General features: G+C 44.9%; 3 protein-coding genes across 4 annotated transcripts in view; all 3 read left to right on the top strand.

Moving 5' to 3' along the window:
- LOC109897893 (ER degradation-enhancing alpha-mannosidase-like protein 3) overlaps positions 1–9,254 on the top strand; it is a 17,772-nt gene extending 8,518 nt beyond the window's left edge. The window contains exons 6-20 of one of the 2 annotated variants that reach the window (XM_020492542.2): positions 1–109; positions 370–504; positions 647–752; positions 936–1,033; positions 1,175–1,300; positions 1,433–1,516; positions 1,606–1,689; positions 3,501–3,625; positions 3,846–4,065; positions 4,178–4,323; positions 5,979–6,123; positions 6,276–6,467; positions 6,622–6,787; positions 7,243–7,428; positions 8,213–9,254. The exon at positions 1–109 is cut by the window's left edge and continues 45 nt beyond it. In XM_020492542.2, coding sequence (XP_020348131.1) covers positions 1–109; positions 370–504; positions 647–752; positions 936–1,033; positions 1,175–1,300; positions 1,433–1,516; positions 1,606–1,689; positions 3,501–3,625; positions 3,846–4,065; positions 4,178–4,323; positions 5,979–6,123; positions 6,276–6,467; positions 6,622–6,787; positions 7,243–7,428; positions 8,213–8,502 — 2,212 coding nt within the window. In that variant the 3' untranslated portion in view covers positions 8,503–9,254. The remainder of the gene's footprint in view (positions 110–369; positions 505–646; positions 753–935; positions 1,034–1,174; positions 1,301–1,432; positions 1,517–1,605; positions 1,690–3,500; positions 3,626–3,845; positions 4,066–4,177; positions 4,324–5,978; positions 6,124–6,275; positions 6,468–6,621; positions 6,788–7,242; positions 7,429–8,212) is intronic. The other variant, XM_031833297.1, reaches the window with a different exon arrangement.
- A 3,963-nt stretch (positions 9,255–13,217) lies between these two features.
- LOC109898776 (uncharacterized protein C1orf21 homolog) lies at positions 13,218–34,237 on the top strand. The gene is made up of 6 exons (XM_031833295.1): positions 13,218–13,376; positions 20,336–20,465; positions 25,062–25,147; positions 27,707–27,777; positions 32,306–32,366; positions 32,643–34,237. The coding sequence occupies exons 2-6, from the start codon at positions 20,375–20,377 to the stop codon at positions 32,688–32,690; spliced, it is 357 nt and encodes a 118-aa protein (XP_031689155.1). The 5' UTR covers positions 13,218–13,376; positions 20,336–20,374; the 3' UTR covers positions 32,691–34,237.
- Positions 34,238–39,667: 5,430 nt separating this feature from the next.
- LOC109897892 (procollagen galactosyltransferase 2-like) lies at positions 39,668–70,108 on the top strand. The gene is made up of 12 exons (XM_020492540.2): positions 39,668–39,976; positions 56,576–56,686; positions 56,815–56,932; positions 57,125–57,259; positions 57,750–57,954; positions 60,936–61,055; positions 62,423–62,496; positions 62,719–62,825; positions 62,984–63,116; positions 64,612–64,739; positions 64,868–65,074; positions 69,229–70,108. Exons 1-12 carry the CDS (start codon positions 39,726–39,728, stop codon positions 69,506–69,508), a joined length of 1,869 nt encoding a protein of 622 aa, XP_020348129.1. The 5' UTR covers positions 39,668–39,725; the 3' UTR covers positions 69,509–70,108.
- The last annotated feature ends 1,103 nt before the right edge of the window (positions 70,109–71,211 follow it).

Raw genomic sequence — 71,211 nt, 5'->3', positions numbered from 1 at the left:
AGGGTATCACATGCAGTGGTACCAGGATGAGCTGCTCCACATGGCCAAAGATGTGGGTCTCAGACTCCTGCCTGCCTTCAACACCAGCAGTGGCCTGCCTTACCCCAGGGTGAGCCCTCAGACTATACATAAGGCCACAGCTGTTGGGATATGTCCTGACCATACACACTCATGTCTACACACACACAGCCCTCTCCAATTATGACTGCATAATTGTATTATCTGCTTCAGTGCTCTGCATACAGCTGCTACAGTTTTCCGCAGCCTGGTTTTCTATGGCTGTATAGTTCACCTGAACAATGTCTTTGGACACAGCTGTGGATTTGAGTCTATGACCAATATATTGAGCCTTTTTATTCCACTCAACAGGTAAACTTGAAGCATGGCCTCAGGAGTCCTGAGAGTCGGACGGGCACAGAGACGGACACCTGTACAGCTTGTGCTGGCACAATTATCCTGGAGTTCGCTGCCTTGAGTCGCTTCACTGGGGACCCTGTGTTTGAGGTAAAAACAGACAATCATCTCTTACTTTAAACCTTGTTCAGATCAGGACTAATACTAGTAGACGGCACGACTAGACCTTCATTGTTGATTATCCTAGATGCCAGTGTGTCTGAATGATATTGATTCATTGTATTCTACACAGGTCCATGCACGGAGAGCCCTCGACTTCCTTTGGGAGAAGAGGCAGAGGAATAGCAACCTGGTGGGAACAACCATCAACATCCACTCAGGAGAGTGGGTCCGCAGGGGTGAGAGAGGGAACCAGTCCCAGGCCACAACTGCTATCTACTGTATTGTAAAGGAGGATTTCCTTGGATTTATCCAGAGACGGACAATGTATTGGGTGTGATAGAAGTGAACGGGCAAGGCGGTTGGAGCTGATGTTCTGTACTTGTAGAAATAAGGCATGCCTGTGTGTTGTATTGTTCCAGACAGCGGAGTGGGAGCAGGGATTGACTCGTATTATGAGTACCTGCTCAAGGCCTATATTCTCCTGGGAGATGACCTGTTTCTGCAGCGCTTCAACATTGTGAGTGACCTCACACTGTAACCTTACTCTGGCTTGGATAATGGAATGCTTTTATGCCCTTATTGTTCAATCCACAAAAAGTATGCTGTTAACAATTCTCATCCTTAGCTTGTCAAATGTTCTCATTATTTGTGTTTCCAGCACTATGCGTCTATAATGAAGTACATCAGCCAGCCTCCTCTCCTGCTGGACGTTCACATCCACAAGCCTCTGCTGCCTGCTCGCACCTGGATGGACTCCCTCCTGGCCTTCTTCCCTGGGCTGCAGGTGAGACACTCAGCCTGGCGTCACTAACAGACCAGCTGCCTAAGCAGGGGTTTTAGTACATAGACCTGGTGCTGAGATTAGGGAGACAAATTAAGACTTTTACTCTCCTTACATTGTTAATGAATCCCCCAGGTGTTGAAGGGAGATATCCGGCCGGCCATTGAGACCCATGAGATGCTGTATCAAGTCACCAAGAAACACAACTTCCTCCCAGAGGTAAGCTCTCTTTTATGCTCCCTCTCCACCTCTTTCTTTGTTCTCACTCAGGCTGTAACCTTTAACACCCCTCTCTATGTCTTCCCCAGGCATTCACCACTGATTTCAGGGTACATTGGGCTCAGCATCCACTAAGACCTGAGTTTGCAGAGAGCACCTATTTCCTGTACAAGGTAAGGACTGTGGAGACATGCAATCTAGAAGTTGACATAACGATACATCACTTTTTCCAAATTTTGGTACGTTACAACCTTATTCTAAAATGGATTAAATTAAATGTTTTCCTCATCAATTTACATACAATACCCCATAATTACAATGTGAAAATTGGTTGGTTGAAATATTTTATTTGATTTGATTTTTTAACGGATACCTTATGGGGACCCCTGTGGGGACATCTATTCAGACCCTTTGCTATGAGACTCAAAATTGTCCTGTTTCCATTGATCATCCTTGAGATGTTTCTACAACTTGATTGGAGTCCACCTGTGATAAATTCAATTGATTGGATGTGATTTGGAAAGGCACATACCTGTCTATATAAGGACCCACAGTTGGCAGTACATTTCAGATCAAAAAAACAAAAAGGAAGGGTACCAAAATTGTCTGCAGCATTGAAGGTTCCCAAGAACACAGTGGCCCCCATCACTCTTAAATGGAAGAAGTTTGGTACCACCAAGACTCTTCCTAGAGCTGGCTGCCCGCCCAAACTGAGCAATCGGGGGAGAAAGTTCTTGGTCAGGGAGGTCACTCTGAAAGAGCTCCAGAGTTCCTCTGTGGAGATGGAACCTTCCAGAAGGACAACCATCTCAGCATCACTCCACCAATCAGGCCTTTATGGTGGCCAGATGAGTGGCCAGATGGAAGCCAGTCCTCAGTAAAAGGCACATGACTGCCTGCTTGGAGTTTGCCAAAAGGCACCGAAAGACTCTCAGACCATGAGAAACAAGATGCTCTGGTCTGATGAAACCAAGCTTGAAATCATTGGCCTGAATGATAAGCGTCACGTCTGGAGGAAACCTGGCACCATCCCTACGGTGAAGCATGGTAGCCGTATCATGCTGTGGGGATGTTTTTCAGGGACTGGGAGACTAGTCAGGATCGAGGGGAAAGATGAACGGATCAAAGTACAGAGAGGTCCTTGATGAAAACCTGTTCCAGAGCACTCAGGACCTCAGACTGGGGTGAAGGTTCACCTTCCAACAGGACAACGGCCCTAAGGACACAGCCAAGACAACGCAGGAGTGGCTTCGGGACAAGTCTCTGAATATCCTTGAGTGGCCCAGCCAGAGCCCGGACTTGAACCCGATCGAGCATCTCTGGAGAGACCTGAAAATAGCTGTGTAGTGACGCTCCCCATCCGACCTCACAGAGCTTGAGAGAATCTGCAGAGAAGAGTGGGAGAAACTCTCCAAATATAGGTGTACCAAGCTTGTAGTTTCTTACCCGGGGCTCCCGAGTGGCGCAGTGGTCTAAGGCACTGCATCTCAGTGCTTGAGGTGTCACTACAGACACCCTGGTTTGAATCCAGGCTGTATCACAACCAGCCGTGATTGGGAGTCCCATAGGGAGGGCACAATTGGCCCAGCCGTAGGCTGTAATTGTAAACTGACTTGCCTAGTTAAATAAAATAAAACGTTTTTAAAAATACCCAAGAAGACTCGAGGCTATAATCGCTGCCAAAGGTGCTTCAACAAACTACTGAGTAAAGGGTCTGAATACTTATGTAAATGTGGTATTGTCAGCTTTTAGAAACCTTTTTTTTTTTTTTACTTTGTCAACATAGGGTATTGTGTGTAGACTGATGAGGGGGGGTGGAACAATTTAATCCATTTTAGAATAAGGCTGTAACGTAACAAAATGTGGAAAAAGTCTAGGGGTCTGCATACTTTCCGAATGCACTGTACATTTGATTTAGTGGCCTTCCTTATTGCCTGATTCAGTAGGACAGTGTCTAACCCTGGTCCCACTGTACCCCCTCTAGGCTACCAAAGACCCCTACTACCTGGAGGTAGGCCGCACGGTGCTGGACAACCTGAACCGATTTGCCCGGGTCCCCTGTGGCTTTGCTGCCATGAAGGACGTTCGCACCGGGAGCCACGAGGACCGGTGAGAGCCCAGACCCAGGGGAATACCCCAGGGACGGGGAGGGTTTTAATGACTAAGTGGGATTTAATGATGGGCGGTTAAGAGGTGGATGGTTTTAGTGGCTTAGCAACAGTGTGCCAGCCATGTAGTTCAATCAAAATAGTTTATTTGGTGTCTGCTCTGTTGGCCTGCTGCCCCAAATATCACTAATCCTCTCTCTTCCTAACTCCTCCCCTCTCAGAATGGACTCCTTCTTCTTGGCAGAGATGTTCAAGTACCTGTTCCTGCTGTTTGCGGAAGAGGAAGATCTGACGTTTAATGTTGAGGATTATATCTTCACCACCGAGGCACACCTTCTGCCCCTGTCCCTGTCCACTGCCCCTCACGCCCCCTCTCCAGCTAACACCACGGTACAGGCTCCATCTCTGCCTCATCTCTCCGCCTATGTCAAATCTCTTTGGGTGGGTGTAGTAAGATCACCTGCTGTGATCAGCTAGAATTCTAATGATAGTACATCTAATAATATTCAAATGATACAGTTAGTCATGTTTGCTCTCTCCCACTCTGTCTTAGTCAGAGGAGGAGTTGGATGACTCTAACTTTGATTGGACCTGCCCCAACACACGCCTCCTTTTCCCCGACCCCGCCTTTCCACGGAACCTCCGAGATCCAATCAGGAGTGCTGTGGACAAGAGTTGTCCCCGTCCTGCCATTCACCGGTAAGGGACATTTATACAAAAAACTACAATTTAGCTCTATACTCCAGAATTTTGGAATTGAGATGTTTTATGAGGCGACAGTACCGAATGTAATGTTTTATTTGTTTTTTTTTCTTCTTACATATCTGTTTTACCGTTTATTAATGAATGCACGTTATGTACACTATATATGCAAAAGTATGTAGAAACCTCTTTCAAATTAGTGGATTCGGCTATTTCAGCCACACCCGTTGTTGACATGTATAAAATTGATAACTTAGCCATGCAATCTCCATAGACAAACATTGGCAGTAGAATGACAAGAGCTCAGTGACTTTCAACCATCATAGGATGCCACCTTTCCAACAAGTCAGTTCATCAAATTTCTGCCCTGCTAGAGCTGCCCTGGTCAACTGTAAGTGCTGGTATTGTGAAGTGGAAACTTCTAGGAGCAACAACGGCTCAGCCGTGAAGTGCTAGGCCACACAACGGGGAGCGCCGAGTGCTGAAGTACGTAGCCTCTGGAAGCAACGTCAACGCAAGAACGGTTCATCTGGCGCTTCATGAAATGGGGTTTCATGGCCGAGCAGTCTAAAATCTAAAACGTCTAAAATCACCATGCACAATGCCAAGCTGGAGTGGTGTGAATCTTGCCGTCATTGGATTCTGGACCAGTGGAAAAATGTTCTCTTTGGGCTAGGCCCCTTAGTTCCAGTGAAGGGAAATCTTAACGCTATAGCATACAATGACATTCTAGACGATTCTGTGCTTCCAACTTTGTGGCAACAGATTGGGGAAGGCCCTCTCCTATTTCAGCATGACAATGCCCTTGCGCACAAAGCAAGGTCCATACAGAAATCGGTGTGGAAGAACTTGACTGGCTGCACAGAGCACTGACCTCAACCCCATCGAACACCCTTGGGATGAATTGTAACACTGAATGCAAGCCAGGCCTAATCGCCCAAAAATCGCCCCGACCTTACTAATGCTCTTGTGGCTGAATGGAAGCAAGTCCCCGCAGCAATGTTCCAACATCTAGTGGAAAGCCTTCCCAGAAGAGTGGAGGCTGTTAGAGCAGCAAAGGGGGGGACCAACTCCATATTAATGCCCATGATTTTGGAATGAGATGTTTGACGTGCAGGTGTCCAAATACCTTTGGTCATGTAGTGTTTTAGTCTCCCAATTTGAAGGTGTCATAAGAATTTGGACAAATTCACTTATAGGGTATTACATTTAGTAAAAAGTTTAGTATTTGGTCCCATATTCGTAGCATGCAGTGACTATATCAAGCGTGTGAGACTACAAACTTTGTTTTGGTTGTGTTTTCAGGTTATTTTGTGCCAAATAGAAATTAATGGTAGATAATGTGTTGTCATTTTGGAGTCACTAGCATTTTGGGGGGGATTTGATATTTATGCCTCTAACCTTCTCACTCATCATTATTCACGATTCATTCATGATTATCTGTAATCATGGTACTACCCACATGAATGTAGAAGTGTTCAGAAACATATTCTATTTTTAGAATAAATTCTGGAAATGACATTTTAGTTTCACTGTCCAAATATATACATAGGGGAGTATATGTCTAATGTGAGGATCATGTTAAATTCAATATTGTTCCTGTCACAACCATACTGAATGTGAACTTTGATGCCCTTCACCCTCTCATCCAGTGAGCCGGGGATGGGTCGCCCACCTCTGAGGGCTCAGGACTTCATGGCCAACAACCCTGATCACCTGGAGCTGCTGAGGAGGATGGGAGTCAGCCTTATACACCTTAAAGATGGCAGAGTGCAGCTGGTCCAACACGCTACACAGGTAAATGATTAATTCACAGGACAAGCCGGGAGAGTCTGAATGATATCATAAGACCATTGCCAACCCCCCATATGAGTTACTCAGTCTCTTCCCCTACTCTATCTACTGCCCTCTCCTTTCCTCTTTCACCCCTTCCCTCGGTCTCTCTCTAGGCGGTCAGTGCTGTGGCAGCAGAGGACGGCATGCGCTTCATGCAGGAGATGATGGAGCTGTCCAGCCAGCAGCAGAAGGAGCAGCTCCCTCCGCGCGCTGTGCAGATAGTCTCCCACCCCTTCTTCGGCAGAGTGGTGCTGACTTCTGGCCCAGCACAGTTTGGCACAGATCTTTCCAAGAGCATCACGGGGGTGAGTTTCTTCAGTGTGCCAATTTCCAATGGATGGACACCTTTGCTTGTTGGTTTTTCCTGTCTTGTCCCTAGGTGCCAGATGTTCTCTATTTTTGTCATTCTGAGTGTTGTTTTAACATGTCCACCCCCCCCTTCTCTTCGTCTGTCTGTAGGTTCGTGGGTTTGTGACAGTGGCTGAACCATACAGTGGCTGTGCGGAACTGAGCAACGCTGCCTTTGTACAGGGCCGCATTGCTCTGCTGCAGCGGGGCCAATGTATGTTTGCTGAGAAGGCCAGACACATCATGAAGGCTGGGGCCATCGGAGGCATAGTCATCGGTGAGGAGGACCGACTGACACAAGATCTCAATTTGAAGGAATCTTCTTCAAGAAGGCTGCACTAACTATAATCATACTTCTAACCTTTATAAATGTTCATAACACTTTCATAATGTTTTATATAACCTTTAATAAACTGATGCATTACTATTTAGAAACTGGGTTGTTTGAGCCCTGAATGCTGATTAACTGACAGCCGTGGTATATCAGACCATATACCACGGGAATGACAAAACATTTATTTTTACTGCTCTAATTACACTGGTAACCAGTTTATAATAGCAATAAGGCACCTTGGAGGTTTGTGGTATATGGCCAATATACCATGGCTATAAGGGTGTGCCTAAGAACAGCCCTTAGCCATGGTATATTGGCCATATACCACATGTTCTCGTGCCTCATTGCTTAATTATAGTATCCTGTTTAACCTTGCTAATTACCCCCGTCCTCCACAGATGACAACGAGGGTAGCAGCAGTGACACTGCTCCCCTCTTCCAGATGGCCGGCGACGGCCGCAACACAGATGACGTCACTTTGCCCCTCCTCTTCCTCTTCTACAAGGAAGGCAATATCCTGTTGGAGGCTCTCAAGGAGTACAGGGAGGTGGAGGTGCTGCTGAGCGACAAGGCCAGAGACAGAGGTTAGATCCACTGGAGAGGACAGTTGGACATTAGTGACTGAACAAAGACAGAACAGTGTCTTTCCAGCTTCTGGATAGTTTTGTGGGATTTTAGGGACTATATTTGATTCTGTAAAGATCTCAAAATGGCCAGTATTTCAGGGGTTAGTGGTGAACCAAAATAGTGGGCCTGTGGCCACTTTGCAGTACTAGCCTTAGTGGCGGTAGGGGGTGGTAAGCACCCAGTTTGATGTGTGATACAGGAAACGGCTCCCTTCTTTCCATTTTCCTTCCTCCTCCTCTCCTTCCCGGTGGTGGACTGTAACAGTGTAGCTTTCCTCTTCCATCTTTCTTTTCCCTTCACCCTTTAACAGCCTCTATATTCAAAGGTGAACCTCTCCCTGGCATCCTGGTGGAAAGCAGTAAGTATCGCCCTCATCTCTTTCCTCTCTCCTCCATTATTCTGTGTGTGGTAGAGCAGCTCAGTGCTGGTTAGTCTTGTGTGTATATAGCTGGCCATGTCAGAACCCCTCAGAAGAATATTACTGTTGGTCTGTTCTGCACATGACTCGTCAGTACCATTCTGTTTATTGTTCGCTGCCTCTTGTAAACCGCAACACTGCCCTGTTTCTGTCTGGGAATGAATGATAGGTGCTTGTGTTAAATGTACATACATAGTGAGTAGGAAACGGTGTATGGCTGTATTGTAGGATACTATATGAATGACTGTGCAGGACACAGCTCATATATTGTGGTGGAAAGTGTTCTGAAAATGGACTGAGCTCACCCCTCTGTCCTTCCTCAGGGAGGGATGTTCAGGAGGAGGAGGAAGACTGTTCAACAGACCAAACTTCACCTGTCCCTGCCGCAACTCTCGACCAGTCACACGTGAGGACTGTGGAGCAGGATGAATCGGCTCCCCACAATGAGGAAGTGACTCCTGAGGAAGATGTGGGACCTGCCATTAAGAGGAACCCTGAGCCAGAGGAGGAGCCTGAGGTTGACAAGGACTCTAGCAGAAAATCAGTGGAAGCCATGATGGCTGATTGGCGAGAGGACTTAGAGGCGTTTCAGCAGATGGAGGATGAGCTTTGACAACTTCCACAGTTCCCCCTCCTCCGGTCTGTCCCAGCCACCGTACAGGCCTGGGGTCAGTGGACTGTGCCTCATAAAGAATAAGGTTTTAGTGGGGCGATGTTTTGATAAGGAACGGTTACCAGGGTAGAATACAGTGACTTCTTCTACAGCCCAGATATCTACTGTCTGGCAGTATGAACCTCTGATTATTCACTATTTTCTGGTTTTGTCTTATTTTCACATATTGTCTTCCTCCAAATGCTTTTCCAGGTCACTGACATGTGGGAGCAGATTCCAAATGCTGGTTGAATTATAATCCACTGGTTGATTGGTTTATTTAACTGTAATGATTAACTGATAAGTTGTTGGAACATTTACTATTTTAATTTGTGGGGTCAATATTAAGCTACCTGACTGTGAGGGACTGCAGTGGCAAGCAGTCTATAAAAGGCTGATGCTGAGAATCACTTAGCACTGGCACTCTCCAGGAAGAGACGAAGTTATATGTGACTGTAAATATGTATTTGTCAGTTATTTCCACGATGATTTGAAATACAGTGCTGCTTTGCTCAGGTTCTGGTCGGTATGAGAGACACTGGGTACTGGCTACCCAAGAGGGCAGACAGTACCACCAGCTGACCAGCAGAGGGGATCATTGTTTGAGACATCTTACTGGCCTGACTGGAGCTTGATGACATACTGGAAGACCAAGGAAACAAAAAAGCCAACAACATAATGAACTTTAATTAAATTGATAAGGAAATTGAAAAGTGTGTTGTCATCTGTCTCAAAAACATAATGTGTTTTATAGGCGATAGGATTATTAAACTAGAGGTTTCTCTTGGTTTTAGACTATTAGGCTACATGGCTGGACATTAGTGGATGCATATAGTCCACTCTCTTTTTGTTGATATTCAGAGCAGTATTACCATAGTCTGGTAATAACCTTAAATAACCTGTCCTTCAGTTGTCTGGTAATAACCTAAAATAACCTCTCCTTCAGGTTAAGATTTAAAAGGGAATAGAGACATTAAATAACATTTTAATTCACATGCGCTGAATACAACTGGTGTAGACTTTACAGTGAAATGCTTGCTTACAAACCTTTCCCAGCAATGCAGAGTTTAAAAAAAATGTAATAGTAACTAACACGAGGAATATAATACACAAGATTGGAGAATGTACCAGATCAATGTGCAGAGAGGTACTTGAGGTAGGGTACTGTATGTTCATGAAGGCAGTGTAATGTGACTGGGCATCCAGATAGATGATGATAATAATAGAAGTAAAATATAGAACAGAGTAGCTGCAGCAAATGAGTGTAAAAGTGTGTGCATATGTATTGTTTGAATTTGTGTGTGTGAGCATGTATATGGTGTGTGTGTATATAAAGTCTAGTGAGTGTGCGTAGGGTCAGTGCAGGTAGTTTGAGTACCATTGATTAACTATTTAGCAGTCTGGCTATTTGGCAGTCTTATGGCTTTGGGGTAGAAGCTGTCTTGGGGCCTGTTGGTCCAAGAGTCAATGCTCCGGTACCGTTTTCCGGACGGTAGTAGAGTGAAACCGTCTGTGGCTGGAGTCTGGCAATTTTTCAGGCCTTCCTCTGACACTGCCTGATATAGGGATCATGGATGGCAGGAAGCTCGGCCCCACCACCCTTTGTAGCTCTCCCACCTTTGTAGCTCTTTGCGGTCAAGATGCCCTTGATGATGCAGCTGTAAAACTTTTTGAGGATCTGCGGGCCCATGCCAAATCTTTTCAGCCTCCTGAAGGGAAAGGGCGCTGCCGTGCCCTCTTCAACTGTGCAGGTGTGTGTGGACCATGTTAAGTCCTTAGTGTTGTGGACGCCAAGGAACTTAAAGCTCTCAACCCAATCCACAACAGCCCTGTCAATTGTAGATGGGGGTGTGCTTCCCCCTCTTTCTCCTGTAGTCCACTATCAGCTCCTTGGTCTTACTGACGTTAAGGGAGAGGTTGTTGTCCTGGTACCACACTGCTAAGTCTAACCATCTCACCATCACGTCGTCAGCAAACTTAATGATGGTGTTGGAGTCATGCGCGGCCATGCAGTCGTGGGTGAACAGGGAGTACAGTAGTGGACTAAAGCACACACATCTGAGGGGCCCCTGTGTTGCGGGTCAACATGGCTGAGGTGTTGTTGCCTAGCCTCAACACCTGGGGCCGACCCGTCAGCAAGTCCAGGACCCAGTTGTAGAGGGAGGGGTTCAGTCCCAGGGTCCCTAGCTTGGACAGGACTATGATGTTGAATGCTGAGCTGTAGTCTATGAACAGCATTTTCAGTTATTTCTCCTCTTGTCCAGGTGGGATAGGGCAGTGTGAAGTGCAATTGAGATTGCGTCATCTGTGGATCTGTAGGGGAGGTTTGCAAATTGCAGTGGGTCTAGGGTAGGGTGTCTGGGATTATGGTGTTGATGTGTGTCATGGCCAGCCTTTCAATGCACTTCATAATTACAGATGTGAGTGCTACAGGGCGATAGTCATTTAGGGCAGGTTACCTTGGAGATCTTTGGAACAGGGACAATGGTGGTCAGCTTGAAACATGTTGGGATTACAGACTGGGACAAGGAGAGATTGAAAATGTCCATGAAGACACCTGCCAGCTGGTCTGCTCATGATTAGGGAGACATACATCAGTGGTTTCAATATCTACAGTTGAAGTACAGTTGAAGTTTACATACACCTTAGCCAAATACATTTAAACTCACTTTGTCACAATTGCTGACATTTAATCCTAGTAAAAATTCCCTGTTTTAGGTCAGTTAGGATCACCACTTTATTTTAAGAATGTGAAATGTCAGAATAATTTCATCACATTCCCAGTGGGTCAGAAGTTTACATACACTCATTTAGTATTTTGTAGCATTGCCTTTAAATTGTTTAACTTGGGTCAAACATTTCGGGTAGCCTCCCACAAGCTTCCCACAATAAGTTGGGTGAATTTTGTCCCATTCCTCCTGACAGAGCTGGTGTAACTGAGTCAGGTTTGTAGGCCTCCTCGCACACACTTTTTCAGTTCTGCCCACAAATGTTCTATGTGATTGATGTCAGAGCTTTGTGATGGCCACTCCAATATCTTGATTTTGTTGTCCTAAAGCCATTTTGCCACAACTTTGAAAGTATGCTTGGGGTCATAGTCCATTTGGAAGTTCCATTTGCGACCAAGCTTTAACTTCCAGACTGATGTCTTGAGATGTTGCTTCAATATATCCACATAATTATCCAGCCTCATGATGCCATCTATTTTGTGAAGTGCACCAGTCCCTCCTGCAGCAAAGCAGCACCACAACATGATGCTGCCAGCCCTGTGCTTCACGGTTGGGATGGTGTTCTTCGACTTGCAAGCCTCCTCCTTTTTCCTCCAAACATAACAATGGTCATTATGGCCAAACAGTCCTATTTTTGTTTCATCAGACCAGACATTTCTCCAAAAAGTATGATATTTGTCCCCATGTGTAGTTGCAAACCGTAGTCTGGCTTTTTTATGGTGGGTTTGGAGCAGTGGCTTCTTCCTTGCTGAGCGGCCTGAGCATCTTCACAAGGTCCTTTGCTGTTGTTCTCGGATTGATTTGCACTTTTTGCACCAATGTACATTTACCTATAAAAGACAGCATGCGTCTCCTTCCTGAGCAGTATGATGGCGGCGTGGTCCCATGGTGTTTATACTTGCGTACTATTGTTTGTACAGATGAACGTGGTACCTCCAGGCGTTTGGAAATTGCTCCCAAGGATGAATCAGACTTGTGGACGTCTCCAATTTTATTTTTGAGGTATTTTCTTTTGATTTTCCCATGATGTCAAGCAAAGAGGCACTGAGTTTGAAGGTAGGCCTTGGAATACATCCACAGGTACACCTCTAATTGACTCAGGCTAATTGACATTTATCAGAAGCTTCTAAAGCCATTACATAATTTTCTGAAATTTTCCAAGCTGTTTAAATGCACAGTCAACTTAGTGTATGTAAACTTCTGACCCACTGGAATTGTGATACTGTGAATTATAAGTGAAATAATCTGTAAACAATTGTTGGAAAAATTACTTGTGTCATGCACAAAGTAGATGTCCTAACCGACCTGCCAAAACTATAGTTTGTTAACAATACATTTGTGGAGTGGTTGAAAAACTAGTTTTAATGACTCCAACCTAAGTGTATGTAAACTTCTGACTTCAACTGTAATGTTTTTAATATTATACAATATTTATGAATCATTTCTGAGGCTCAATCTGCATGGATCATGCTGTGTAATCCTATTATCACATTTAATATAATGTTTCTGTCGTTCTGCCAGTGAGGGGGATAACATTTCTTAGGGTCTATTGATTTTATACTGTGCTAGAGTCAAGGGCTTACATTTTCTCAGAGCTTCCACTTGTCTCTCCAGAGAACAACGACTGAGCTTATATGGTTGAACTATAATTCTCCATCCATGATCTTGGTCAATTTTGAGAAACAAATGTCATGCATTTTTGAGCACTTTTAGTTTGGACACATTTCTACATAAAACATTTACGTGTCAATCTGTCATTTCCTAGAAAAGTAGCCCCTCTCAAATATGCCACTGATTTCCTGTTGTAAAAGTAATGTTTTTTTTGTTGTTGCCACGAATAAATATTATCTTGAGTTCCAAAAAATATCTGCTATATTTTTATTGCCAACAAGTAACCCGGATATTTACATTACAGTAAAGTCCTCAGCAAGATGGCTGCATTACTGCGCGAAATAGTGGCATCCTGGTAAAACGACGCAAATCAGAGTTTACGTTCAGTGTGGTGGTCATACGGTTCCCAGCCACTCCACAGCGTCAGCTCCCGCCCGACTGTCCGCGTGAAGCTCGGCGAATCTAAAGTGGACCGAGCGGAACCGGTTCAGTAAAGTAAGTATCTAGCTACATTAAAAAATACTCGCTATTAGTTTCAACAGGTTATTAGCTGCGTATAATTGACATATTATGTATTTCTGTCGTAGTCTTCTCTTTTGTTGTTGTTTCCTGAGTCGGGCTGTGAATGCCCGGCGCTTTCCTTCCTGTGTCTTGGGTTCGGCTCTCGGACATGTCTGTGTTTACTACATGGGTCAGGAGTGGACTCAAGGAGAAAATAGTGGAAATTGAGTAGTAGCCGTGTTTTGGTTACCGTTCGATCTCAATGCGTTTACCAAAATGTCATGTTTTTAATCCTCGAGGCGCTGCCCCCCTTGCCCCGTCGCTTTCTCTTTCTCTCCTCCCTCTCGTTTGTTAGGCCGTTTGTTTCTGGACTAAAAGCAACAAAACATGAGAGAACACCTGGGCTGGCATAAAGACAGACACGTTTGTGTAGAAACTATTCTACTATGTGTATCTGTGTGTACACACGTAGAGCCGCTACTCTCCCTTTCCCTGCGGGAAACAATGCGCCCAGTGTCTCTCTGCAGCGCAGCTGGACACAGCTGTGTTCAGAATAGCAGCAACTATGCCCCGACAGGCTAGACCTCGGTCGCCCGCTCTGCTGTCACTTGGTTCGTTCTTAATTCACACACATTAACACACATGACTTGAATCGAGATCTTACGGTTCCTCTGAGAGACTGAAAGTTGACTCAATAGGGTGGATTGGGGGTTATTGTTCATGTCCACTTCTGTCTGTGGCTACATGACAGTGGCTATCATATCTCGTCCTCGAGACAGCGACAGCTCAATATTATCTGGCCACTGATTTGCTTGTATTTGGGCAACGTAGGATACCTTTCAGTGTTTACGTTACATCAACATCTCCGTAAGAATAGAGTCTTCTGTTTAACATTAACATAACAGTAGTCTGTGCACCTGTTATACTGATTTGCTGGTCAATGTCCAGATTCAATCCCCTGCTGCTGGTCCACTGCAATAGCTGGATCAATACACATGCATAAATATGGGTGTAATTGCTTAGCCACTATATCTGGCTAGTTTAACTCTTATACATTGGGTAATACACTTCTTGAACTCTGTTGTGGTTGGATGATCAGCCTGCCCTCTTCCCTCCTCCTCTATTCTACATTTCTGTCTGGCTATATCTGTCTGCCTCTATCTGCCTGCCTCTCACCCCCTCTCCCTCTCTATCCTCCATAAATGCGATGTGTATTATTTGCAGCTCGCTTATGTCTTTAGATCCGGCGGTGAATTAAGACAGAGCACAGCTCGCTCTGAAGTTAGCGTCTTCCAGGCACCGTGTGAAAGGGGGATCAATCTATTATTAGCCGTCCAGTCCTTGCTCATCTGCCCATCTCTCTGCCTCTCAATCTCTCCATTTGTGCTCTCTCACTCCATGTTCTCACTGTCTCTGGCTCTCAGGTTGTGATTTTGGCCTGTATTTGGCAGAGGGGGAGTGCAACCCTAATTAAGATTGATATGATGCAATGTCAACGTGACATCACTCTGAGGAGGAGGCTGGGTTTCCATAGTTACTGGGAGGCCTGTGTGTGTGTGTGTGTGTGATGGTGGGGGGACTGTGTTATTATTGGGGTTGTGTTTATGTCCTGACTGTGTGTGTGTTAGTACCTTTGCACATGCTGAGTGTGGTGGTCTGTCCCTGCACATTGGCATTGCTGAGTGGCATTAGGTGTCAGGTGCAGTGTATAAAGCACAAGGCCAGCACAACCTGATCCCTCTAGGTACTGACTCACAAAGCTCACACATTGCAGGCTGCGTGATTCACATTGCTCTGTGTGTTTCTCTCCCCAAATCTGAGTCAGTGTGTACATAGTGGTACATATGGACAGACCAGGGTATGTTACTTTGTTTTGGACAGAGGGACTTGGCACATATTGATTGCTGCTGAAGCAGGAGACCAGCAGTGCAGAGAGTGGTGCTAGAGAGGCGTTGCATTGGGTGCCCAGAACAGCAGATGGGTGTTGCTCTGTTGAAGGCCAGATAACCTGGACCACACTCAAAGATATGGATCTCAGAGTACAGCCAGATAAGAGAACACAGAACACAGCATTGTACAGTGAGAGGTGGAAAAAGTCTGTACTCGTTTGCAGTGCAAGGCAGTGAAAAGATCTTCTTGCCGAATGAATTATGACCTGGAATTTGCTCGTTTTCACTCATGTTCCAACTCTGTTCCATTATTCAGGGTTTCTACTCTGCAAATTAGGTCCAATACAATACAAACCAACCCTGGTCAGTCACACACAGGAAAGTGCTTCACCAATTATCCTACAGCAGAGACGCAATTAGATCCTGATTTTAAAATATATTTGGTGCAGTGTTAATGATTGCTAATGAATATTCATGGTCATTCTGTATTTGTCCGCTAAGCAGAGAGAGCGAGATGGGGGAACAACAGGCGTGGTTGACCTGAGCTCTGCTGTTTGTTGAGCTGGGAGGGCATGTCTGAGAGGGAGCAGGGAGTAGGTCTAGAGAAGGTGATAACATGGTGAATGAGTAAAGAAAGACACACAGAGATACTACTGTACCAGGACACTGATACAGTCTGACACACAGGCCAGGCCACTGTGATACGGCAATGAATAGGGTCAGGAGTGTTACCCTGACCATGTGACATGAGGAGGGGAAAACCCTTGGTCCCTACTATAAAACTCCTGGCCATAATCCTAAACACTGCCCTCTGTGAACATCTGTAGAATAGTTGAGGCTGAAGCAACTACCAATGCTGTATGGTTTTCTCTGTCATTGTGGTTCTCCTAGTTTTCCCTTTTATGAACCTCTGTCTTAGGAAAATGTCCAAAGTTGTATTTCGTATGGCTCCCTGGGGCTGTGGCTGAACACTAGGTTAAATTAATCTAAACTTTAAAGGGATACTTGGGGATTTTGGCAATGAGGCCCTTTATCTACTTCCCCAGAGTCCGTTGAAATCATGGATACCATTTTTAAGTCGCTTGAGTCAATTATGAAGGAAGTTAGAGGTAGTTTTGTGAGCCAATGCTAACTAGAGTTAGTGCAATGACTGGAAGTCTATTGGTATCTGCTAACAATGGTATCCACGAGTTCATCTGACTCTGGGGAAGTAGATTCGGGTTCAATTACTCTTCTGATTAATTAAAGTAACAGTAGCCCTCTGAGCTCTACTCATTCACACTTCCCTCTCTGGCTCTTTCCTTCTTTCTCTCATTCCTTCTCTCTCCCCCTCTGTCTTGCCCTAAGCCACAGAGGAGAGACCGAACAGGAAATCTAGTGAGCCATGCAGACATCTAATTTCCAACTCAGTTGGCTTAATTGGCCTGACAAAAAAACATAGTTCTGTCCTGGTGCCAACGTGTACGTAACAACATGTCTTGAATCTTCTCTCTCGTCTCACTCCCTCCCTGCCTGTCTGTATCTGCCTCACTCTGACTATCTCTATGCCTCAGTGTCTCTCTCTATCTGCCCATCTCATTGTCACATGACAGAGTTCTCCCAAACAGAGGAGCTGTTATTTGTACATCCTTCCCCCCCCCCCCCCCCCCCCCCCCACCCCAGCCACTTGTGCCCACTACAACGGAGGGAGAGTGGAAAGAGGTACTCACAGCAGAACACAAGAGAGTGGAGACATGCACAAGGAACAGTAACACCACACTCAGAACAGGTCTTCCTTGTCGGAGTGTACAAGGCTCCAAGCGCACGCGTGTGTGTGTGTGTTGGCACGGCTTGCCGGCTTGTCAGGCTGATGTAGTGTTTAAACTGGGACAAGGAAGAGAGAAGAGGTACAGGGGTTGCTGCTGGCTAGTGTAAATATTATGGTGCTTTGGCTGAGTGTCCTGTTATGTCAGAGAGAGACACAATGCAGGGTCTATCAGTCTCAGCCCTTGTCCAATTGCTGGCTCTGTCCCTGTCACTATCATGGCTGACGATGGGTCTCAGAGACCTAGCCTTTGAACCCGACTTCCCTGGAAGGCTCGGCTAGCCCTTCCTCATTCTTCTTTCTCCTTCACTCCCTCCTTCTCTCATTCCCTTTCCAGGATAGGCGGGCCCACAGCCAGTTTTTCAGGCTCTGCGGTGGCTCAGATAGCTTCTGGCACAGCAGTGTGTTTGAGAAGGTTCACACTACTGAGCCTGTGTGTGTCTTAGAACGTAGTGGACACACTACGGAGCTTGTTTACGCATGTGTTTACGCAAGCACACTTGTGCATGTACACATATCCCCTCAGTGTTATCTGAGTTCAACTACTCAGACCTGCAGGTAGTGTGTGTGTGTGTGTGTGTGTGTGTGTGTGTGTGTGTGTGTGTGTGTGTGTGTGTGTGTGTGTGTGTGTGTGTGTGGTAAAATGCTGAAATGTGGCTTGCAGCCTTTTGCTGATCCTTGAGTAAATAAGTATCTATGATGTAAGCAATCTAATAGTCTTTTCTTAGTGTACAGTAGCTGTAGACTTTTGGTATAATGTAGGGATAAGCCTAACGGCAGAATATTTAGAGTGGGTTTGCAACTTGCATGTTTGTTAGTTAGGCATATCTCTAACCATGCACCTTGGCATAGATTCTACAAGTGTCTGGAACTCTATTGGAGGGATGCAACACCATTCCTCCATGAGAAATACCATCATTTGGTGTATTGTTGATGGAAAACGCTGTCTCAGGCACCACTCCAGTGTTAAGTGTTAAATTGGGTTGAGATCTGGTGACTGAGACACACACCCTTTAAACCCCCTATGCTCCTTTGAGACCACTCTTTCAAAGTCCCTGAGATCTCTTCCAGCCATGCTAGCCAAAATACTTTTTATACATGACCCTAAGCATGATGGGACGTTCATTGTTTAATTAAGTCAGGAACCACACCTGTGTGGAAGCACCTGCTTTCAATATACTTAGTATCCCTCAATTACTCAAGTGTTTCCTTTATTTTGGCAGTTACCTGTATCTGTGTATTGATATCATCGTGTGTGTGAGTGAGTTCTGGATCCGGCTGGTGTCAGGGTCTTAACTGGTAGCGTAAGCTTGTCCCATTGACACACTTCCACATCTGTTCCTAGCTGACAGGCCTGCATTGTACACATGCCATCTGTGCTAACTCAACGCTCTCTGCTTTAACACACAGCCCAAACACCATTAACACTGACCTGCCTAGGATTCTACACAGAAGACGGAGAGATTCCTAACTAGACATCCATTCATGCAACTGGACTTTTCAGAATTATCCCGTATGATTCAGTCAGAAGGAGAGCTAGAAGTTCACTCACTCACTCAAGGATCAGCAAGGCTGCAAGCCACTTTTCAGCATTTTACCCCTCACACACACACCGTCTGCACTCTAAGATATGTGTCCAGACAGACTCCATGGTCTGAGCCATAATTGAGTTGCTCCAGCTCTGACACGAACAGGTAGTCCACAGTGCCTAAACAGCCTGGGCTGCAGGGGAAGGCCTCACCGTCAGGCCACAGATAACTCTGTCAGACACCGACCCATCCTCTGTAGTCAGGCAGGATCGGGCTGTTCTGGTCTGAGCTCCTGCCAATGACATAGCCATGTGTCTGTGTGCATGCGCGCATAGCCAGCCCCCAGAAGAATCCCTTCACACTCGCTGTACCTTTAAGAAAGACCTGTGTAAGCTCACATCAGGAGATTCATGTTATTTAGCCAAGAAAGCTGTGAAAGACACACATCAAAACTACACACACAAATTTCACAAACCGCTTATACACACATGCAAACAGAACAGACACCACAGTGCACACACGCTCCCACTCAAAATTCAGCCTACACACAGACACACACTCCTCTCTGCACACCTGTTGCTTTGTGCAGTGGAAAGCCAGCTCATAGGGAGGCTGGCTCTGAAGTGGACACTGACCTCCTGTCAACTTCAAACGAGGGGAGGAAAATAGAGGAGGGAGGAGGAGTGTCGGCAGCCTGATGATGCTCTGGAACATTTCTCTCTACTCATCTATTCTCTGCCCTCTCATTGTTCGCTCTCTATTTTACTCTACCTCTCCTTCAACCTGTTTCTCTCTTTTTTTTCCTCTCTCTGTCTCAGCGACAAGGCTCAGGGCCTCTTATTGGACTGCCAGTGGCTTGATCTGAGGTGTCGGTGGTGTCTGATGCTGCCTTGTTCTGAGGTGTGGGTGGTGCCTTATGCTGCCTTGTTCTGAGGTGTCTGTGGTGTCTGATGCTGCCTTGTTCTGAGGTGTTGGTGGTGTCTGATGCTGCCTTGTTCTGAGGTGTGGGTGGTGCCTGATGCTGCCTTGTTCTGAGGTGTGGGTGGTGTCTGATACTGCCTTGATCTGAGGTGTTGGTGGTGTTCTGATGCTCCCTTGTTCTGAGGTGTGGGTGGTGTCTGATACTGCCTTGATCTGAGGTTTGGGTGGTGTTCTGATGCTCCCTTGTTCTGAGGTGTGGGTGGTGTCTGATACTGCCTTGTTCTGAGGTGTGGGTGGTGTCTGATACTGCCTTGATCTGAGGTGTGGGTGGTGTTCTGATGCTCCCTTGTTCTGAGGTGTTGGTGGTGTCTGATACTGCCTTGATCTGAGGTGTGGGTGGTGTTCTGATGCTCCCTTGTTCTGAGGTGTGGGTGGTGTCTGATACTGCCTTGTTCTGAGGTGTGGGTATTGTCTGATGCTGCCTTGCTGTGTCTGTTATAATCTATTGCGTGTGTAACACTGACAGTCTGCCAGTCTGCCTGTGACAGTGTTTTCCTTTGTGCCTGTGACAACAATACTGTGTGTGACTGACAGTCTGTGCTTGTGACAGTGTATTGCCTGTGACACTGTGTGCGTGACTGATACTCCTGCTCCACAGTGACAGGCTCAGAGGCTGCGATATTGTTGGTTTGTCCCAGTCGTCACTAAAATACAATGCCTGTGTTAACCAATATAGTAATCGCTCAATAGCTGCTATGGACTTTAACCATATCTCTCTCTCGCCTCACCTCCCTCTCTTTTTATCTCCAGGTGAGAGTGCCATGAGGAGAGGAGCCAGAGAGTGAGGCGATGGGCTGCACCTCGGCTAAGCAGGTGTCGGCCGTGCCCAGTGATGAGGAAGGCCGGGGCAAGGCCTACAGCAACGGAGACCTCTTCTCCGGTCAGTACACACTATACACACTCCTATATTCTCCCTCTATTCTAACCCTACTTTCAACTGTAAAACATCCTTCCCACCTGAAGGCTATTATTTGGAAATATACTCTAGGATATCCTTCCTGTCTACTCCACACACACTGGCCCGCTGGCTATGTTACCTGTTATACCTCTCCTCTAGTCTCACTCTATTCCCAGTCTCTAGTCTACAAGTACATTATAATTAGCTATACATTTTATTAACCAATGCCAAGTTTCCAAACCGGGCTGCAGAGATTTTAGGGAATATTTGTATCATGTTTCCCCAATCTATTCCTCCTACCCTGTGTGAATACTACTTAGTGCAGTATCCTCTAGGATAGCTGAGTGGTTTTGGTGTTGTGTGTCCTCTTAGTACTTCATGTTTTAGAGCTTGGACATAGAGAGAGGGTTGAGAAAGTGTATCTAGTTAACAGCATCAATTATAGCTGCCTGCTGGACAGGCTGGGAGAGAGAGAGGATGAGGGATTAGCGACAGATTTAAGAATTAGGAGCAGCACGCTGGAATAACCACACAGGAAATGGCAGATGACGAGCCACAGGAGGCCTCGTTCTGTTCTCCCTCTGCTGCCTCTCACTCTTCCTCCCTCTGTCTCTCTCTCTTTTTCTTTATCCCTCTCTCACCGGCTGTCAGACCCATGAGTCTGGCCTTATTTGTGCCCCTCCCACTCTCTCTCTCTCGCTCTGTCTGTCCCTCTGTCTGTCTCGCCTTCTGACCTTCTCTGACCCCTCCCTCCCTCCCTCCCTCCCTGGAGGGGGAGAGGGAATGTCTCTTGAGAGAGGAGGATGACGTGGGTTAAAGATTCAAGTTTTCCCCCTCCTTTTTTCATCTCCTCCTCCCTTTCCCTTCCAAGGCCTCACTTTCTTGCCTTCCTTTCTCTTTCTCAGTATTAGACCATCTCTCCTTCCTTTCCACATCCTTCCCAGCCACTTCGCCATCTCTCTCCCTTTCACTCCTCATCCCTTTTTCCCCTCCCTCTCATCACAGCATTTGGTCACGGCCTTGTGCCCCCCCCATCACTCTTCCTCAGTGTGTTATGTGAATGGTTGGTGACAGCTCATCTGCTAGACTGCAGCCTGCCTCCCACTAGAAGATGGTGGTAGACGTTAAATGGGTCTGTGCTCTCTCTGCAGCACTAGTGGGCAGGGCATGGAGGGTGCTGGATAGATGATTCTATCAACTGTCTGTTTGATGTTGATGGTCACAGAGAGGGAGGAAGAGAACTGTTGACCTGGATACTGTCTGTGGATTACAACCGACCGCCCAGCCACAGCACGTTGATTCTCTCCGCCACTCGTTTCTTTTTCTCTCCCACGTCCTTCTGCTCGTCATCCCTTCTTCCCAGTTCAGCTCATTAGGCTCCTATTGATAGAACAGGAGGCTTAGTGTGTCTGGTAAAATGAGCAACACTCATATCAATCACAGTGATCTGATCCAACAGATTGTGTGCCAGTCAAAATGTGTCATTGTGCGCCTGGTGTGTGTGTGTGTGTGTGTGTCGCAGTTAGGAGTGTTGAGGTGACGGCAGTCTCCTGCTTATGCTCCTTTGCTCCCTCGCACAATAACAGGAAAGGCTGAGCTCCCTTACCCAAACACCAGGGGAGAAGACAGAAAATAGCAACACTTTCTGATTGCAGCCTTTTTGAAGTTGGTTTATAATCAGAGTAGTAGCGTGTGTGTCTGCTACCATGGAGTGTGTTATCTTGTTTGTTGTAGCACGTCAGTTGTTGTCTTGTTGCAGTTTTGCGATTTGATTTGTAGTTGGCCAGACTGTTGTGAGTGGGTGTATTGGTTGTATTGTAGTGTAAATATAGTCGCTATGTTGCAATTGTTGTATCGACATTCAGAACTCCAACGGAAGTATGAGGCCTCACTACACTATGTATTTCAGAACTTATCTAACTGATTTTAGATGACATGTGAATAAAAAACTATCTTTAGACTTGAGCTGTAATGTAATATGAGAATAATCTTTCCTGCTATGAAATTAAATGAAGCCCCTTTACTTTCTAAACTGCTATGAAAATAGTGGCATAGTCAGTGGACCAGGCCGGGCAGGCTGAGGGCAGGGCAGTAATAATGACTTCTGGTCTGACATTAGTATATTGTTATTTCACCAACACAGGCAGGGTGGGGCAGTGGCAATGTAAATGTCATATCTGCTGAGGCCTTTGGAGAGAGTCAGGGCTGGAAGGGAGCCAGGCAGGAGGCTCTGACTGACAGACTGCAGGAAGGGGAGAATGACACAGACTGCCCTGGCCACTCTACTCAGCCTGACCGTGCATGTAGTGCACTCAAATGGACACACACTCATGCTCAAATTGACTCAGACACACACACACTACTTTCAACTGACAGAGAGCGAGGATTTTCACAGAGATATCCTGAAGGTCGACACAGGGTCCCGGGCTCCTAATGATAAAGATGTCCACATCAGAGAGACATTTTTCCTGTCTCTAAAATGTCCTTTGCCCCAAAATCATCACGATGAAGCAAGCAGCCATGTCACCACAGTGGAAATTAGTATCTCTTTTTCACCCCATCATCTGTCAGTCAGTGCCAATGGAGACACACACTCACTGATGCACATCCTCTCCAATATGGCCTAATGTGTCCTGGTCCCAGATCTGTATGTGCTTCTGCCAACTGACTGTCATTATTATTGTCATGCCATACAAGCACATACCTGTACAGATCTGGGACCAGGCTATGACAGACGGATCCATTGTATAGATCCTTTTTTGTATCCATGAAATATTGTCATTTTTCTTTTTCCTTTTATAGGCTCATCTTCAGTGTGTTTATGTGCCTTTGATGTCTGCTCAGTGTTAGTCGTTTTTCTCCTCCGTTACCTGTCTCTGTTACTAAGCCACAGTGACTGATGGTTGGCTTAATTCAATGTGCGTGTGCATGTGTCGGCGTGTGCAGACAGGCTGCTTTGCTCTGACATGTTTGCATTCCCCAGGCAGGCAGCAGTAGAGAACATCCCTCTCTCTCTATCTCTCCTCCCCGAGTGCTTCAAGTTCCTATGTGTTCACATCAATAAGGATTTATTATGGTCCAAACACACGAACACAGTCGTGAAGAAGGCACGACAACAACTCTTCACCCTCAGGAGGATAAAAAGATTTGCTATGGGATCTCAGATCCTCGAAAGTTTCAACAGCTGCTCTATTGAGAGCTGGCTGCATCACCGCTTGGTATGGCAACTGCTTGGCATGCGACTGCAAGGCGCTACAGAAGGTAGGGCGTACGACCCAGTACATCAATAGGGCCGAGCTCTCTGCCATCCAGGACCTCTATACCAGGCGGTGTCAGAAAGACCCTAACAATTGTCAGACTCCCGCCACCCAGGTCATAGACTGTTCTCTCTGCTACCGCACGGCAAGTGGTACCGATGCACCAACTCTGGAACCAACAGGAACCTGATAAGCTTCTACCCCCAAGACTACTAAATAGTTAGTCCGGTTAGTCCATTGACCCTTTTGCACAAACTTTTTTTGGGTCTAAAAAAGGAGGAAGAGAGTGAGTACAACAGTGAGAGGAAGAGAGTGAGTACGACAGTGAGAGGAAGAGAGTGAGTACGACAGTGAGAGGAAGAGAGTGAGTACGACAGTGAGAGGAAGAGAGTGAGTACGACAGTGAGAGGAAGAGAGTGAGTACGACAGTGAGAGGAAGAGAGTGAGTACGACAGTGAGAGGAAGAGAGTGAGTACGACAGTGAGAGGAAGAGAGTGAGTACGACAGTGAGAGGAAGAGAGTGAGTACGACAGTGAGAGGAAGAGAGTGAGTACGACAGTGAGAGGAAGAGAGTGAGTACGACAGTGAGAGGAAGAGAGTGAGTACGACAGTGAGAGGAAGAGAGTGAGTACGACAGTGAGAGGAAGAGAGTGAGTAGGAGAGGAAGAGAGTGAGTAGGAGAGGAAGAGTGAGTACGACAGTGAGAGGAAGAGAGTGAGTAGGAGAGGAAGAGAGTGAGTACGACAGTGAGAGGAAGAGAGTGAGTAGGAGAGGAAGAGAGTGAGTAGGAGAGGAAGAGGAAGAGAGCGAGTACGACAGTGAGAGGAAGAGAGCGAGTACGACAGTGAGAGGAAGAGAGTGAGTACGACAGTGAGAGGAAGAGAGTGAGTAGGAGAGGAAGAGAGTGAGTAGGAGAGGAAGAGAGTGAGAGGAAGAGAGCGAGTAGGACAGTGAGAGGAAGAGGAGTAGAACAGTATACTGGCTGCAGATTATACATTTCAGATAGACTGACTGCACATGGCAGGTGCCTTTCGTCCCTCTTACTGTCTCACTATCAGTCTGATATGAGTATTTGAGAGAAAGGGTGAAATACACAGAATGGAGCAGATAAGCGTGTGTGTGTTTTATTAGCGGTGTGTGTCAGTGTTGGTGGGTGAGTGCTGCTTTGTCAGAAAAACCTAGGCAGCTACTCAGAAAATAAAGTTACCTGTTATGTCCACTGTTGGGTGGGGTTCTCTCTCTGTGTGTCTTTTCAGTGCCACTGATATGCAGGAGTAGTTCTTTATTTGTCTAACTGTACTGTTTTTCTCTCTCCGTACAGACGAGTACAAGATGAAAGGAGTGGAGGAGGTGAAGTACATGCGTGGAGAGGAGGACCGGGTGAATGCACGTAACCAGGAGAACCTGGTGAGAGAGAGGAGACACACACACACACACACACACACGTACAGTGAGGCAACAAAGTATTTAGTCAGCCACCAATTGTGCAAGTTCTCCCACTTAAAAAGATGAGTGAGGCCTGTAATGTTCAGCATAGGTACACTTCAACTATGACAGACAAAATGAGAAAAAAATCCAGAAAATCACATTGTAGGATTTTTTTATGAATTTATTTGCAAAATATGGTGGAAAATAAGTATTTGGTCACCTACAAACAAGCAAGATGTAACTTCTTCTTTAAGAGGCTCCTCTGTCCCCCACTCGTTACCTGTATTAATGGCACCTGTTTGAACTTGTTATCAGTATAAAAGACACCTGTCCACAACCTCAAACAGTCACACTCCAAACTACACTATGGCCAAGACCAAAGAGCTGTCAAAGGACACCAGAAACAAAATTGTAGACCTGCACCAGGCTGGGAAGACTGAATCTGCAATAGGTAAGCAGCTTGGTTTGAAGAAATCAATGGTGGGAGCAATTATTAGGAAATGGAAGACATACAAGACCACTGATAATCTCCCTCGATCTGGGGCTCCACGCAAGATCTCACCCCGTGGGGGTCAAAATGATCACAAGAACGGCGAGCAAAAATCCCCTGCTTAAGCCAGTACATGTCCAGGCCCGTCTGAAGTTTGCTAGAGAGCATTTGGATGATCCAGAAGAAGATTGGGAGAATGTCAGATGAAACCAAAATATAACTTTTTGGTAAAGACTCAACTCGCCGTGTTTGGAGGACAAAGAATGCTGAGTTGCATCCAAAGAACAACATACCTTCTGTGAAGCATGGGGGTGGAAACATCATGCTTTGGGGCTGTTTTTCTGCAAAGGGACCAGGATGACTGATCCGTGTAAAGGAAAGAATGAATGGGGCCATGTATCGTGAGATTTTGAGTGAAAACCTCCTTCCATCAGCAAGGGCATTAAAGATGAAACGTGGCTGGGTCTTTCAGCATGACAATGATCCCAAACACACCGCCCGGGCACCGAAGGGGTGGCTTCGTAAGAAGCATTTCAAGGTCCTGGAGTGGCCTAGCCAGTCTCCAGATCTCAACCCCATAGAAAATCTTTGGAGGGAGTTGAAAGTCCATGTTGCCCAGCAACAGCCCCAAAACATCGCTGCTCTAGAGGAGATCTGCATGGAGGAATGGGCCAAAATACCAGCAACAGTGTGTGGAAACTTTGTGAAGACTTATAGAAAACGTTTGACTTCTGTCATTGCCAAGAAAGGGTATATAACCAAGTATTGAGATAAACTTTTGTTATTGACCAAATACTTACTTTCCACCATAATTTGCAAATTCATTCATTAAAAATCCTACAATGTGATTTTCTGGATTTTTTTTCTCATTTTGTCTGTCATAGTTGAAGTGTACCTATGATGAAAATTACAGGCCTCTCTCATCTTTTTAAGTGGGAGAACTTGCACAATTGGTGGCTGACTAAATAAATACTTTTTTGCCCCACTGTACGTCTCTTGGACTGTCCATCAACATGCAACAAACAGTTCTCTTTGACAGTCCATCAACACATACAAACAGACACCTCCACATACCCCCCCCCCCCCACACACACACACACACACACACACACACACACAGATGCACACGCTACACAAATGAAAACACACACACAGCCGTGGTACCTCCCGAGCAGGTAGAGACAGCGTGTTGGCGTGTATGGAATGTAGGAGTTTCATAAGGTTGTTTTGACCCCTTCCTTCATGGTCCAATATCTATCATTTAGTCTTTCCTACAAATGCTGTAAAATAACCAGAGAAGTGCACACCCATTTGGATGAGGTAACAATTGAAGGAAAATAAAGGAATCAAAACTCCAAAGAGAAATTAAAGTCCTACCCTACTGTTGACTGTCATTGCATTCTCTTTATTCCACCATTGTTGTGACTGTGCTGCCGTCATCATAGTAGCATTAGTTTCCTCATATGCCACAGTTGGCTTAAAACATGCAGCAGAACAAATAACCTCATTTTCAGACGTGACCTTTAAAACATTTTGACAGATTAACAAAAAGTACTCGCAGGGAACCGTTTCTCACAGACGCACATTTAATCCTGCAGAGTCAAAGTGTGCACACACACACACACATTTATGTGTGATGCTACATATCCATGAAATGCCTGTAGTTAGCATGCATGTCTTGTTCCTCCAGAGCACAGCCAGCACCTCTAATGATCCAGCCCAGTGAGGTCTTTCCCCTGGTCAGGCCCCCTGGCCTACCAGTCTCCTAGCTTCCCTGCCAGCATGTACAGGGCCTAACTCTACATGACTCAGTCACAGGCAGCGTCTCTCTTCCCAGCTCCAAGGCACCAGCAGCAGGGGTAGGCAGCCTCTCTATCCCCAGCCTTAGGGCCACAGCTGGGCCAGGCTATTCATCCTTAGGAACCACACTGGCAGGGGGCAGGTAGCTATTCTCTCCCCAGCCGCTAACCAACTACATGGGTTCCCGAGGCTCTCTCTCAGGGGGGGTAGGAACTGTGAGCTGATTGTGTATGTGTGTGTGTTTTTAGGAGAAAAGCTCTGTACAGTACAGGGGCAAACAGCCGAAAGAAGGCTCTGGAGCCAACGCCAACAGGACAAAGTGAGTCATAATGTGTGTGTGGCAGATTGTGTGTGTGATAACGCTGTATGCGTGCTAGAGGTCGACCGATTATGATTTTTCAACGACGATGCCGATTATTGGGGGACCAAAAAAGCCGATACCAATTAATTGGCCATTTAATTTTTTATTTATTTATTTATTTGTAATAATGACAATTGCAACAATACTGAATGAACACTTATTTTAACTTAATTTAATACATCAATAAAATCAATTTAGCCTCAAGTAAATAATGAAACATGTTCAATTTGGTTTAAATGATGCAAAAACAAAGTGTTGGAGAAGAAAGTAAAAGTGCAGTATGTGCTATGTAAGAAAGCTAACGTTTCAGTTCCTTGCTCAGAACATGAGAACATATGAAAGCTGGTGGTTCCTTTTAACATGAGTCTTCAATATTCTCAGTTAAGAAGTTTTAGGTTGTAGTTATTATAGGACTATTTCCCTCTATACCATTTGTATTTCATTAACCTTTGACTATTGGATGTCCTTATAGGCACTTTAGTATTACCAGTGTAACAGTATAGCTTCCGTCCCTCTCCTCGCTCCTCCCTGGGCTCGAACCAGCAACACAACGACAACAGCCACCATCGAAGCAGCGTTACCCATGCAGAGCAAGGGGAACAACTACTAGAAGGCTCAGAGCGAGTGACTTTTGAAACTCTATTAGCACGCGCTAACTAGCTAGCCATTTCACTTCGGTTACACCAGCCTCATCTCGGGAGTTGATAGGCATAAGTCATAAACAGCGCAATGCTTGACGCACAATGAAGAGCTGCTGGCAAAATGCACAAAAGTGCTGTTTGAATTAATGTTGACGCTCCTGCTTCTGCCTACCACCGCTCAGTCAGATACTTAGATACTTGTATGCTTGTTTATTTATTTATTTTTTATTTCACCTTTATTTAACCAGGTAAGCTAGTTGAGAACAAGTTCTCATTTGCAACTGCGACCTGGCCAAGATAAAGCATAGCAGTTCGACACATACAACAACACAGAGTTACACATGGAATGAACAAAACATACAGTCAATTATACAGTAGAAAAAAAGAAAACAAAGTCTATATACAGTGAGTGCAAATAAGGTCAAATAAGGGAGTTAAGGCAATAAATAGGCCATGGTGGCAAAGTAATTACAATATGGCAATTAAACACTGGAATGGTAGATGTGCAAAAGATGGATGTGCAAGTAGAGATACTGGCGTGCAAAAGGAGCAAAATAAATAAATACAGTATGGGAATGAGGTAGATAGATGGGCTGTATACAGATGGGCTATAAACAGGTGCAGTGATCTGTGAGCTGCTCTGACAGCGGGTTCTTAAAGCTAGTGAGGGAGATATGAGTCTCCAGCTTCAGTGATTTTTGCAGTTCGTTCCAGTCAGTGGCAGCAGAGAACTGGAAGGAAAGGCGACCAAAGGAGGAATTGACTTTGGGGGTGACCAGTGAGATATACCTGATAGGGTGGGGCTTTACCTAGCAGAGACTTGTAGATAATCTGTAGCCAGTGGGTTTGGAGACGAGTATGAAGCGAGGGCCAGCCAACGAGAGCGTACAGGTCGCAGTGATGGGTAGTATATGGGGCTTTGGCGACAAAACAGATGGCATTGTGACAGACTACATCCAGTTTGCTGAGTAGAGTGTTGGAGGCTATTTTATAGATGACATCGCCGAAGTCGAGGATCGGTAGGATGGTCAGTTTTACGAGGGTATGTTTGGCAGCATGAGTGAAGGAGGCTTTGTTGCGAAATATATAAGCCGATTCTAGATTTAATTTTTGATTGGAGATGCTTAATGTGAGTCTGGAAGGAGAGTTTACAGTCTAGCCAGACACCTAGGTATTTGTAGTTATCCACGTATTCTAAGTTAGAGCCATCCAGAGTAGTGATGCTGGATGGGCGGGCAGGTGCGGGCAATGATCGGTTGAATAGCATGCAATGTTTTATTTGTATGCTCAGTCAGATTATATGCAATGCAGGACACGCTAGATAATATCTAGTAATATCATCAAGCATGTGTAGTTACAGTGCCTTGTGAAAGTATTCGGCCCCCTTGAACTTTGCGACCTTTTGCCACATTTCAGGCTTCAAACATAAAGATATAAAACTGTATTTTTTTGTGAAGAATCAACAACAAGTGGGACACAATCATGAAGTGGAACGACATTTATTGGATATTTCAAACTTTTTTAACAAATCAAAAACTGAAAAATTGGGCGTGCAAAATTATTCAGCCCCCTTAAGTTAATACTTTGTAGCGCCACCTTTTGCTGCGATTACAGCTGTAAGTCGCTTTGGGGTATGTCTCTATCAGTTTTGCACATCGAGAGACTGACATTTTTCCCATTCCTCCTTGCGAAACAGCTCAAGCTCAGTGAGGTTGGATGGAGAGCATTTGTGAACAGCAGTTTTCAGTTCTTTCCACAGATTCTCGATTGGATTCAGGTCTGGACTTTGACTTGGCCATTCTAACACCTGGATATGTTTATTTTTGAACCATTCCATTGTAGATTTTGCTTTATGTTTTGGATCATTGTCTTGTTGGAAGACAAATCTCCGTCCCAGTCTCAGGTCTTTTGCAGACTCCATCAGGTTTTCTTCCAGAATGGTCCTGTATTTGGCTCCATCCATCTTCCCATCAATTTGAACCATCTTCCCTGTCCCTGCTGAAGAAAAGCAGGCCCAAACCATGATGCTGCCACCACCATGTTTGACAGTGGGGATGGTGTATTCAGGGTGATGAGCTGTGTTGCTTTTACGCCAAACATAACGTTTTGCATTGTTGCCAAAAAGTTCAATTTTGGTTTCATCTGACCAGAGCACCTTCTTCCACATGTTTGGTGTGTCTCCCAGGTGGCTTGTGGCAAACTTTAAACGACACTTTTTATGGATATCTTTAAGAAATGGCTTTCTTCTTGCCACTCTTCCATAAAGGCCAGATTTGTGCAATATACGACTGATTGTTGTCCTATGGACAGAGTCTCCCACCTCAGCTGTAGATCTCTGCAGTTCATCCAGAGTGATCATGGGTCTCTTGGCTGCATCTCTGATCAGTCTTCTCCTTGTATGAGCTGAAAGTTTAGAGGGACGGCCAGGTCTTGGTAGATTTGCAGTGGTCTGATACTCCTTCCATTTCAATATTATCGCTTGCACAGTGCTCCTTGGGAAATCTTTTTGTATCCAAATCCGGCTTTAAACTTCTTCACAACAGTATCTTGGACCTGCCTGGTGTGTTCCTTGTTCTTCATGATGCTCTCTGCGCTTTTAACGGACCTCTGAGACTATCACAGTGCAGGTGCATTTATACGGAGACTTGATTACACACAGGTGGATTGTATTTATCATCATTAGTCATTTAGGTCAACATTGAATCATTCAGAGATCCTCACTGAACTTCTGGAGAGAGTTTGCTGCACTGAAAGTAAACGGGCTGAATAATTTTGCACGCCCAATTTTTCAGTTTTTGATTTGTTATTTTTTTTTGAAATATCCAATAAATGTCGTTCCACTTCATGATTGTGTCCCACTTGTTGTTGATTCTTCACAAAAAAATACAGTTTTATATCTTTATGTTTGAAGCCTGAAATGTGGCAAAAGGTCGCAAAGTTCAAGGGGGCCGAATACTTTCGCAAGGCACTGTAACTAGTGATTATGATTGTTTTTTATAAGTTTAATGCGAGCTAGCAACTTACTTTGGTTTACTGAATTTGCGTAACAGGCAGTCTCCTTGTGGAGTGCAACGAGAGAGAGGCAGGTCGTTATTGTGTTGGACTAGTTAACTGTAAGGTTGCAAGATTGGATCCCCCGAGCTGACAATGTGAAAATCTGTCATTCTGCCCCTGAACGGGGCAGTTAACCCACCGTTCCTAGGCCGTCATTGAAAATAAGAATGTGTTCTTAACTGACTTGCCTACTTAAATAAAGGTATATAAAAAAAAAAAAATCTGCACATTGGCGCCCAAAAATACCGATTTCCGATTGTTGTGAAAACTTGAATTCGGCCCTAATTAATCGGCCATTCCGATTAATCGGGCCAGACCTCTAATGCGTGCACACGTTATCACCTAGTCATTGTGTTACTTAACAATCACTGCACTGCAGTGGTTTTATACAGCATGTATAAATGCTATCAGACAGTGTGATTTATTATCATTGTAGTGTCTCTTGTTTCCAGACATGTAATGGGGCTCTATTTCCTGTTTGGTGACATTGTGTGTGGACATATTGGGTGCTGTATCAGTATTTAGTTTGTCTTTGGACTATAGACTCCTGGGTGAGCTCTCTATAAAATGATTATTCAAATTCCTCCACAACCACAAAGGCTCTTGCCGAAGCAGGGGTTTAGAAATGTGTGTGTTTGTGTCTCCTGTGTGGGGGGGTGTTATGGAAAATTCTTGTGGTGTGTTTGTTGCCTCCTGTTTCCTCCCCCTCTAACTTCCTTTTTCTTTCTTTCTCTCGCTCTTTCTCATTCTCACTCTGTCGCTCGTTCTCACTCTCTCCCTTTCCTTCACAGCATCCACACGTCAGAGAGCCAGCAGGAGTTCTTCAGGATGCTGGATGAGAAGATTGAGAAGGTGGGGGGAAGGGGAGGGACTGGGCAGCAGGGCCTGAACATTTAAAGAGACAGTCTCCTGTGGGATTGGGGGCTGCTATAGGCTGGATCTGACTAGCAGGAAATACTTCAACTTGAGCTACATCCAGATTGGGCCTTTAAAAGACACTACATTATTCCTATCCACTTCACCCCTGTCTTATCTCTCGTCTCCATCTCTCCTTCAGTGATGCTATCTGTCCTCCCTCTATCATTTCTCTTCTCTTGGTCTCATCTCTCATCTGTGGTGTGTCCACAGGGACAGGACTACTGTTCGGAGGAGGAAGAGGCAGAGGACGGGACATAGCACACAGGCCCCCGACTCAACCCCCTACAGAGAGCCTCCCAGAGTGTGTATGGGTGCATGTGAGAGAATCTGTGTGTGTGTATGTTTGACTGCCTTGTAATTCTGTATGTGTTGGTGTGAGCTTGTATTTTGTGTGTGTGTGAGAGAGAGAGAGAGAGAGAGAGAGAGAGAGAATGCTATCCTCAAAGACTGTTGCCTCCCTCTTGGCCCTCGTCACATTGGGTCCCTTAGTGGATTGCTGCAGGGAGAGACGAAATGTGGACTCACTACAGCCAGGCCAGTGTTCCTGCTCCCCTGCAGGACTATGGAGAGATACTACCCCACCCCTCTACCCCAACTACCACCCCAGTGAACTGTACAGTGGTCCGTGGTCCAATTCTGTGTATACCACCACCTCATGACTCGTCGTCGGCATCACAGTCTCGGGAGACCATGGATTTCTTGTGCCTGGGTGTTAGGTCATAGCGCAGTGTCTGCTGTGGCTGTGGAGTCCAATCCGTCTGGGAGACACCCTCCTGGTTTCCACCCTCCATGGCTCTGGCTGTTGTGCTTCGCCTGCGAGGAGCAGAGATGTGGATGGAGATAGAGGGGGGGCACTTCCATAACCCCCACCAGCCCTCGTCACAGAACTGAGGCTCGCTGCTAGAGTGAACCGAGTGGGAGGGAGGGAGTGGGAGGGAGGGAAAAGAGAGAACCCCTGATATTTTAATAAGAGAAAGAAGAGTGAGTGGGTTCTTTTGGAGCTCTGAACATCTGCCCTTTGAAGGACCTTTTTCTTTTTAAAATTCTGTTCATCCAGTTAATTTTTTATTTTATTTAATTAGAATTTTAATGTTTTTTTTTTATATGCCTTCTATCATAATGCATCACCTCCTGCAGGCTACAGCTCTATAGGCCAGAGCTCCTGGGTCTCTACACAACCTGTCCTCTTAAATATACCCTCAACTACTACACTAGACCTTGGCTTTGTGAGACAAAACACATACTGTACACACATCTCCACACACTCAACCTCATATTCATAGATGCACTCATATATTCACACACACACATAAGTACAGACCAAAGCAGCTGGACACAAACACACAGAGATGCTATTGTATTCCTGTCATTTTGTTAGCCCAGTGTTATGTAAGTGTGTTAGGCTGTGGTGTTGATGGGTGTGAGTGAATGTAGGAACCAGTAGCCGTGGGTTGTTTGGTTCCTGCTGCTGGACTTATTCATGTGCACCTGCAGTGTTCATTACTCTTTCCTCCGCATTGGTCGCTCAGTCGCCGCTTCTCTTCAACTCCGTAGTATTGAAGCTTACTGGCAGAGGGGAGTCACCCTCTGTTGACACACACACACACACAGCCTTTCATGGACTGAAAAGTGGGTTGAAAGGAAAAGAGGTATGGTTGCCTGGGAGACACAGCCCTGATCATGCTTATGTCATCATTAATGGATCCTTTCTTTTTCATTTGATTTTTCAATACTTTTTGTTTTTCTATTAAAATTAGAAACACAGGAGCTGTTCATCTTCTGTGTGTCTCTCTCTGTGTGACTCAGAGGTGGTGTGTTATTAAGTTTCATTAAGGAAAGTCCTGTCATGCTTACATCACCGTTGGATTGAAAAGTCGTGATGATTTTCCTCTGGTAATGGTCCCAAAGCCATGTTGCAGTTTCTACAAATGGTGACGGACCACTTCAGGTCAAGACTGATGCTTTGCGCAGTCTGGTGGTAGAATATCAGAACTGCACCTGAGGCGTCATGAATTACAAACAGCCTGTTCCGTGTGAGACAGATGGACATAGTGGATATATGTTAAAGGACATACAGGAGAAAGTTTCACATTATGAAATGCATTCTCACAACTATTGAAAGCTAATATGTTAAACATCTGAGATCTCTTGTTTGCCTTGAGTCATTGGTGTGGTCACAGGGATGGATGTGGACTTCTATTTAGAAACCAGTACATAGTAGTCAGGTTTATAGTGTTGGTTTATAGTGCTACTGTACCTCACAAGGGGCTGGAGCGGAACACACACACACAGTCTCTCTGTCTCACAGGGACACATGAGGTTATAATCAGCAGCTACTGTACAGCAGCACAGGGAGAGAGGAAAAAGTCCCAGTGGGCCTACTTCTCACAGCTAGCCAATCTCTCCCACTGAGAGAGAGAGAGATGGATGTTGCCCGTTAACCTCAGACAGGAATATGGGCAAGACAATGTTCTTTCCACTATGATGTAAGGGCCCAATAAAACCCTCCCTCCCCTTGTGAGTGTGCACTCATTAGGGTACAGCATGTTCTAGCAGTCTAGCTCAGAGAGGTTTAAGGCCCACTTTGCAGTGTGTTGCACACCTCACACATACACACATACACACACATAGTTCCTGGAGGTTTATCACCTGGAACTGTGTATGACCAATGTGTGTGGATGTGGGACTACTGGTTCTGTGTGTCACAGTGGAAGTGAGTGATAGAGCAGTGCCTGGAGAGGGGAGGTGACCAGTGATGATTGACAGGCTCTAGCTCTGCCCTTATTGGCTGGTCTCTTTCTGGGAGAGACTAACTCTTTGCCAGCATGATTTCACTAAGCTATTAATGTTAACTCAATCCAGCAGCTTCTAGCTTTCTGCCTCTCTCTCCATCTCTCTCCTATTAGCCAGCTAATACACCCGCCAGGCAGCTCTTAGTACCTGGCTTTAGCTTCACTGCAGTAGCTGCCGCTCCAACTGTCTCCCTATTTCTATATACAGCCTTGAGATGCTGATCCATATGCACTTGATTACTCAGGCAGACAACCTTCAGATCAGAGGAGCCACAGCTATTGATACACTATAATGGATTGAAATACATTCATTGAGCGCCTCCCAAGTGCTTTACATGAGAATTCAGATGTAGCCATAGCATTCTACTGGGAATAGTGCCTGTCACATACTGCATCTACTTCACATGATAAGGGAGGGAGCAGTAACATCTGGTTGGTTATAGTACATGTAGGCCCAACTGTATGTATCACAGGTTGGTGGCACCTTAAATGAGGAGAACAGGCTCGTGGTATTGACTGGAGCGGAATCAGTGGAATGGTATCAAACATATGGTTTCCATGTGTTTGATGCCGTTGCATTTGCTTCATTCTGGACGTGAGCCGTTCTCCCCTCAGCAGCCTCCACTGGTATGTAGGCTGTGAGAGGAGAGGAGGCTGTACATGACAGACTACTTGTGTCTAAGACACTCTCTCCTCTACCTTCTGACCCCATGGAGTGTTTTGTTCCCTCATCTGTGGCTGAAAGCCCTGGAAGAATTAAAGGATGGGACCTCAGACCCCCCCATCCACCCTGACTTCCTCCGTCTCTCCCTCTCTGAGTGTGTTGGCCACAGTGAGGGCTCCTTCTGCTGGGCAACCTGCTCTAGAAATGTTTAATAAAACACACTTTTGGAAGCAGCAAACAGAGAAGACATATTGTTTCTGTAGCCATATTTTTCCATCAAGCTTGTGAGCAAATGTTGGGTGTGCATAATTCCTCTCCCCGGGAGCTCTACAGGGTTCCACAGCAATGTTTCCAAACTCCATTTCTCCAGTACACCCAACAGCACACATTTTTGTTGTAGCCCGGGACATGCATACCTCATTCAACTCATTTAGGGCTTGATGATTTGTTGACAATTTGGGACCAATACATTTACTTGAGGACCATTACATTTTCAAATACGAGGATCTACCCTACTATTTTGAGTGGCTCTAAAATTGTGGATCTATGCAGTTAGGGAATGTGTTGGATGACATTTTAGAACAGCATAAACTTGGCAGTACTCATCATAAAGCATGTAGTACTGGTGATTTAGAAATGGTTTCCCTTCCAGGCAAAATGGAACCGTGCATTTATCCCAAACAGAAGTGGAATATCAGCCGTTCATTGAGTTCTTCATTACACAAAGGTTGAAAAGGACAATGGACTGCATGTGAAGTACAATACCAACCAAAATTTTGGACACAGCTACTCATTCAAGGGTTTTTCTTTATGTTTACTATTTTCTACATTGTAGAAGAATAGTGAAGACATCAAAACTATGAAATAACACATATGGAATCATGTAGTAACCAAAAAAGGGTTAAACCAATCTAAATATATTTTAGATTCTTCAAAGTAGCCACCCTTTGCCTTGATGACAGCTTTGCACACTCTTGGCATTCTCTCAACCATCTTCACATGGAATGCTTTTCCAACCATCTTGAAGGATTTCCCACATATGCTGAGGACTTGTTAGCTGATTTTCCTTCACTCTACAGTCCAACTCATCCCAAACCATCTCAATTGGGTTGATGTTGGGTGATTGTGGAGGCCAGGTCATCTGATGGCCCACTCCATCACTCTCCTTCTTGGTAAAATAGCCCTTACACAGCCTGCAGGTGTGATGGGTCATTGTCCTGTTGAAAAACAAATGATAGTCCCACTAAGTGCAAACCAGATGGGATGGCGTATCGCTGTAGAATGCTGTGGTAGCCATGCTGGTTAAGTGTGCCTTGAATTAATGAAATTATCCTCTGCAGCAGAGGTAACTCTGGGTCTTCCTTTCCTGTGGTGGTCCTTATGAGAGCCAGTTTCATCATAGTGCTTGATGGATTTTACGACTGCACTTGACACTTTCCAAGTTCTTGACATTTTCCGCATTGACTGACCTTCATGTCTTAAAGCAATGATGGACTGTCATTTCTCTTTCCTTATTTGAGCTGTTCTTGCCATAATATGGACTTGGTCTTTTAAAAAATAGGGCTATCTTCTGTATACCACCCCTACCTTGTCACAACACATCTGATTGGCTCAAATGCATTTTAGAAGGAAAGAAATTCCACAAATGAACTTTTAACAAAGCCCACCAGTTAATTGAAATGCATTCCAGGTGACTACCTCATGAAGCTGGTTGAGAGAATGCCAAGAGTGTGCAAAGTTGTCATCAAGGCAACGGTGGCTACTTTAAAGAATCTCAAATATAACATATTTTGATTTGTTTAACACTTTTTTGGTTACTACATGATTCCATATGTGTTATGTCATAGTTTTGATGTCTTCACTATTATTCTACAATGTAGAAAGTAGTAAAAATAAAGAAAAACTGTTAAATTAGTAGATGTGTCCAAACTTTTGACTGGTTCTGTATGTAGCCCAAAGGCTACAAAGGCATTGGGATAAAACGGAGAACATACAAAACATTTCAGAGTAGGAGGTATACAGACATCGCAAGGAAAAACTGTCTGCATTATATGAAAGTGCAAGATACAATTGTAACTAAGGGCATATCACAAAACAACATACTGTAAGTCTGGTTCTGGAAATCTGAATTGAGGAACATTGACTACTATTGACTAATGTTGTCTTCAGACTACAAAATCAAGTCAAGACAGGAAATAAATGAATACATGGTGTGGCTTACATTCTCAGGCTTCATAATCATTACTGATTAAAGGAACGTTGATGGATTCCAACTGCCGCTACTTTATTGGGACACTAGGGGGAGCTAATTGGATTTCTTGGACCCTGCTTCAACACAATGGACAGATAGACATGTCTACTTAGTGCCCCTGTCCAGACATCTCTCATCAGGAACATCCATCCAACTACAGGGTTAAGGGTAATGAACACTCATTAGACCATTTCAATCAAGAATGGAAACATCAACAGGTGGCGTCACTATTGGGTAAATAAACAGTGTCTGTCCTTCTGCCTGTCCATCTATCTGTCTGCAGCTGGGACTGATGTCACTCATGGTACTCTGAGAACCCTGCTGCTGCAGCTGCACCACCCAAGAAACAGTCAGTCAGAGAGGAGGGAAAAGGAAAGGGGAAATACAGAGAGAATAAGGAAGTGGGGAAAGGAGGCATGCAGACAGGGGATGGTGAAAAGGAAGGATGTACTTACCATACGTGTAAGGAAAGGAGGAGAGTTACAGAAACAGCAGAGCGAAGGAGGACAATGTAAAGAACCCTGCTGCTGCAGCTGCACCACCCAAGAAACAGTCAGTCAGAGAGGAGGGAAAAGGAAAGGGGAAATACAGAGAGAATAAGGAAGTGGGGAAAGGAGGCATGCAGACGGGATGGTGAAAAGGAAGGATGTACTTACCATACGTGTAAGGAAAGGAGGCATGCAGACAGGGGATGGTGAAAAGGAAGGATGTACTTACCATACGTGTAAGGAAAGGAGGCATGCAGACAGGGGATGGTGAAAAGGAAGGATGTACTTACCATACGTGTAAGGAAAGGAGGCATGCAGACAGGGGATGGTGAAAAGGAAGGATGTACTTACCATACGTGTAAGGAAAGGAGGCATGCAGACAGGGGATGGTGAAAAGGAAGGATGTACTTACCATACGTGTAAGGAAAGGAGGCATGCAGACAGGGGATGGTGAAAAGGAAGGATGTACTTACCATACGTGTAAGGAAAGGAGGCATGCAGACAGGGGATGGTGAAAAGGAAGGATGTACTTACCATACGTGTAAGGAAAGGAGGAGAGTTACAGAAACAGCAGAGCGAAGGAGGACAATGTAGCCATGTCCAAGCAGTCAAACCACATGCTGTTAAAAATCATCTGACTTTACAACCACAAACAACCTATGTTAGTCACACTAGAATAGCATACCGTTTATACAATGCACGTGCATAGACTTGAACTGACAAATACAGCAGTTGTGTCTAGGCTATCAGTTCTACAGCGCAGTAAAGTGCTGGATTTGAGTAAGAACTGTTGTGTTACTTACTGAAATTAAGTTATTCTTGGACATGTGCACATTTGTCACAGATTCCCTGCTCTGTACTCAGCCCCTGTAATGTCCATGTATTCTCCCATAGAGAGAGCGAGAGAGGGGGAATTGGGAAAGCTGTACGAACGCTATAGGAAAGTTTGGGGGAGGAGGTAGGCTCTAGAGGTAACCCCTCTCCCTCCGTCATACACTCCATCCCCTTCCTACCTTATTTGCTCACTCCCACCATCTCTAACGCTCACTCTCATATTCAGTCGCGGCGGAGCTCAGGTCGGAATAACGGTGCGGGCGAATGATGCTGGGAATGATGCCTGCGGTTGGAGCCGTGGGAGTCGGGCTGTTCTGCGCTCTACTTGTCGCCTTCATGCCCGGTGGCATGTCAGACATAGCGACTCTGGTGCAGGACCCGGTCCGACCCGAATCGTCCCTGCTGAAGCCAAAAATCATGATCGCCATTCTGGCTCGCAACGCGGCGCACAGCCTGCCGCACTACCTGGGCTGCATCGACAGGCTAGACTACCCGAAGGAGCGGATCGCTATATGGTGAGAAACGCAACTAACTTTCTAATAACTTTCTTTTGGCCAAATTGTCTTCAATACAGCACCAAATGACGTATAGATCCGCGCACCCGCCACTATTCCGGATTTGCACTTTATTAGGCTACAAAAAGTAGCCCAACATAAAGCTGTTTTTGCTGCAGGGTAATATAATAAGAACCTCATGTCCACGTAAAGAACAGAGATGCCGCTGTCAGCGTGAACGTGACCTGTTGCTGTGTTTTACAACGCACTCTCCTTGCGTGTCTCCCGGGTTCCTAATTTCATGTTAGGATCAGATGAAAGGGTAGAGGATGTTAATGATTGTGCTATTTTTCTTTACGCACACACTGCGGAAATCAGGGGTCCTAAAACAGCTTCCGGGGATGGGGGCCCCTTCATTTTCCATAGGCAGTTAAAGTTGAAGGATCGTGATTGCAGTAATAAGGCCTGGCCAGCAGGCAGCCTGCCTGGAGATGCGAGAGAGTACGTAGACACCAGACACTGAGCGGCTCTGACAGCGGCACAGAAGGTGGGAGCTCAGCTAGCACACTAAGGAAGTCATGCGTAAAGTGCAGTGGAGAGAATCACGGGAGAAATGGAGCGATCTGGATGACTAGTCTACAGGGACAAAACAAGTCAGTACAGAAGCATGTGGAGACTGCCCAGATACCTCTTCTGTTGCACATGACAACGACACTTTTTGAGAGACTTGATATTGTATTAATGCATTTTCTCTGTTTCTGCCAGAATTGCTGTCATGCCCTGTGGGGTGCTTTTGTATTTTGTGTTCCACTCATCCTTTCAAACACTTGCTGTTGTTTGCAGCTTTATGTCTTTCTGCTTCTCAATGAGACCATGCACCTCCCAACACACACACACACACACACACACAAACACTAGGTCTAGACCCACTAGGACCTCTTCCGCAAGAGTAAACGGCCAAATGACTGAGCCAACATGTTTATGTGGAGCCCTTTAACTAACAAAGAAAGGGGCCTAGACCCATCAATCCCACTTGTGGCATCCAGCACACAGCCACACACTGGATAGAGACAGTAGAATCAGACACTATGGAGCCTGTGGTTCTGTTTGGAGCAGGGCTCTGCTCAGTTGAGCCTGAAATGTGGTCTTATGCATCTGCCCCAGATTGAATCCTATAGAGGCATTTTGATTTTCCACAGGAAAGTAAAAGTTCGGATTCAGTACGTTTTACTGATAGTGTACTGTACCTGACTTATAAACATCCACAGTGAAGTTCATCTGACTTTGCATCTTCCATGACCTCATAAAGCAGATTCTCCCATATTTACCACTGTACACCCTCTTTTCTACCTCTCTCTTTATCTCTCTTCTCCCCTCCATAGCCGTCCTGAGAGTCAAAACAGTTTGCGTTTGACTGAGCACTAAGCAAAGTAATTTAGGGAGGGACGAAAAGTCCCAGCGTAGCCTGAGGGTTGAACCAGCTGTGGAACATAATGTCCACATAGCACAGCCAGATGTATAGAAGCAGCAGACCCTATAGCAGGGTTCCCCAACTGGCGGCTCGCAGGCTGAAATTGGCCAGAGAGTGGTTTGATTTGGTCCCCCATGTCTTCTGAGCAAAAATGTTAATTGTTGGACACAAAAGACTGTAAAAACACAAGGAAACCAGCTCCAAGTGATTTTAATTTTGGAAATCTGTTCCCAAGAATTCAAACGCACAGTAGAGAGACTCGAGATCATTTACAAATGTAAGCAAGGTTTGAAATTTTTATGTTTTAGTCAAATATTATATCTGTTTGAGCTCCTTGCGGTCAATTATCATTATGTTCTGGCCGCCTGACGATCTACTCAAGAAAAATCGTCTCGCGGCTGAATCTAGTTGATGATCCCTGCTGTATAGGATCTGTCTGCTGCTGCACTCTACTGTCTGTCTGGAAGCTTCCTCTGAGTCAGAACCGATAAGGTCTCAGTACAGCTCTGCATGCTCTCAATACTGACTGCCAATGAGAAGTGTTTGGCAAAGAGACATTTATTGGGTGGCTGAGCAGCCTAAAGTAGACGTTCAGTGTTGATAATCACTATACCATAAAGAAGAGTTTTGTAAGTATGACAATCTGCCAGAGCTAGACTAGAAAATGAGTCAAAATGTTTCTCCCAAGCTTGCCTCAAATCTCACTGTTTCTGGGTGGTGTATTTCACTCGGTTCTTATATAAGAGAGGAAAATCCATGCTCACTGTTGCTGTGATCATTTAATTGTTTTGTAAGTGCATGAGCCAACAGCCTCCTCCCATCCTTTTATGACAGTATTGTAAATGTCATACAACACACAACAAATATCAAATGTTGTCATTCTGTTTTACAAACTAGTGGAACCAGGTCACCATGAGAATGTGTTTTCAAATGTTGTCATTCTGTTTTACAAACTAGTGGAACCAGGTCACCATGAGAATGTGTTTTCAAATGTTGTCATTCTGTTTTACAAACTAGTGGAACCAGGTCACCATGAGAATGTGTTTTCAAATGTTGTCATTCTGTTTTACAAACTAGTGGAACCAGGTCCCCATGAGAATGTGTTTTCAAATGTTGTCATTCTGTTTTACAAACTAGTGGAACCAGGTCCCCATGAGAATGTGTTTTCAAATGTTGTCATTCTGTTTTACAAACTAGTGGAACCAGGTCCCCATGAGAATGTGTTTTCAAATGTTGTCATTCTGTTTTACAAACTAGTGGAACCAGGTCCCCATGAGAATGTGTTTTCAAATGTTGTCATTCTGTTTTACAAACTAGTGGAACCAGGTCCCCATGAGAATGTGTTTTCAAATGTTGTCATTCTGTTTTACAAACTAGTGGAACCAGGTCCCCATGAGAATGTGTTTTCAAATGTTGTCATTCTGTTTTACAAACTAGTGGAACCAGGTCCCCATGAGAATGTGTTTTCAAATGTTGTCATTCTGTTTTACAAACTAGTGGAACCAGGTCCCCATGAGAATGTGTTTTCAAATGTTGTCATTCTGTTTTACAAACTAGTGGAAACAGGTCCCCATGAGAATGTGTTTTCAAATGTTGAAATACATATGCATTGTATAAACAGCTGTAGTTATACAACTTCTATAAAGAGAGAGGTAGTGAAAAGCAACAGAAGTGGTAGAGTTCCAGTTTGTGGCCAGCAGATTAAATTCTGCTGGCCACAGACCTGGTGCCAGTGGCTGATTAATGTGTGTGCGTGCTTGCATGTGTGCGTGTGTTTGTTCTGGGGCTGAAGGGTAAAGCTTGGACACTGCTCATCTTTCAATTCCCCCCTGCTCTCCCCTGGGACAAGGAGGCTGTCACTGTTCAAGTGAGAAATAAAATGGGGGAAAGGTGTGTGTTAGTGTGTGTGTATATTTAGGGGCACATGCAGGTTTCTTCTCTGTGATGGCTGGAGGAAGAGCAGTCTGTGTGTATGATAGAGAAAGAGTGGTTGCGATAGCGCACTCTCCCCATAGAAGGCTTCAGTAGTCTGAAAATCAAATGGAGGTATCTGAGTCTGACAGAGACGAATAAGAGAGAGGTGAGAGAGTCTCTCACTGTGCTGCGAAATAATTCAGGGAATTAGGGGGGAAAGGGAGACAGGGGGCGGGGACGCAGGGTGGTCGGTAGGCTTGTGTTGAGAATTACCCTGTGGCACTGAGCAGGTTAGTGAGTGAAGCCACATTCCAGCCATGCTCAAACAGTGTACCCTCCTCTCTCTCCCCCCACCTCCTTCCCCTGCCCTCAGGACAACACTAAGCTGGCCGCAGGCCAACGATTGGACAAGGGCCAGAACCCAGGCTCGTGATTGGTTGATAGAATTGTAATTTATTTATTTATCCATTATTTTACCTGGTAAGTTGACTGAGAACACATTCTCATTTACAGCAACGACCTGGGGAATAGTTACAGGGGAGAGGAGGGGGATGAATGAGCCAATTGTAAACTGGGGATTATTAGGTGACCGTGATGGTTTGAGGGCCAGATTGGGAATTTAGCCAGGACACCAGGGTTAACACCCCTACTCTTACGATAAGTGCCATGGGATCTTTAATGACCTCAGAGAGTCAGAACACCCTTTTAACGTCCCATCCGAAAGACGGCAAAGAGAATGTGACTCAGCCCTGTGATTGGTCCCCAGAGGTCATGACTCTGTGTTGTGACTGGAGTAGAAGGTTGAGCTCATCATTGGGGCAGTGTTCAGGAGTAACTCCGTAGCCTGGAGCTGAGTCTGTGGGCTATTTATGGGAAGTGCTTTTCCAGGTGGTGAAAGTGAACTGAAGAGAGATGATTTGTTGCTGTGTTTTGACTGTGACAACAGAATCTGTTCTCTGAACTTTGTTTGTGTGAAAAAACCTAATAAATAGATTCCATTGTCGTTTCTATACTCTCCATATTACATCATTGATGATGATAATGTGATGCACAAACTATGAAGTCTGAACCACAACAGTGTCGTGTCTTTGGCTATGCCGGATTAAGTGATATGACATGCTATTCTATAAAATAATTACTATTACCTGATTACTATTACCTGATTGAGCTAATCATGTAAATGTAATTAACTAGAGAGTCGGGCACCACAAAATAATATTTATAGAGCTGTTATCTTCCGAATAAACTCTTAAAGACCTAGTAATATTTTACATCAATAGCAGTCAATATCAATCGTCACCTTAATTCAGACTCATCTGAAAGTTGTAAATTCTTAGTTATCTGCACAAACCCTGGCTAACAATTTGAATCAGCAATACAAAATTGGGTTTAATTATTTATTTACTAAATACCTAACTAATCACACAGAATTACACATACACATAATTAAATCATAACTTGATTACAAATTACGTCATAAAGGGAAACATCCCTAGCAGGCGGAACAGATATGACAGCTTGTTACACAAAAGAAGAGGAGCTGGGTTGAGTGAAGGAGCGGGAAGACTGAGGAACAAAGGCGAAGCTGTGCTATCGTAAATACAGTATCTTATGCATTCTAAATTACCGCCCATTTGGAAAAGGAAAATGCAATAAATATTTACTCTGAGCTGCGCTTCAGTAGGTTGGTGGTAGATGGAAGGCCGTGTTGCCAAACCGAGTGTCCTTTGTCCTTTGAAGAATGTCTCTGGTGGTCAACTGGATACATTGTAGTAACGTCGTTGTGTGGTAGACGGAATACTCTGTCTGTTCCTTCCTAACCTGCGTTTGCAGCTGCGGTTGCTAACTCAACGGCTAGGAGGTATCACTTCTGTAGTGAATAAGAGTTCAAAGTTCGTTCTGTAGTTATTATCTGAACCATTCTGACATAGGACCGTCGTCCTACATCCCCGGAACAGGAAGTTCTATTGTCATAAAGGCTTTATATAGGAAGGGAGCAAAGGGGTGTGTTTCATAGTTTACAACTTCTGTCTCTTCACATGGGCAGGCCACTGAGTGAGCAGCCCTATCTTATGAAACCTGTATCTCACATTTTAGTAGACTTTCCACTGTATAGTTTATGTCATCTTATCATTGATGCGAATGTCTCAGATGACAACCGAACTGACATCATATTCATTAAGTACCACCGCATATGTTCAATTGTTCGGATTACCAGAATATAGTTCATTTCCCCCCACCTACTGATGTTCCCAGAATCTCTATGTTAACCAAGGGTTTTGCAAATGTAACCTCAGTAGGGTAGAGAGAGGAAAAGGGGGGGAAGAGGTATTTATGACTGTCATAAACCTCCCCCCAGGCCAACGTCATGACAACAGAGAAGTATGAACAACAACCATCATTTTTCAATGATACTGTATATGACTGAAAACACCATCTAAACCATGTGTGCCTCAGCTATTATGACAGACATCGTCAAGGACTCCAGTCACCTGAGCCACGGACTGTTCACTCTGTTACCATCTGGTCCTGGACCAAAAGGCTCTGAGAGACCATCTACCACCAGGCCATCAGACTGCTGACAAGCTAAACCTAGCTGTCTCCCTGCACTTTAGAGACTATTTACACCAGATAACTAATACATTATTACCGTAGAAATGATTTGTACTGACTACCCACACATCCAACCCTTACACACAAATGTACACACAAACACCCATAAACACACACACACACGCACACGCACTCTAAGAGCTCACATACACTCACACACAAAGTCAACTCTGCTGTTGTAATATATACTATTGATTCCACTGCCCACATTATATTTGTAAATCCAGTCCATTATTGTAATGCACACTACCTCTTCTATTACTTCTAATACTTGCTATAATTGATTTTTGCTGAATGTACTGCATTGTTGTGCTAGCTAGCGCATAAGCATATCACTGCACCTTTTATACCTGCTGTAAACTGTGTGTGACAAATACATTTGATTAGATGTATATAATGTCGCTATCACAGGGAAATTCCAGTGGTTGCCAACAACATTCTAAACTTTAAAGGACATGATGAGAGATGTGTCTGTATCTTATAGCTCCCACTGTCAGTTTTGATGGTGTGTTGTGTTACTGGCTCTGCTGCAGATCTGCTCTTTACGAGGCTGGGATCTCTATCTCTATTCCATATCTCCCAGTCCCATCCTTTGGTGGGGAGATAGGTAGCAGATCCACCTGTTACCAGGTGGATGTTCTTCAGAAGTTTAATGTTTTCAAAGTGTATAATGCCATTATAGTAGAAGATAAACCAGGAGCGTTGTGCTGCCTACTCAAACACGACCCTTGCACCTAAAAATCTCCCTTTCTACCGGATAACAACATTGGATCCAGAATTCCAAACACCAACTATTTCCCAGTTGATGTCTTTTTAATCATGTCAGGAGGGGAGCCTTTGACGTTTTTGGTGGTATTTGTTTTAAAGAAAGGACAAGAGAAGATTTTGTGGGATTTGAAGCAGCCAATTTGGGCTCTGATTTCCCTCTCTCTCTTTCTCATTTTCCTTCTCTTGGTCTCTCTCTCTCTTCGTGGATTAGATCATATCGCTGGCACATGGCTGGTATGTGAGTGTGTGTTTGATTATCCTTAGTGCTCTGGCCCAGTTACAGTCTGTTGAGGTCTGCATGTGGTGGTGGTGCGGTGTGTATCTGTGTACTTCTACTAGCCTTGGGCCAGACTTGTGCTTAGTGAAGGCAGTAACTCAGTGACACAGGAACTCCATCACTCATACAACAGAGAGAGTACCACCTCCTAACTCACACAACAGAACACACACTTATGATTCATTCAACACATACCATTTTCACATGAGGAGTGTTAATACTCAGCCAGTGGTTTCTTCATAAAACCTGAGAGCAGATGGGACTATCCCCAGACCTGTGTCTGCCAGCAGAGAGAACAGCTCCATGTCCCCCGCCAGGAGTTGTGGCTGTACTCAGAACAGCCCTGGCCATGTGTCAGTGAATCCGCAGAGGAAAACTGAAACATTACACATAGATGGGCCTGTTGGCATGGAAGTGATTGTCTCTTGACCAGTAGTTCCAGAGGTGGTGTTGGATAAAATTGTGAATTCTTCTCCCTGCTGCCCAACAATGGATCTGGCTAATGCTGAAACAGAATGGCATCCAGACAGGCAAAGCATTCCATTTCTCTTCAGAAAGACAGGAAAAGACTGAGAGAGAAAGAGAGGTGGGGAGGTGTGTTTCAGTTTAAGTGTTTTAAGGGGTGTTTTGTGTGTGTGTGAGAGAGGGAAAGGGAGGTGGGGAAGCTGTGTAAACTGTTTTGAGGGATGTTACAAATTATTTATTCAGCAGTGGCCGGAAGGACTTCATGTTGTCACAGAGGAACTATACTTTTAGCCAAGTCAGTCTGTCTGTGTGTGTCATCACCCTGGCTTAACCACAGAGGCATTCTGTACTACCTCTGTTCACGTTCTCTTACTCTATATCCCTCCCTTTCTCCCTCTCTCTTTCCCTCCCTCGCCTTTCTCTCTGTCTTTCTCATTTTCCCTTACAAACTAAATGATTGTGATTGTATGTTTTTCTATCACTGCATTTATCTAGACATCACAGAGTAGGAAATATTTGTTTTGCTGTCTGTGTATTTCATGTGAGTGAAAATGACGTAAATTTGAACGTGATTTGGAGGTAGCATAGTGATTAAGAGCATTGCTGGTTAGAATCCCTGAGCCGACGAGTTGAAAAATCTGTCAATGTGCCATTGAGCAAGGCTCTTAACCCTGGCTCCTCCTGTAAGACACTCTGTATAAGAGCGTCTGCTAAATGACCAACATTTATATTTTTGTGAAGGACGTATGTGAGGTAGGACAGAGGGCAAAAACACATGGATTTTCTGACTGATTATATTTGGAAGTTGTGTGGCCTGATTGAGAGTGTGTATGGATAAGTCAAGGTTGGTCATGGTGTGGGAGGATGAGGTAAGATGGGGTGTTATATAGGCTCTTGGGGGGAGGAGCTACACCTGGCTCATTCTGCCCTGTGTTGACGGTGAATGTTCTGAGGAATACGGCTAGGAGGTCTCAATCACCCCCTCACCCTCCCTCCCCGACAGGCCAGCATGTATTGCTGCAGCGACATCAGCCTGGGGGGAGGGGAGTTACTGCAGAATGCACACACACATACAGTTGAAGTCGGAAGTTTACATACACCTTAGCCAAATACATTTAAATTCAGTTTTTCACAATTCCTGACATTTAAACCTAGTAAAAATTTCCTGTTTTAGGTCAGTTAGGATCACCACTTTATTTTAAGAATCTGAAATGTCAGAATAATAGTAGGGAGAATTATTTCTTTCAGCTTTTATTTCTTTCATCACATTCCCAGTGGGTCAGAAGTTTACATACACTCAATTCGTATTTGGTAACATTGCCTTTAAATTTTTAACTTGGGTCAAATGTTTCGGGTAGCCTTCCACATGCTTCCCACAATAAGATGGTTGAATTTTGGCCCATTCCCCCTGACAGAGCTGGTGTAACTGAGTCAGGTTTGTAGGGCTCCTCCTCACAACATGATGCTGCCACCCCCGTGCTTCACAGTTGGGATGGTATTCTTTGGCTTGCAAGCCTCCCCCTTTTTCCTCCAAACATAACAATGGTCGTTATGGCCAAACAGTTCTATTTTTGTTTCATCAGACCATAGGAAATTTCTCCAAGAATTATGATCTTTGTCCTCATGTGCAAACCTTAGTCTGGCTTTTTTATGGTGATTTTGGAGCAGTGGCTTCTCCCTTGCTGAGCAGACTTTCATTTTTTTTTCTTAATTTAACTAGGCACGTCAGTTAAGAACAAATTCTTATTTTCAATGACGGCCTGGGAACAGTGGGTTACCTGCTTTGTTCAGGGGCAGAACGACAGACCTTGTCAGCTCGGGGATTCGATCTTGCAACCTTTCGGTTACTAGTCCAACACTCTAACCACAACACTCTAACTTGCCGCCCCAGGTCATGTTGATATAGGACTTGTTTTACTGTGAATATAGATACTTTTGTACCTGTTTCCTCCAGCATCTTCACAAGATCCTTTGCTGTTGTTCTGGGTTTGATTTGTACGTGATTTGTACGTGATTTGTACTCCTTCCTGAGCGGTATGAGGGCTGCGTGGTCCCATGGTGTTAATACTTGCGTACTATTGCTTGTACATATGAACGTGTTACCTTCAGGCGTTTTGGAAATTGCTCCCAATGATGAACCAGACTTGTGGAGGTTTATAATTTTTTTTCTGAGGTCTCGACTGATTTCTTTTAATTTTCCGATGATGTCAAGCAAAGAGGCACTGATTTTGAGAGTAGGCCTTGAAATACATCCACAGGTACACCTCCAATTGAATCAAATGATGTCAATTATTTTATTTTTATTTATTTTACCTTTATTTAACCAGGTAGGCAAGTTGAGAACAAGTTCTCATTTACAATTGCGACCTGGCCAAGATAAAGCAAAGCAGTTCGACAGATAAAACGACACAGAGTTACACATGGAGTAAAAACAAACATACAGTCAATAATGCAGTATAAACAAGTCTATATACAATGTGAGCAAATGAGGTGAGAAGGGAGGTAAAGGCAAAAAAGGCCAAGATGGCAAAGTAAATACAATATAGCAAGTAAAATACTGGAATGGTAGTTTTGCAATGGAAGAATGTGCAAAGTAGAAATAAAAAAATAATGGGGTGCAAAGGAGCAAAATAAATAAATTAATTAAAATTAAATACAGTTGGGAAAGAGGTAGTTGTTTGGGCTAAATTATAGGTGGGCTATGTACAGGTGCAGTAATCTGTGAGCTGCTCTGACAGTTGGTGCTTAAAGCTAGTGAGGGAGATAAGTGTTTCCAGTTTCAGAGATTTTTGTAGTTCGTTCCAGTCATTGGCAGCAGAGAACTGGAAGGAGAGGCGGCCAAAGAAAGAATTGGTTTTGGGGGTGACTAGAGAGATATACCTGCTGGAGCGTGTGCTACAGGTGGGAGATGCTATGGTGACCAGCGAGCTGAGATAAGGGAGGACTTTACCTAGCAGGGTCTTGTAGATGACATGGAGCCAGTGGGTTTGGCGACGAGTATGAAGCGAGGGCCAGCCAACGAGAGCGTACAGGTCGCAATGGTGGGTAGTATATGGGGCTTTGGTGATAAAACGGATTGCACTGTGATAGACTGCATCCAATTTGTTGAGTAGGGTTTTGGAGGCTATTTTGTAAATGACATCGCCAAAGTCGAGGATTGGTAGGATGGTCAGTTTTACAAGGGTATGTTTGGCAGCATGAGTGAAGGATGCTTTGTTGCGAAATAGGAAGCCAATTCTAGATTTAACTTTGGATTGGAGATGTTTGATATGGGTCTGGAAGGAGAGTTTACAATCTAACCAGACACCTAAGTATTTGTAGTTGTCCACGTATTCTAAGTCAGAGCCGTCCAGAGTAGTGATGTTGGACAGGCGGGTAGGTGCAGGCAGCGATCGGTTGAAGAGCATGCATTTAGTTTTACTTGCATTCAAGAGCAATTGGAGGCCACGGAAGGAGAGTTGTATGGCATTGAAGCTTGCCTGGAGGGTTGTTAACACAGTGTCCAGAGAAGGGCCGGAAGTATACAGAATGGTGTCGTCTGCGTAGAGGTGGATCAGGGACTCACCAGCAGCAAGAGCGACCTCATTGATGTATACAGAGAAGAGAGTCGGTCCAAGAATTGAACCCTGTGGCACCCCCATAGAGACTGCCAGAGGTCCGGACAGCAGACCCTCCGATTTGACACACTGAACTCTATCAGAGAAGTAGTTGGTGAACCAGGCGAGGCAATCATTTGAGAAACCAAGGCTGTCGAGTCTGCCGATGAGGATATGGTGATTGACAGAGTCGAAAGCCTTGGCCAGATCAATGAATACGGCTGCACAGTAATGTTTCTTATCGATGGCGGTTAAGATATCGTTTAGGACCTTGAGCGTGGCTGAGGTGCACCCATGACCAGCTCTGAAACCAGATTGCATAGCAGAGAAGGTATGGTGAGATTCGAAATGGTCGGTAATCTGTTTGTTGACTTGGCTTTCGAAGACCTTAGAAATTAGCCTATCAGAAGCTTCTAAAGCCATGACATAATTTTCTGGAATTTTCCACGCTGTTTAAAGGCACAGTCAACTTAGTGTATGTAAACTTCTGACCCACTGGAATTGTGATACAGTGAATTATAAGTGAAATAATCTGTCTGTAAACAATTGTTGGAAAAATTACTTGTGTCATGCACAAGGTAGATGTCCTAACCAACTTGCCAAAACTATAGTTTGTTAACAAGAAATTTGTGGAGTGGTTGAAAAACAAGTTTTAATGACTCCAACCTAAGTGTATGTAAACTTCTGACTTCAACTCTAGGTAAAGTGATTTAAGTCTGTTAACACTAGATACAGTAAAAGAGCATGTCCAATGCCGATAAGATGGAAGGATTTTAGGCCTCGTAACTTTCACTTGAGTGTTTGTTCAGTGTTTTTGGGCCAGGTGTAACCCTTCAGTCCCCTGACCCCTCCCATTGATCTTGCTCAATGTCAGCTCATCACACCCCCTCCTCACTGATGAAAGGCATAGCCAGTCCAGGTGGGACTGATAGATCGAGGAGAGAGGGATAGAGAGAGAAAGAGATGGCAAGAGTGTGTAGGTGAAACCTAATAGCATGTGGTGTCCAGATGAGGATCATAAAGAGAGAAAGTAGAGCTGCAGCGCTCCAGGACTGAAAATAATAAGCCATAGAGTTACTGTAAACCTCAAAGAGGGCAGAGCGGAGGAATAAAGGGACGGATGAGGGAAAAGAGGGAGGGAGGAAGACTGAATAAGTGTCCAATCTAAACGCCCAGAGCCTGGATTGTCAAACACCTTCAAAATGAGCTGACATTTTAATACGCTCTCTCACACATACAGAACACAAACACACATGAACAGAAGTGCTAAAACACACGTTCTGATGCTATGTACACCTATGAGTGTACAGATTTAAAAAATAAAATTATACAGTATCCCACAAGCACATTTTCTCATTCACACATCATTGGCATTGGATTTCAGGCTTGGCAGCAGTGCCTGTGAGTGTGGTTAGGGGGATGTGGGGGTGACCAGGGACTCAAGCTGCTGCTCTGTACCCTCCTTGGTTGATTCAGCCCTGGGGAGAGGAAATTGAGAAGCCTGGAAAGGATAGATCCTGCCGGAAACAGGAAATGCATGTGTGGAATAGGAGATGGAGAGAGGAGATGGAATGATAAAGAGTCACCTAAATAAATGAAAGAAGAGACACAAAGGTGAAAGATAGAAAACCTGGCCTGTGTGCCCGCCTGTCCTCTGCCTGTACAGGCCCATAGAATCCACACATGTGCATAAGGCAAAATGAGATGCTGCTTCCGTAATAGAAAATATCATAGTGTACTTCTAATACAGAGCTGTGTGTTATGGCTGAAAGGGGCTGATCTAGTGAAGAATGACGTACAGTCAGAAACCTTCAACTGCTAAAATGCTTGAATAGGCTCCTTCTGGAATTGTGGGCAGATTTGAAAACGTAACATTTTAGTGGGGAATGTGGAAACCTAACCATATTGTCACCTGTTTGTTTTGTCTGTGTTCTAATGAGCATGGTGAGACATTTACTAAATAGGTTTTAGTTAGTATGAGATACAATCCATCTAACATATTTGTCTCTGTGACCTCACTGACTTGTATAAGGATGGCAAGGGAACAAAGGTATGAGATGCAAACGCATGCTCCTGCACGCATACATGCGCACACACACGTCCTCATACAGAACGTATGGAGATTCTTCTGTTTCTGAGCTTCTCACAGATCCACCCTATTCAAATCCTAGCCCAGAGCTAATTTGAAAATGACAGGTACCAACACATTTATTTCCTCCAGCAATATGGAATTTCATGGTTGAAAAAGACATGTCAAAGAGAGTGTGCACATCCATTCATTACCTCCACTAAAGGTGTTTTACCCAGTGACAGAGACCAGTTGTCAGAAGAGGGACTCATCCTTTACAGCACATGTCAAACTCATTCCACAGAGGGCCGAGTGTCTGAGGGTTTTCGCTCCTCTCTTGTACTTGATTGATGAACTAAGGTCACTGATGAGCAAATAACTCCCCTCACCTGGTTGTCTAAGTCTTAAAGTTTAACACCCCTGCTTTACAGTTTACGTCCACAAACACACACACACTCACTGTTTTAAACACACACACACACACACACACACACACACACACACACACACACACACACACACACACACACACACACACACACACACACACACACACACACACACACACACACACACACACACACACACACACACACACACACACACACACACACACAGGGTTGTTATTAACCCCAGGATTACCCCTGTGGTCCTTCAGGCAGTAAGGCCTACATTCTCTCTCCAGCTGGACTGACTATGTCTGTCTGGAGGTCTGTTAGTGTCTGGGTGTTAATACCAAGTCAACTGTCTGTCTGGAGGTCTGTTAGTGTCTGGGTGTTAATACCAAGTCAACTGTCTGTCTGGAGGTCTGTTAGTGTCTGGGTGTTAATACCAAGTCAACTGTCTGTCTGGAGATCTGTTAGTGTGTGGGTGTTAATACCAAGTCAACTGTCTGTTAGTGTCTGGGTGTTAATACCAAGTCAACTGTCTGTCTGGAGGTATGTTAGTGTCTGGGTGTTAATACCAAGTCAACTGTCTGTTAGTTTCTGGGTGTTAATACCAAGTCAACTGTCTGTCTGGAGGTCTGTTAGTGTCTGGGTGTTAATACCAAGTCAACTGTCTGTCTGGAGGTCTGTTAGTGTCTGGGTGTTAATACCAAGTCAACTGTCTGTCTGGAGGTCTGTTAGTGTCTGGGTGTTAATACCAAGTCAACTGTCTGTCTGGAGGTCTGTTAGTGTCTGGGTGTTAATACCAAGTCAACTTTCTGTCTGGAGGTCTGTTAGTGTCTGGGTGTTAATACCAAGTCAACTGTCTGTCTGGAGATCTGTTAGTGTCTGGGTGTTAATACCAAGTCAACTGTCTGTCTGGAGATCTGTTAGTGTCTGGGTGTTAATACCACGTCAACTGTCTGTTAGTGTCTGGGTGTTAATACCAAGTCAACTGTCTGTTAGTGTCTGGGTGTTAATACCAAGTCAACTGTCTGTTAGTGTCTGGGTGTTAATACCAAGTCAACTGTCTGTTAGTGTCTGGGTGTTAATACCAAGTCAACTGTCTGTCTGGAGGTCTGTTAGTGTCTGGGTGTTAATACCAAGTCAACTGTCTGTCTGGAGGTCTGTTAGTGTCTGGGTGTTAATACCAAGTCAACTGTCTGTCTGGAGGTCTGTTAGTGTCTGGGTGTTAATACCAAGTCAACTGTCTGTTAGTGTCTGGGTGTTAATACCAAGTCAACTGTCTGTCTGGAGGTCTGTTAGTGTCTGGGTGTTAATACCAAGTCAACTTTCTGTCTGGAGGTCTGTTAGTGTCTGGGTGTTAATACCAAGTCAACTGTCTGTCTGGAGATCTGTTAGTGTCTGGGTGTTAATACCAAGTCAACTGTCTGTCTGGAGATCTGTTAGTGTCTGGGTGTTAATACCACGTCAACTGTCTGTTAGTGTCTGGGTGTTAATACCAAGTCAACTGTCTGTTAGTGTCTGGGTGTTAATACCAAGTCAACTGTCTGTTAGTGTCTGGGTGTTAATACCAAGTCAACTGTCTGTTAGTGTCTGGGTGTTAATACCAAGTCAACTGTCTGTCTGGAGGTCTGTTAGTGTCTGGGTGTTAATACCAAGTCAACTGTCTGTCTGGAGGTCTGTTAGTGTCTGGGTGTTAATACCAAGTCAACTGTCTGTCTGGAGGTCTGTTAGTGTCTGGGTGTTAATACCAAGTCAACTGTCTGTTAGTGTCTGGGTGTTAATACCAAGTCAACTGTCTGTCTGGAGGTCTGTTAGTGTCTGGGTGTTAATACCAAGTCAACTGTCTGTTAGTGTCTGGGTGTTAATACCAAGTCAACTGTCTGTTAGTGTCTGGGTGTTAATACCAAGTCAACTGTCTGTTAGTGTCTGGGTGTTAATACCACGTCAACTGTCTGTTAGTGTCTGGGTGTTAATACCAAGTCAACTGTCTGTTAGTGTCTGGGTGTTAATACCAAGTCAACTGTCTGTTAGTGTCTGGGTGTTAATACCAAGTCAACTGTCTGTTAGTGTCTGGGTGTTAATACCAAGTCAACTGTCTGTCTGGAGGTCTGTTAGTGTCTGGGTGTTAATACCAAGTCAACTGTCTGTCTGGAGGTCTGTTAGTGTCTGGGTGTTAATACCAAGTCAACTGTCTGTGCCGAAAGATCTCTCTCTGGACAGGGTTTCTGTGTGTTTTACAGTTGTCAATATTGTTATCTCTGAGCTCAGTGTGTGTGATGAATTGTGTCTACAGTGTTATCTCATGGTGAACAGTGTTAGCAGCGGTTTTGTAAAATGGGTGTTTATACACTGCTATCTCTGGTTTGTCTGCACTCTAACGTAGGGTGAGAGTTTGTCTGGAGAGGTTACAGCCAGGAATATTACAGCAAGCAGTGGAAAACTCCAGTTTGTGTTTGTGTGTGTGTGTGCTTGCCATAAGTGACACAGCATCCTCTCTACAGACACTGGCCTCTCTCTCTCTCTCTCTCTCTCTCTCTATTGACCCTTTCCTCCATTAAGCACATATTAGATGCAAAGAGAGAGAGAGAGAGAGAGAGTACTGTAGTTATCATCTCAAGGCCTTAGGCTATTACTGTCAGGCTACGACTGTAGAAGTGAGAGCGTGATAGCATGGAGTGAGAAAGGAAGGGTGAGTGTGTGACAGAGTTAGGGTAGGTGTGTGTGAGGACAGGGAACACGGTGTGCAGACAGTGGCAGCAGTGTGTGTGAGGACAGGATAGAGTTGTCCCAGCTGCGGTGCTGTACTGTACGCTCTGGCCTGTTTGTTGGTTGCTCCTTTTACTCTCCTGACTCACCTAGGACACTGTGTGTCTGTGTGTTTTCATGTTTTGATCCTACACACACAGGATCAGCTGCAGCTATGTTTCCGTGTTGCTGTTGCCGTGTCTACACATTATCTTAATGCGTTATGTAGAAAGTTAGTGCTTAAATCTCTTGTTCCTGCATTGTCATGTGCATTGTGTTGATATAGTGTCCCATGTCATATTGTGTCTCAGGGCAGCGACAGACCACAGTGTGGACAACAGCACAGCCATGCTGAGGGAGTGGCTGAAGCAGGCCCAGGACCAGTACCACTATGTGGAGTGGAGACCCATGGAGCAGCCCAAGTAAGTCTGACCACGCCCTCCAGTGTCTGACTCCGCCCCTGCCTCTGACCACACCCCCCAGTGTCTGACCTCATTAAGGCATGGTGAACATGAGGTACTGATCGTAAAGCTTTTTGTCCTGTCCTCAGGTCCTATACTGATGAGTGGGGGCCCAAGCACTGGCCTCCGTCCCGCTTCAACCATGTGATGAAGCTGAGGCAGGCTGCTCTGAAGGCAGCACGGGAACGCTGGGCAGATTATATACTGGTGAGACAGATAATATTATACCTGTGAGATTACGTGTGACTTTAGTTCATGGTATAATTGTCTGTGAATGATGATACCTGCTTTCTCTCCGTCTCCGGTTGTCTTAGATTGTATGCTTGCAATACTACATGTTTGTTAAATGACTTTCTGTGAGATTATACATTATTTTGTTGTCTTTCTCTCTGTGTCTAGTTTGCAGACAGTGATAACCTGCTGACCAACCCCAGGATCCTGAACCTACTCATGGCTGAGAACCTGACTCTGGTGGCCCCCATGCTGGAGTCTCGCTCTCTCTACTCCAACTTCTGGTGTGGCATCACTCCCCAGGTAAATAACCTGGAATAGCCATGTAGCCCCACATAGACCTCCCTCCTCTTTATGTGCCCTCTCTCTCCGTCAGCAAGCAAATGAATGTTATGACCGTTTGGTCTCTGTTCTTCACAAAGCTTCCACACCTCTTAAAGTGATGCTCTAGAACTTTTGTATAATTTCAGCCAGTTGTTTTGAAAGTGCTGCTCATGAGCCAAAACGGGTCTCCGTTTTTTGTGCACTATGTCATTTGTGTACTCCGTCATATATATCGTGGAATATGTTACGTCCTGCAATTATTGTATTTAAAAAAAAAATCTTATGTTACGGATCTTATTTGTACAATATTTTACGAATTTGTTGTGCTTAAGATCCCGGACTGCATCTTTAAGACCAATTCTCTATCTATATTTCCCGCCCCCCTCTCTCACCCGCTCTCCTTTCAACCCTGTCTCTCCATCTCTTTATTTTTTTTACTTTACTTTATTTTCAATTCTGTTACTATAAGGGTTACTATAAGCGTACTCCAGACTACCAGCCAATCAGGGAGTGGAAGCGTCTGGGTTGCTTCGCCGTACCCATGGTGCACTCTACCTTCCTGTTAGACCTGAGGCGTGACGCCAGTCGGGAGCTGGCCTTCTACCCCCCTCACCCTGACTACAGCTGGGCCTTCGATGACATCATGGTATTCTCCTTCTCCGCCCGACAGGCAGGTCAGAGTTTAACTCCCTCCCACCATGTGTGGTCACCATGATCCTGTCCAGACACAACACCCTAGTTCATGTTGTTGTAAAAACATAGCCCTGAGTACAAGACACCCCACCCACATACCAACTGCGTATACAGTCAGGTTCAGAAACAACCCCTAGTCCCAACCACACAATGAAATCAAAGTCCTTATGGCTCCACCTAGCCTTCCATTTAGGCCCAGGGGGTCATTTATTTACTCTTTATTTAACTAGGCAAGTCAGTTAAGACCAAATTCTTATTTACGATGACAGCCTACCAGGGAACATTGGGTTAACTGCCTTGTTCAGGGGCAGAACAACAGATTTTTTCTTGTCAGCTTGGGGATTTGATCCAGCAACCTTTCGGTTACTGGACCACCACTCTAACCACTAGGCTACTTGCCGTCCCAAATGTAAGAATCTTATGCCATATTATTTTACACCTATCCGATTGCTTCAGATCTGCAAATACTAAAGGGAAAGGGGCTAGGGGAGAGCAAGGGTAGTTCTCTGTGTTTTAATAGTTCTGAGGGTACTTCTGTGTCTTGTGTTGAAGACATGTTTTACAATAGAACCCATCATGTGTTGAATGGAGGGAGACAAGGCAGGCTGGGTAATTGACACCAGATTTGTGACTTTTGGACTTCACTGATTGTGTGGGATTATTTGATGTGGCTTGTGATCGGTAGGGCACAAACAGAACTAGTAAACACATAACAATTAAATAAATAACACAAATTCACAAACACTTACATACACACAATAATACACACAGCCATTTTCCTCAGCAATATACACACAATACCTCATAATGACAAAGCAAAACAGGTTTTTAGAAAAATGTTGCACTGTTATTAAAAATAAAAAACAGAAATACCTTATTTACAACGGTATTCAGACCCTTTGCTATGAGACTCGAAATTGAACTCAGGTGCATCCTGTTTCCATTGATCATATTTGAGATGTTTCTACAACTTGATTGGATTCCACCTGTGGTAAATTCAATTAATTGGACATGATTTGGAAAGGCACACACCTGTCTATACAAGGTCCCACAATTGACAGTGCATGTCATAGCAAAAACCAAGCCATGAGGTCGAAGGAATTGTCTGTAGAGCTCTGAGACAGGATTGTGTCAGCCACAGATCCGGGGAAGGGTACCAAAAAATGTCTGCTGCATTGAAGGTCCACAAGAACACAGTGGCCTCCATCATTCTAAAATGGAAGAAGTTTGGAACCACCAAGACTCTTCCTAGAGCTGGCCGTCCAGTCAAACTGAGCAATCGGTGGAGAAGGGCCTTGGTCAGGGAGGTGACCAAGAACCCGAAGGTCACTCTGACAGAGCTCCAGAGTTCCTCTGTGGAGAAGGGAGAATCTTCCAGAAGGACAATCATCTCTGCAGCACTCCACCCATCAGGCCTTTATGGTAGAGTGGCCAGATGGAAGCCAGTCCTCAGTAAAAGGCACATGACAGCCTGCCTGGAGTTTGCCAAAAGGCACCTAAAGACTCTCAGACCATGAGAAACAAGGTTTTCTGGTCTGATGAAACCAAGATTGAACTATTTGACCTGAATGCCAGGCATCACGTCTGGAGGAAACCTGGCACCATCCCTACAGTGAAGCATGGTGGTGGCATCATCATCATCATTTCAGCGACAAGGACTGAGAGACTAGTCAGGATTGACGCGAAGATGAATGTAGCAAAGTACAGAGAGATCCTTGATGAAAACCTGCTCCAGAGAGCTCAGGACCTCAGACTGGGGCGAAGGTTCACCTTCCAACAGGACAGCGACCCTAAGCACACAGCCAAGACAACGCAGGAGTGGCTTCTGGACAAGTTTCTGAATGTCCTTGAGTGGCCCAGCCAGATCCCAGACTTGAACCCGATCAAACATCTCTGGAGAGACCTGAAAATAGCTGTGCAGTGACGCTCCCCATCCAACCTGACAGAGCTTGAGAAGATCTGCAGAGAAGAATGGGAGCAACTCCCCAAATACAGGTGTGCCAAGCTTGTAGCGTCATACCCGAGAAGACTCGAGACTGTTATCACTGCCAAAGGTGCTTCAACAAAGCACTTTACTGAGTAAAGGGATTGAATCCTTATGTAAATGGAATTGTTCAGTTTTTTATGTTTAATAAATTAGCAAAAATGTCTAAAAACCTGTTTTCACTTTGTCATTATGGAGTATTGTGTGTAGATTAATGAGGGAAAACGTTAGAATAAGGTTGTAATGTAACAAAATGTGGAAAAAGTCAAGGGTTCTGAATACTTTCTGAAGGCACTGTACAATCATGTTACAGGGTTTTTGGGTGTAGTAGTGTTTCTTTCCAGATATCCAGATGTGCCAGTGTGTTTTGGATTTACTCTGTGTGACTGTGTGTTGACAGATGTCCAGGTGTATGTGTGTATCAGTGTGTTTTGGAGTTACTCTGTGTGACTGTGTGTTGACAGATGACCAGGTGTATGTGTGTATCAGTGTGTTTTGGATTTACTCTGTGTTACTGTGTGTTGACAGATGTCCAGGTGTATGTGTGTATCAGTGTGTTTTGGATTTACTCTGTGTGACTGTGTGTTGACAGATGACCAGGTGTATGTGTGTATCAGTGTGTTTTGGATTTACTCTGTGTTACTGTGTGTTGACAGATGTCCAGGTGTATGTGTGTATCAGTGTGTTTTGGAGTTACTCTGTGTGACTGTGTGTTGACAGATGTCCAGGTGTATGTGTGTATCAGTGTGTTTTAGATGTACTCTGTGTTACTGTGTGTTGACAGATGTCCAGGTGTATGTGTGTATCAGTGTGTTTTGGATTTACTCTGTGTGACTGTGTGTTGACAGATGTCCAGGTGCATGTGTGTATCAGTGTGTTTTGGAGTTACTCTGTGTGTTACTGTGTGTTGACAGATGTGCAGATGTATGTGTGTATCAGTGTGTTTTAGATTTACTCTGTGTTACTGTGTGTTGACAGATGTCCAGATGTATGTGTGTAACAGAGAACACTATGGCTTCCTGCCCGTTCCTCTGAAGGCCTCACAGAATGTTGACGAGGAGAAGGAGAGCTTCACACACACTATCGCTGAGGCCATGAGTAAGCACACACACACACACACACACACACACATACATACATACATACATACATACATACATACATACATACATACATACATACATACATACATACATACATACATACATACATACATACATACATACATACATACATACATACATACATACATACATACATACATACATACATACATACATACATACATACATACATACATACATACATACATACATACATACATACATACATACATACATACATACATACATACATACATACATACATACATACATACATACATACATACATACATACATACATACATACACACACTACTTTCTAAATCAAAATAAATGCCTCTTTTACTTTGTCAGATTTCTACCTCTCCTTCAAAAGGATCCTTCATCTCTGTTTTCTCCCATTTTAATTTAGCCTCTTCTCTGACAACACACAAAACCTATCCTTAAGTCTGAACTTATCCCTTAACCTAAAGCCTGTTGCAGTGCCTTACTAGCTCTCTATTTCTCTCTCTTTTTCCTTCCTCCTCCTCACCCTCCCACAGTTTTCTCTCTGCTTATGGGAATGGGAAATAAACCAGTGTGACCCTAGAGGAAATACTCTCTCTGATTCCACGCTGCTGTATTAACTCTAACTCTGGCATCCTCTGTCTGTATTAACTCTAACTCTGACTCCTCTGTCTGTATTAACTCTAACTCTGACACCCTCTGTCTGTATTAACTCTGTATTAACTCTAACTCTGACACCGTCTGTCTGTATTAACTCCAACTCTGACTCCTCTGTCTGCATTTACTCAGTATTAACCCTGTATTACCGCCAACTCTGACTCCTCTGTCTGTATTAACTCTAACTCTGACTCCTCTTTCTGTATTAACTCTGTATTAACTCTGACTCATCTGTCTGAATTAATTCTGACTCTGTCTGTATTAACTATAACTCTGACTCCTCTGTCTGTATTAACTCTAACTCTGACACCGTCTGTCTGTATTAACTCCAACTCTGACTCCTCTGTCTGCATTTACTCAGTATTAACCCTGTATTAACTCCAACTCTGACTCCTCTGTCTGTATTAACTCTGTATTAACTCTGACTCATCTGTCTGAATTAATTCTGACTCTGTCTGTATTAACTATAACTCTGACTCCTCTGTCTCTATTACCTCCAACTCTGACTCCTCTGCATGTATTAACTCCAACTCTGACTCCTCTGTCTGTATTAACTCCAACTCTGACTCCTCTGTCTGCATTTACTCCAACTCTGACTCCTCTGTCTGTATTAACTCCAACTCTGACTCCTCTGTCTGTATTAACTCACTATTAACCCTGTATTAACTCTAACTCTGACTCCTCTTAATGTGTTAACAGTTGACCACAACATAGCGCCCTCAGAGTACTTGTACAATCCCCAGATGCCGCAGGACAAGATGGGCTTTGATGAGGTACAGTAAGACACTGGCCCAGACTGTTTAGAGGAATTGGTTTATATTGTGAGTTTCTCCGTCTTTCTTTGATGTGACATTCATTTCTTCCCCTCCCTTTCCTGCTCTTCCTCACATCTGTTTCCTTCCTCCACTACCCCATGTCTATCCCCCTACTTCCTACTCTGCCTTCCTACTGATTGCTCCCTCCCTCTCTCTGCCCCCTCCCTCCCTCCGTCTCAGATCTTCCTGATCAATCTGAAACGTCGTCTGGACAGGAGACAGAGAATGTTGAGCACCATGACCTCTCTGGGTCTGCAGGCCACCCTTACTGACGCAGTGGATGGCAAGTAGGTCTCACCCATACACATACACAGGACTGCACAGCTGCATGGGACACTATGGTTTACATTAGTTCTCTGTTCATCGATCCCAATCCCTCACTTCCTCTCTCTCTCTCGCTCACTCTCTCGCTCTCTCTCTCTCTTTCCTTCCCTCTCTCTCTCAGGGCTCTGAACACTTCTCAACTGCAGGCGTTAGGTATAGAGATGATTCCAGGTTATCAGGACCCATACTCTGGCCGTGTTCTAACCAGAGGAGAGATAGGCTGCTTCCTCAGCCACCACTCCGCCTGGGTACAGGTGCGCTCAACTAACCTCACTAAATCAAATCAAATATCATTACTCACATACACAGTTTATAGCAGGTATAAAAGGTGTGCCAGCTCCCTCAACATTGTAGTACTATAATCAATATCCATGATAGATATAAAAATTAACAAATAGTAGTAGCCTGATATGTACACAAGAGGATCTGCAGTGTAGATAATGAATGTGTCAAGTATGACTCTATTTACAAATAGAATGTGGGTAGTGTGTTGGTCGCGCAGTTGAACAAATTATATATAATAGAACAGCTGCATTGATTGTGTGTGTGTGTGTGTGTGTGTGTGGGAGTCTGTGTTCTGTGTGTTTGTTTATGGGTGGTTGTGTGTGTGCTTGTGTGTAAGGGTTGGATGTGTGGAGAGTCAGAGAAATGTGTCTCTAAGGTGCAGGCCTGTGCAGGGAGACAGCTACACTACCGTTCAAAAGTTTTGGGTCACTTAGAAACTTCCCTGTTTCTAAGTGACCACGTGGAATAGCCTTCATTTCTCAGAACAAGAATACACTGACAAGTTGCAGAAGAAAGATCTTTGTTTCTTGACATTTTGAACCTGTAATCCAACCCACAAATGCTGATGCTCCAGATACTCAACTAGTCTAAAGAAGGCCAGCTTCTTTAATCGGAACAACAGTTTTCAACTGTGCTATCATAATTGCAAAAGGATTTTCTAATGATCAATTCGCCTTTTAAAATGATAAACTTGGATTAGCTAACACAACGTGCCATTGGAACACAGGAGTGATGGTTGCTGATAATGGGCCTCTGTACACCTATGTAGATAGATATTCCATAAAAAATCTGCCGTTTCCAGCTACAATAGTCATTTACAACATTAACAATGTCTACACTGTATTTCTGATCAATTTGATGTTATTTTAATGGACAAAAAAAGTGCTTTTCTTTCAAAAACAAGGACGTTTCTGAGTGACCTCAAACTTTTGAACGGTAGTATAGGTTTAGCTGTTCAGCAGTCTGATGGCCTGGTGGTACAATCTGTCTCGGAACCTGTTGGACCGAGACCCAATGCTCTAATACTGCTTGCCAGATGGTAACAGAGTGAACAGTCCATGGCTCGGGACTGGAGCCCGTGACGATCTTATGAGCCTTCCTCAAACACTGCCTGGTGTAGATGTCCTGGAGGGCTGGAAGCTCGCCCCCAGTGATGTATTGGGCCGTCCGCACCACCCTCTGTAGAGCCTTGCGGTTGAAGGCAGTGCAGTTATCGTACCAGGCAGTGATGCAGCCGGTGAAGATGCTCTCAATGGTGCAGCTGTAGAACTTGAGAATTGAGGGCCCATGAGGCACTGTTGCGCCCTCTTCACCACAGTATCGCTATGATTGGTCCATGTCAGGTCCTCTGTGAAGAGGCACTTGAAGCGTTTGACCCTATCCATTGCAGCCTGTCGATGCCAATAGTGGTTGTGTGCTATTGCATATTTGTGACTCCAGGCCTATTCTCTGTGCTGTTGTCAGTTGGTGGAGCGTGGTCTTTCCAAGGTGCTGGTGTTGGAGGATGATGTGAGGTTTGAGCCCAGATTTAAGAGGCGAATGATGACCATCATGGAGGAAGTAGAGAAGGCCCAGCTGGACTGGGATCTCATGTAAGAACGATGTCTACAAGTAGCATTGTTATGATGTGTTATTATTAATTGTGAGCTTATGTATAATGAATTGACTCACCCTCCCTCCCTCCCTCTGTCTCTCTCTCCCTCCCTCTGTTCTCATACAGCTATGTGGGGCGTAAGCGTATGCAAGTGCGTCAGCCAGAGCGTTCAGTGGAAGGGGTTAATAACCTGGTGGAGGCGGACTACTCATATTGGACGCTGGGCTATGCTCTGTCAGCGCAGGGTGCCAGGAAGCTGCTGGCTGCTCAGGCCTTCAGCAAGATGCTACCTGTTGATGAGTTCCTCCCCGTCATGTTCAACAAACACCCCAAGTAAGGGACTGGCTGTCTTCACTGTGGCTGACACAGACAGGGCGACAGGCGGGGAGGAGAGAAAAATGTGCCGTTTTATTTTGCCTTAGGGTGGAGGAAAATGTTTGCCATTTTTAATATGATCAATGGGCCCCACCCCGGTCGGTAAATCAAACACACTTTCTACAAGTTTAGATAGTCTAGCAGCCAGCTAACTGACCAATCTTTTATTTTATTTTTTGCTGACATGGGCTAATTAAGTGACTGCTGACGCATAACCAAATTTAGAAATTGCACCATGTGTATTCTATTATTCTAACTCTCAACAGTAAGTTGAGACCTCGACTGAGTTTTTAATTTATATGCTTTTATCTTTGGTCCGTGGGTCCATCCCTGATATAGGCTCTGTGGTATGGTGAGTGGTGTTCCTTATTGGTGTTTCAGAGTTCATTTTTTAAAAGATATTTTTTAAATTGAACCTTTATTTAACCAGGTAGGCCAGTTGAAAACAAGTTCTCATTTACAACTGCGACCTGGCCAAGATAAAGAAAAGCAGTGCAACAAAAACAACAACACAGAGTTACACATAAACAAACTTACAGTCAATAACACAATAGAAAAAGCTATGTACAGTGTGTGCAAATGTGGAAGAGTAGAGAGGTAAGGCAATAAATAGACCATAGAGTTGAAAATAATTACAATTTAGCATTAACACTGGAGTGATAGATGTGCAGATGATGATGTGCAAGTAGAGATATTGGGGGCAAAAGAGCAAGAAGATAAATAACAATATGGGGATGAGGTAGTTGGGTGTTGTATTTACAGATTGGCTATGTACAGGTACAATGATCGGTAAGCTGCTCTAACAGCTGATGCTTAAAGTTAGCGAGGGAGTTCTAGGTCTCCATTTTCAGTGATTTTCAGTGATTCAGTGATTTTTCAGATTTTTGCAATTCGTTCCAGTCATTGGCAGCAGAATACTGGAAGGAAAGGCGGCCAAAGAAAGTTTTGGCTTTGGGGATGACCAGTGAAATATACCTGCTGGAGTGCGTGCTACAGGTAGGTGTTGCTATGGTGACCAGTGAGCTGAGATAAGGCGGGGCTTTACCTAGCAAAGACTTATAGATGACCTGAAGCCAGTGGGTTTGGCGACGAATATGTAGCAAGGGCCAGCCAACGAGAGCATACAGGTCGCAGTGGTGGGTAGTTTATGGGGCTTTGGTGACAAAAAGGATGGCACGGTGATAGACTACATCCAGTTTGCTGAGTAGAGTGTTGGAGGCTATTTTGAAAATTACATCACCGAAGGATCGGTAAGATAGTCCGTTTTACGAGGGTATGTTTGGCAGCATGAGTGAAGGAGGCTTTGTTGCGAAATATATAAGCCGATTCTAGATTTAATTTTGTATTGGAGATGCTTAATGTGAGTCTGGAAGGAGAGTTTACAGTCTAACCAGACACCTAGGTATTTGTAATTGTCCACATATTCTAAGTCAGAACCGTCCAGAGTAGTGTTGCTAGTCGGGCGGGCGGGTGTGGGCAACAATCGGTTGAAGAGCATGTATTTAGTTTTAAAAGTAGTTGGAGGCCACGGAAGCATTTAAAAGCAGTTGGAGGCCACGGAAGGAGTGTTGTAGGACATTGAAGCTCGTTTGGAGCTTTGTTAACACAGTGTCCAAAGAAGGGCCAGATGTATACAGAATGATGTCGTCTGTGTAAAGGTGGATCTGAGAATTACCAGCAGCAAGAGCGACATCATTGATATATACAGAGAAAAGAGTCGGCCCGAGAATTGAACCCTGTGGCACCCCCATAGAGACTGCCAGAGGTCCGGACAACAGGCCCTCCGATTTGACACACAACTCTATCTGAGAAGTAGTTGGTGAACCAGGCGAGGCAGTCATTTGAGAAACCAAGGCTATTGAGTCTGCCAATAAGAATGCAGTGATTGACAGAGTCGAAAGCCTTGGCCAGGTCGATGAAGACGGCTGCACAGTACTGTCTTTTATCGATGGCGGTTATGATATCGTTTAGGACCTAGAGCGTGGCTGAGGTGCATCCATGACCAGTTCGGAAACCAGATTGCATAGTGGAGAAGGTACGGTGGGATTCGAAATGGTTGGTGATCTGTTTGTTAACTTTGCTTTCAAAGATTTTAGAAAGGCAGGGCAGGATAGATATAGGTCTATAACTATTTGGGTCTAGAGTGTCTCCCCCTTAGAAAAGGGGGATGACCGCGGCAGCTTTCCAATCTTTGGGGATCTCAGACGATACGAAAGAGAGGTTGAACAGGCTAGTAATAGGGGTTGCAACAATTTGGGCGGATCATTTTAGAAAGAGAGGGTCCAGATTGTCTAGCCCAGCTCATTTGTAGAGATCCATATTTTGCAGCTCTTTCAGAACATCAGCTGTTTGGATTTGGGTGAAGGAGAAGTGGATGGGGCTTGGGCAAGTTGCTGCAGGTAGTGCAGAGTAAGGGTAGCCACGTGGAGAACATGGCCAGCCGTAAAAAAAAAAAAAAACTTTTGAAATGATTGATTATCATAGATTTATCGGTGGTGACAGTGTTTCCTAGCCTCAGTGCAATGGGCAGCTGAGAGGAGGTGATCTTATTCTCCATATACTTTACAGTGTCCCAAAACTTTTTGGAATTAGTACTACAGGATGCAAATTTCTGTTTGAAAAAACTAGCCTTAGCTTTCCTAACTGACTGCGCATATTGGTTCCTGACTTCCCTGAAAAGTTGCATATCGCGGGGGCTATTCGATGCTAATGTAGAACCCAACAGGATGTTTTTGTGCTGGTCAAGGGCAGTCACGTCTGGGGTGAACCAAGGGCTATATCTATTCTTAGTTCTACATTTTTGAATGGGGCATGCTTATTTAAGATGGTGAGCGAAGCACTTTTAAAGAGCAACCAGGCATCCTCTCCCTCACGCATTCTCTTCAACCCATTTCCCTCACTCCATCTCACTCTCTGGCACTCTTCTTTTCTCTCCCTCTCTTTTTCTCTTCACCTCTGTCTCCCCCTCTCTCTCTCCTGTACAGAGTGAGTCCCTGATACACAGGCCAGGGATTGTTCCCAGGGATAAATGGGTACTCTCTGTCTCTGCACCCTGCCCTCTGCCTCTCCTTGCTCCCCTGCCCATTTTCTCTCCCTCCCTCCCTTGCTTTCCCTCCCTTTCTCTCTCATCTCTCTCCCCTACCCCACTCTGCCTCCCCCTCTCTCTCCCTCACTCTCCCCTACCCCTCTTTGCCCTTTCCCCTCTGTCCTCCCCTCTCTCTCTCTCTTTCCCTCGCTCTGCCTCTCGGAGGAATGTGGGTCCGGAATGTCTCTTCCTGCTGCTGGTGAGAGGGACAGGATTCCCATTGATCCAGAGCTCAGTATGAGGGTGGGGTGTAGATGTGTGTGTATTGCTATATAAATACGCAGGAGTGAGTGTGTGTATGTATATGGGTGTGTATCCGTGTGTGCGCATGCGTGCTTCTGTGTATTAGTTTGTATGCGTGTGTGCTTCAAAGTGTGTGTGTGCATGTCTGTTTGTGTGAGAGTATAAATCACTACAAAAATACAGACGAGAGAGAGAGAGAGCGAGAGAGAGAGAGAGAGAGAGAGAGAGAGAGAGAGAGAGAGAGAGAGAAAGTAGGTTAGGGATGCCCTGCAGTCTCTCCTCTGCCAACTCTGAGAGGATCTAACCCTCAGACTAAGTCCTGCCTCTCAGGGTTCAATTCCCTGGGAAGTAATAAAGGCATCAGGTTACTCTCTTTGCTGGCACTGTCTAAATGGCTGCAGGGGGGCTGACCTTTACCAGCTGACCTCTAGCTGACGGGGCCTGACTGATTGAAACTGATGTGTCTCGCTCCTCTTCCCTCTCTGCACCCCTCTACAACTCTCTGGCTCCGCCATAGTAGCAGGGTAGAGTGCTCTCTGATTGTGTGTTTCTGACCTCTCTGTGATGCAATCTCTCGCCATGCTTAACTTTGACCAAGTGGTGCTGATTCTGCAGGGCTGAATTACCATACATGACCCTCTCCTTTCTGTACACCTCTATCATTTTGAATGGTGCACAAAATGCACTTTGATGACAGTTTACTATGTCCTCCTCTCTCTCTCCCTTAGTGTGTGATTCTCTTTGATGACGTGTCATATAACCCTCTTCCCCCTCTCTCCATCAGTTCTGACTTCATGTCTCACTTTGAGCCTCGGGACCTGAAGGCCTTCTCCGTGGAACCCCTCCTCCTCTACCCCACCCACTACACGGGCGAGCCAGGCTACGTCAGCGACACAGAGACCTCCACCATCTGGGACGACGAGGCCACCGCCACCGACTGGGACCGCCAGCACCAGCATGCCAGGAAGACAGAACAGCAAGGCCGCATCCACACCGTGGCCCAGAACAGTGTGACGGGAGACTCACCTCCACCCGCTGCCCGCTCCACACGAGACGAACTCTGAGGAAGAAGAGATAGACTTGTTTACACACAGACATACACATAGATTTACACACACACACACACACACCTGGACAGACACACACTGCACAGGCATGTGCACTGCACACACACACTCACACTCAAAGACCCAACCAACTGGATACACACTAAACTGCTCCGCTCGGTGCTCTTTCTCATTGGCTATCTGCTGGCTAATAGCATAACAGCAGGCTGAGATGCGAATTCCATTGGCTGCCTGGTGAGGGGCGGAGTGGTCTGTGCACTGAGGAATAGGAAGTGGGCTTCAGGCCCAGGACCCCAGCTTAATTTATTCCCCATCCACTCTACATGACACATACACACACACACACCTTGGAGAGATGCAGAGAGGGACTGGGGGGGGGGGGGGGGGGGGCTGAAAAACCACACCATGCTGGGACTATATGAGAGAGACTGGGACAAACCGGGACTCTGCAACATGTGGAAGACAGATATTGCTGTTGGCAGTGCAGAGATACAATTCACAAATAAATCTTTTTTTATTGTTAAAAAGGATTAATATTGTAATTTAAAAATAACAGATGTGGTTTATGGTCAGGAATAAAGTTATTTTACAGCTGTCTGAAAACGTGTTATGTGTGTGTGTGTGTGTGTGTGTGTGCATGCAGGCTGGAGACTGACATACTGTACCCAGGAGTACTGTCAATTCCAATGATGTCACTGTCACTCACAGACACACCACATGCATGTGTATGTCTGCAGAATGTGTATGTGGTACAAAACACACACACACACACACACACACACACACACCCACACACACACACAGAGAGAGAGTCATAATCATTTGCCTTCAGATTCTTTCCAAGAAGCAGGACAGGACAGGCATGATGGAGGACAGTGTTCCTCTGTGGCCTTATAGTAGTAGTTAGCAGGCTGGCCCTGTTACACATGGATCAGACTACACTCGTCTGGCCTTACACTTTGCTGAGCCTGGCCTTTCATCTAACTGGAGAGGTGGTGGGATAAAGTTTTCAGCTAATAAAACGTCTTGGCCAAATGTGTGTTTTTTTTCTTCACTCTGCAGTTTGTTTGTGAGTAAGCCACAAGCACCTCAGTTATGGCTACAGTGTTTGAATAGACTATATAGACTAGCCTGTTTATTGCTGTTATTTTAATTGTATCACTAATCTAAACTTCTACACTTTTCCCACGACCTCAACCTCCCTCTGTGTAGCACAGACACATCTCCGGTCAATGTTAACATTTCAGTCTATAACACAGTTCATGTACTGTATGTCACATTTAGTGTCACCTGGGCAGAAAGAAATCCTTGTCATAGCCAAGTCAGGTACTGTATGTATGAACAGGTATAAAAGATACTGAGGCATTCAGCTCACTATTCAGTACAGTACATTATCCCAGGGTGTGCAACATGCTCTGATTATAAAAATATATAAGACATTCCTCTCTGGGTTTTACTGTTCCTGTCTGAAGAGCTATCAGTCAAGAAGGCTCAGGCCTGCAGCGGAAACAGAGCGAGAGAGAGAGAAGACGAGAAACTGTCCAGAAAAGAGGATTATACAAGACACATGATTTTCATAAAGAGACAGGCAGGGCGGATGTGGAGATTCGCTTCTGAGCCCTGAAGACCTATGTTGCTGGACGGGAGGAGGAGGACGAGGCCACAGTAGCCTACAGTACAGGACAGCATTACTGCCCAGT

The sequence above is a fragment of the Oncorhynchus kisutch genome, linkage group LG10 (assembly GCF_002021735.2).
Source record: "Oncorhynchus kisutch isolate 150728-3 linkage group LG10, Okis_V2, whole genome shotgun sequence".
NCBI classification, from domain to species: domain Eukaryota; kingdom Metazoa; phylum Chordata; class Actinopteri; order Salmoniformes; family Salmonidae; genus Oncorhynchus; species Oncorhynchus kisutch.
This window is presented reverse-complemented; position numbering and strand designations above follow the sequence as displayed.

Bases quoted from the DNA above. Each gene is read 5' to 3' on its own strand.
- LOC109897892 (XM_020492540.2), top strand. From the start codon at position 39,726: ATGATGCTGGGAATGATGCCTGCGGTTGGAGCCGTGGGAGTCGGGCTG. The intron at 57,260-57,749 runs GTAAATAACCTG...TGTTACTATAAG, and splicing joins GGTGTGGCATCACTCCCCAG to GGTTACTATAAGCGTACTCC. The intron at 65,075-69,228 runs GTAAGGGACTGG...TCTCTCCATCAG, and splicing joins ATGTTCAACAAACACCCCAA to TTCTGACTTCATGTCTCACT.
- LOC109898776 (XM_031833295.1), top strand. From the start codon at position 20,375: ATGGGCTGCACCTCGGCTAAGCAGGTGTCGGCCGTGCCCAGTGATGAG. The intron at 20,466-25,061 runs GTCAGTACACAC...CTCTCCGTACAG, and splicing joins CAACGGAGACCTCTTCTCCG to ACGAGTACAAGATGAAAGGA. The intron at 32,367-32,642 runs GTGGGGGGAAGG...GTGTGTCCACAG, and splicing joins TGGATGAGAAGATTGAGAAG to GGACAGGACTACTGTTCGGA.